Consider the following 67,874-nt stretch of genomic DNA (forward strand, 5'->3'; position numbering starts at 1 on the left):
TTTTTAATTCACAAAAATCAAAGTATCATGTACCTTTTCCAACCCGCCTGAGGTTCCAGTTAATGAAAGAAAAGGATGAATCAGATGCAAGAATATAGCTTTGAAGAAAAAGCTCCCGTCATTCAATGACATGATCGGTTTACCAATCCCCATGCCGTGTGTCTGACAGAGAAATGACTATTTGGGGACTTCACGCAGCAGACATGTGTCACGAGCACATTCATAGCTGTGTCAGTAGGTCCACTTAGAGAATCAGAAGGTTCAAGGCTTGGATGCAGCCTGGTTCTTAAGTGTGTTCTTGTAGTAACAGTTTGTTTCAGGAAGAGTAATCGTGAGGTTTTTTTCTTTTTTTCTGGGAAATTTAATAGAACAATAGCGGTAGAAGCTGAAGCTTCAGTGGTGCTTCCTGTGAGTCAGGCACTGTTTGAAGTCCTCTGCACACAATAACTCCTGTGACCCTAACACCTGTTAGGTGCTGTTATGCTTCCATTTTGCAGATGAGGAAACCGAGGCACAGGAAGGATAAATGGCTTGTCCGAACTCACACAGCAGAGCCTGGGTTCTAAGGGACCCCTCCCATACTTGGCAATCGTCCATAGTTTTCCTTATAATCTATAAGAGAAATATAACACCCCATAGGAAGCTGCAGTGCCTGTCCCGTGAGCATGAGGTGCACCCTTCAGTGCCTTTTAAAACACTTTTACACGTATGTCTTGTCCCTACGGATGATACAGAGTATTATTTTTCACATTGCACATATTTATATAAGTAGCAATATACTGCATTTCCTTCTGATTGTGGTCTGTCGGGGGTGAGATGTGGCAGCCTCCCAAGGCGCTGGCCACGTGTGGCCGCATGCAGCTCTCAAGCAACTGAAACGTGGCTATGCCAGCTGAGAGGTGCCACGTGTGTAAAATAGAGAGTAGATTTCAAAGACAATAAAAAACAGTAAAATACGTCTTTAAATCACTTTTAGTATTGATTATGTGTGGAAATGGTAACATTTTAGACACATGAGTTAAGTAAAATGTATCACTGAAGTTAACCCCGCCTGTTTCTTTTGCTTTTTGTGTGTGGCTACTAGAAAACTGAACACGACACAGCAGCTTGCCTCCTGCTCCTGTTGGAGGCCCTGATCCAGCTCACTCCTCTGAAGTACCCTAAGTCAGGTTTTGTTACTCAATGAAGGAGGAAGCCCTAAGTCTGGAAAGTAAGACGTGATTGTTACGGTTCCCGGGGACTCCTCTAGGTGATTTATGTGTAATAACCCATGCAGTCTTCCTGGGAAGTTGTAGGGCCACACAAAGGAGGTTGTGCAGTCCAAAGTTACGCAGCTTCAGACAGGCTAAGTGGGACCTGGCCTGGCCACCAGCTGGCCTGCAGGGGCCCACGAGAAGCAGAGAGAGCCAGGACCTCAGCGAGCAGGGAGCTTCTTTACTCAGGGACATCCACACCACATAGTCCTCACATACAAGTGGGGCTTCTGGGTTTTTTTGTTTTGTTTTGTTTTGTTTACTTTTAATTAACAGAGCAGTTCTGAGCAAACACACATTTGTGGTAATTTCAGCTTTAATGAAACAAGCACAGGCAGTATTTTTCTGACATCCGCCTGCAATGTTATGAGGTCAGCTTTACTCTTTACCACTAATTATATTAACTATTTTTAGGGCAAACTGTCAACGCACCCTACTTATCCCTGCTCCCTACCTTTTCAATTTGTTTTCTTTAGCCACATCTATTTATATCTGAAGCGGCTTTTTCTTTTTTTTAAAAAGAGACGGCCTCATTATTCTGCCAGTGATAAAGTCGGAGCTTGTAATGAAGCTATAAACACGCCGGGAGGGAAAGATGATGTGCGATTTCCATGGGGAGATGGTTGATAAACTTTGGATTCTTTTCTGATTCTGAATAAAAACCTCACTTTAACATTTTAGATCATAAAGTCACAGAGCTGGTAGGGACCTGAGGTCCCCAGTGTGTTGGTTAAGACCACAGGCTTGGTGTCAGGCACCTGTGTGACCCCGGGGCCAGAATCTTAACCATCTATGAGATGGAGACACTAACATCTACCTTCTAGAGCTTTTTTGTGGATTAACTGAGGTGATTGTGCTCTGTTCCTTGTACCTACTTTTGATCCACAGTAGTTGTGGTAATTACATTATTATACCATCACCATCTGCCCAGAGGACTCCAAGGGTGTACAGCCTCTTCAAGCCCATCTGGTCCTGTCCCTCCTTCTCCACCAGGACCCCTGAAGATGCCCCTGCAGGGAGAGGCCCTTGGTAAGCAGGCCTCCCCGTCCCTGTGCTCTCCCTGTAGGGTGCACAGCCTCCGGCCTCCCCGCCTCCCTGGACCCGCCTCCGCTGACCCTCCAGATGCACCTGAAAACACCGGCTCCGCTGCTCCCTTGGGACCGGCCCCTGCTCTTCAGGGCTGCTGCTTGTCTTGCCGCCCACGGTGGACCCCTTGCCTCTCCAGAGCCGCTGAGGAAGGGCGGGGCTTTCCTAGCCAAGCTTAGGATGCGTGTCCCCATCGCCCAGAAATGTGTCACGCGGCCCCACATCGCGGCTCGGGGAGGGGGCTCGCTTTGAGGAACATAGCCACAAACCTGCTGTGGCCGAGATCCCAGGGAGTGAGCGCTCATGCAAAGGACACCTTGGGAGGGAGCCACGTGTCCGAAGTTGGAAGCTAGTTTAGGCTCTGCCATCACCCTGAACTAAAGAAGACCTTGGAGGTGAGCACTCTGAGACCTAGCGGCTTACCGAGCCGGCCACAGAGGACCTGTCGTTGACTTCCCCCGCAGATATGATGTTTATTCCTGGCACTCAGCCCCTTGGCCATCCCCACTCGTGCTGACGTCGAGAGAGCCTCCCCTGCCCTGCCCCCCCCTCCCCCCCAGTTAGCACCGCGTGTGTCAGCCAGAAGACGCGCTGCGCTCAGTTGTTAGCCCCTCGCAGTGTCTTCGGGTCTGCGACCCTGGGGCGGGCGCAGGGCCTCTGCCCTGGAGGCTGCGGCGCGGGTGGGAGCCGTGGGTCCCCCCCTCGGGTTCTCCACGCCCGCGGGCCCGGGGCCTGACCCCTGCAGGCGCCGCGCAGGTGCGGTCCACTCTTCACGAGGCGTTATTTATCCCGTCTTCCTGTACTGGTTGCTTTTGGACCCTCTTTGTTACGTGAATAGAAATAAGATGCTATTCCTGAAGTACATCTGCTATTTCTGACACGAAAAATTTAGCACAACCAAATCCAGGCCACCCGGGACCTGCCAGCCGCCTGTTGCCTAGTAACGACCGCCCCGCCCCGCCCCGCATCCCGGCCCCGCCCCTCTCCCTGGCGCGCGACCGCACCGCCTTCCTCCAGGGCCCGCCCCCGCGGCGCACGGTGGTGACGTAGAGTCCGCGACACTTCCGGCGCGCTGAGGCGTCCGCCCCGTCGACCGGCCGCCGGTGTCCCGGGAGCCATGGCGTCTGTGGGGGTGGCCGCCGGCCGGCAGGCCGAGGATGCGCTGCCGCCGCCCGCCGAGCCGCCGCTGCCCGAGACGAAGCCGCCGCCGCCGCAGCCGCCGCCGCCGGTGTCCGCGCCGCAGACGCAGCCGCCGCCGAGGCCTCCGTCCCCCGCCGGCGTGAAGACGGAGGAGAACTGCTCCTTCCTGCCCCTGGTTCACAACATCATCAAATGGTAAGGGCCCGGGGGCCAGCCCGTCGCGTGTCCGAGCTCCGCGGGCGCCCCGGGAGGGGAGCGGCCTCGGCCGTCGCCGTCTCTGACCCCGCTGCGGCCGGGCCGCTCGTGGGCAGCCTCGTGGTCTGCAGCCAGCCAGGCGTCTCTGAGCCTGTTTCCTCACCTGCAGTCAGGGCTGTGAAACTCACTTCGGCGTCTTTTCCAGTAGATCCAACAGGTACGGATCCCCTCGCGTGCGAGGCTCACGGCTGAGTGCTGTGGGGCGTACTCGTGAAAGCGCGGACTTCTCACCCCCGCGTCGCTCACCAGTTAGAGGGGAAGACGTCCTGAGCGGGAACAGCCCACAATGCAGAGACGTTATAGGGGCGACGGAAGGAACATCACAGGAACCTAACAAGGTGCCACGCCGTGATTCTCTCCTTGTGGCCAGTCTTCAGGTTCCCTGACTTTTCCAACTGACCCTTAGAAGAAAAACACACAAACACGCACAGCCGAAATCTCCCAATCCCCACATTTGTCCAAATTATTTTTCACGGTTATTTATGTCCACATGATAACAAAGTGTAAACCCCGGGCTTAAAATTTTTATTCAGCCATTAAAAACCAAAGGAAGTAGATTACAACAAAGTTACTTTTGCAGTAACAGGCACGTGGACCCCGGCATGCGCTTGCAGCCTTTGCTGAAATGGAGTTGCTACTCACAGCAGGAAAGCGTTGTTACCCACCCAGCTGGTTTTGAGTTTGGGGCGTTAGATGCACTTGCCAGGGGATGACCTACGGCTTTCACCGCTTACCAACAACTGCAGAGCCTTGGTTCTCACCAAAGACCTTGACTTCACCTGGCTCCACGTGGTGTGAACATGCTGTTTATCGGGTGAGGCAGACTCTGTTCAGTTCCCACGCGCCTGTGATCAGCAAGTGGCACCTCCAGGCGGCGGTGACAGAGCAAACACAAACAAAGTGCAGACCCTGCAGTCCCGGGGCAATGCTCGATTTTAAAGCCTTGTCCAGATCGACCCAAATATGCTTGCTCTGGTTTTAGGAGAAATATGGGAAAATGGAAACACATTCTCAGTGTGTACACATTCTCAGAGTGTATTCTTGCACCCTGATGGAGCAGTTGGGGTGGGCTGGCCTTAAAGATGGAGCAGTAACATACACGCGAGAGAGCATGGACTTCGAGTCAGAGAGTCTTGAATCAGATCTGCATCCTGACACTTGCTTGCCTAGTGGTCTTACTAAATGCATAGCCTTTCTAGGCCTTAACTTTCTTATCTCTAATATGGGAAGAAGAATAATGAACCGCAGATGCTTCTTTGATAGCTTTATCATGAACTGACTGGGTGACTCTGGTCAAATAGCTCCAGTTCTTTTTCTCGTGTGAATTGAGACTAATAATACTTAAATCATAAGGTTGTTGTGAGGTGTCCCCAGGGGCATCCTCCTGTGACAGATGGCGTGTCGGTCACACGTGCTTGTCTCTGTTCCCTCTGAAAGGACAGTGACGAGTGGACTTGAAGTATAAAACCAAAAAGGACAGGAGAGGACATCATTGCTACAAAGCGATGGCAAGGGCCAGTCCACCACCCAACCCCAGGAAGCAGCCAGGAGCAGCTGCCTTTGGCCGTGGCCTACCCCCGGATCTCAGGAGATGGCACTGCCAGGGACCCCTGGTGAAGATGTGAGGGGGCACTAAGAACAGGATTACCGGCAAGTCTGTTTAGAAGCAGATCCCCTCAGTCCTCTCCCCAGTCCAAACGTACAGGGACGACCCTTCCATCTCAGCAGACAGTTAAAGGCTTGCACTTTCCCAAGATTTGTTTTTAGGAAAGAGTTAGCCAGAGAGTGTCTGGACTGGGGGACACCAGGCGCATTGCAGGAACTGGGGGAAGGGAGCCATCCTGAGAAGAGGCGCTGAGAGCAGGTCCACAGGCTAGACATTGAGACCAAGCCCCAGCCTTCACCCCCTCCACCCCCCACCTCCGGCTCCTAGACTGGCAGCCAAAGAAGACAGACTCTCCTGGGTGTGTGACCCTGACACCCCACAGACACTGAGCCTAGTTCATCCTCAGAAAGTAGAACGTCACTCATAGTCAGAGTTTCCACCTCGCCTTTTAGGGTTTCACTGCTTCGGTTTTAACATCCTCCAGTGTTTATTAACAGCCCCCTCTTACCTCGTGGAGCATGAAGTCGTCAGGTTTTCTGTCACCTTCAGCTTCCCCCTCCCTGTCTGATCCAAACTGTAATAATCAGCGTTTTCTTTATTGTAAGGTCACATCTTTTGTTTTTTTCACTCAGCATGGTGGAAGCAGTATATTATACAAGTAACCCTAGTAGTGTTTTACTCTTAAATATACGACTGGACAGCCAAGGCCACTAAGCACGTGAAGAAAACCCTGAGTAAAAGGGACAGGACAGAACGGAAGAGTGGAACCTCAGTGTGTGTAGCCAGAAGGGAGGTGCTGTGAGTGTGAGGAAAGGCCGGGAACTGATTTTAAATACTGTGTCTCAGCGTGTATTTGAGTTGCTAGGCTACTGAGGGTCAGGGCGGTGATGGGGAGGAGGCCTGGTGAAGCTGGGGGCAGAAGAAGGCTCGTTGAGGGGCGCTGCCAGTGATGTGTCTAAAATTATGAAAGGGAGGGGAGGCGGACCGGGCAGAAGAGCATGGGCGGGGACAGGACGCCGGGAAACAGCTGTGACTTGTGGGGGTCCACTGTGGGTTTGGTGGGGCTGGAATGTAAACCCGCAGTTGTCAGGCTGGTCTCACTTAGTGAAAATGCCTGTCACCTGGTACTTAACCCTTTGCAGGTCCCTGCCAGGTGTGTTGGACCCTGCAGAGGCGGGTCGGGGGCTGCACACTCGGTTGGCCTTCACATTCACGCGGGGCGTGGGCTGGAGCCAGCCCGGGAGTCATTGAGGCCCATCAGCAGGACCCCGAGCCCGCAGGGCCTCTTCCCACGTCGGCTGGCTCCCTTCCGCCCGGCCCGCCGCCAGCTGCGGCCCAGCCTTGGGTCCTGACGGCCAGGAGGTGACCCCACAGCCGCCTGCAGCCGCCCTGCCCTTCACGGTCCTGTCCTTCAGCCAAATCCCAGTGAAAAGGCCAAGCACCCAGATAGGGATGTTTGGAGGGGTTCTCTCTGGGCAGAGAGCACGGAGCCTGGGCCGGGCGGTTGATTTGCAGTGCTGTGCTGGTTTCTGCTGCACAGCCACAGGAGTCAGGTATACACAGTATGTTCTTATCACGTTCTTTCCCATGATGGTTTATCCCAGGACATTGACTATAGTTCCCTGTGCCACGCAGGAGGACCTTGTTTACCAAAGTTTTCTTTTATGTATATTGTTTGTTTATGCCTTGTCCTTACAGACTTATGTGAAGTGAACCAGTTTTCTTAAAACTGTATTTTAATTTCAAAACTCCTTAGGACTTAACTTCGTAAGTGTGTCAGCACATATGCCATCCAAGTGGAATGATTTCAGAAGCCCAGATGGGGGCTTCCTAGGTGGCGCAGTGGTTAAGAATCCGCCTGCCAATGCAGAGGTCACAGGTTCGATCCCAGCTCCGGGAAGATCCCACATGCCGCGGAGCAACTAAGCCCGTGTGCCTAAAAAATTAAAAAAAAAAAGAAGTCCAGATGGTGTGCGTCCAGGGTTGTAGATCTGAGCTGAGACACAAAAGAATTGGAATCTGAGATGCTTCCTCGAAGCTGGGGTGAGGGGTGCCACTGATGGTGTGTGTGAACCGAGGGCCTCCGGCGACAACAGGAGATGCTTGCCTGGACATTTGTTCCCTAGAATAAACTCTTGGTTCTGCAGATCTCGCTTCCGAACTGTTGATACATAGTGAGCAGGCCCTGGTGCATCCCATTTGTCAGGAGTGAGCCGTGACCGGCAGATCACCAGGAAGGATGGATATTCTGTCTGCGTAAGCCGAGAAATGATTAATAACAAACATGAATTAGCACCATCTGGGTTGAAATTTCCCTTCAGGGATGAACATTTATTAAAAGAAATAAATGATCATTGACAGTTTCCCCTCTCACGCCTCAGTGGGTGGCTTTTAATACAGCCTGTGAGTCCGCTTTTAGATTTCATTCTCAACTGCCTGTTTTCAAAAGCTCATCCATCCATTTACTAACTTTTAAAAAATGTACAGGAGCAACTGATAGGCCGTTTCTTTGATCTTAGGTGAAGGGTTTTGTTCTCGTCTGCTGTTATTTCGGTCGTGCCGGGGAGAGTGGATCCCTGGGCAGCTGATAACAGCTGTGAGGCGAAGGGCATGCTCCCGCCTTTAAAGTGAGCGCGACCGGAGGCGAGGCTTTCCATGCGTGAGCTGGAAGCGCGCGAACCTGCGGAGGATCTTCCAGTAGCTTGTAGCTGTTGAGAAGTGATGAGTAGCTCTGTGGAAATCAGACCGTATGGTGACGGGTTCAAGCATCAGAACATGAGCTGAAATTCTCTCTTGCTCTTCGAGAGTCTCCTGATTGGCCTGGAACGTCTCAGCTTAGAAGAAATGTGGTATTTCAGCAAGTTATACTTGCCGTTTGTCACCCGATACTGATAATGGTTTTTCACTCATTGAACAGACACTTAGGAACTTATTTCCCAGGCGTTCTCTCTTTCAGCACATGGTGTCTCTGTGCCTGCAGCCTGGGCTGGGGAGGCAGCTCTGGGGCAGGGCTCGGCGTCTGTCCGGTGAGCAGGGGTGGGGGCTGCCGCCTGTGCTCTGGCCGCAGGAGCAGGGATCCGCCCCGTCCCCGCACACAGCCCAGTGGGGGCCGCGGCCACAGGCGTGCGTTGTCATGTGGGGTGTGAGGAGGGAGCCGTCCGGGCCGCTGGCGCTAACCCTGCCCTCTGCCCCCGCAGCATGGACAAGGACAGCCCTGACGTCCACCAGGACCTGAACGCCCTCAAGACCAAGTTCCAGGAGATGCGCAAGGTGGTCCGCGCCCTGCCCGGCATCCACCTGAGCCCCGAGCAGCAGCAGCAGCAGCTGCACCACCTGCGCGAGCAGGTCCGCACCAAGAGCGAGCTCCTGCAGAAGTACAAGAGCCTGTGCATGTTCGAGATCCCCAAGGAGTAGCCGCACCGGCTCCGGGACCGGGGGGCGGGGACGGGCTCCTGTCTCCCAGTTCCGCAGGAGGGGGCGCGGGTGCGGCCTGCTTCGCTGAGCGTGGCCCTGACGGCAGAGCCCTGCGTGACCGGCCTCCCCAGGCGTCCTGTGTGCTGTCCCCACAGTCCAGACGCGTAGCAGCTGCATGCCTGTTGCCCGAAGGAGCAAGGCTTCCTGGGGCCGGGGGTGGGGCCTTGCCCCTGCCTCTGGGGAGCGGCAGCGGCTGGACCTTCAGGCTGGGCTGGCGGATCCCAGGCCACAGTGGGGAGGCTGCTGCCCTCTGCCCCCCCCCCCCACCCCGCTCCAGACGGTGGGTGTGCCCGGTACCCGGTGTTCAGTGAACAGCAGTGCGTGTAGAATTCACTGGACGGTTAGGCCTGCGCGCACGTGGCGAGGGTTTAAGGTAGAAACAGGCCTCGGGAGAACGGCAGGTTTCGCAAGACTGCAGGGTGGCTTTTTGCCCTGGAATAATTGTTTCCTTCTGTGTTTGCGGCGTGGGTGTAACTGTTCGTGGGTGTCACCCTGGGGCGCTGCCAGGTGACCCCACCTCCAGGGTCTGTGCCAGCCAGGTGTGCGCAGACAACTCTTGCTCCTTTGTCCCCTGTCACCTTTAGTCAGCTTGTTCAGCCATTTAATGCCCAAGAATGGCCAGACCACCTCAGACTGCATGGTCTCACCGGCCATGGTCTCCAGGTGAACAGAGCCCCTTTTCCAGCTTTTCAGAGTCCTGTTCGTGGTTTAACAACGATTTCCCCTCTGGCCTCGTCACTGCATGCAAAGAGGTGGTCATGACGTGTTTTTTCACTCAGAAAAGGGTAGCTCTGAGCCACGGTTCTGATGGCCCCTCAGGGTGGGGAGAGCTGGACCTGGTAGTCCTGCGGCCAAGGCCTGGTTCATAGGTGTTTATCAACACCCTGGTTTCTCCCAGATGGACGCTGTGTTTGTGTGACCAGACTGAGGTGAGAGCACCTCTTTCCCTCACCTCTGTAGGGTGTGGGGGGACGTGGCTGAGTATCATTTAGATCTAGAAATGGGCTCATAACCTGTGCTGACCGCGTCAGGGGCTCAGCAGGTGCCCGCCAGGTGGCAGGAAAGCAGGTTTTGAGCAGGGGCTCCGTCAGGTGTGCAAGGGAGGGGTCGAGTTTTAGTGGCCTTGGCCAGAGGAGCAGGCCCTGAGTTGAAGTGGACGCCACCTGTGAGACCAGCTCTACCGTCGGGCTATTAACTGAATCAGTTATTTTCTTGAAGTTTCATAGCGTGTGGGCCGGTTTTAAGGCTCTAACCAAACACCATGGGACGCGAAGCTCAGAAATACCAGGCAGCTGGACCTTCCCGTGAGGCTGCGGCGGACGCGGGCTCCTCTTGGGGCTCTCCTGTGCTCCAGGGTTGTCACTTGTGACACTTTTCAAGACTGTGATTAAAAGAGCTGCTCCTCTGCTGTCAGGATGTCTTGGGTTTGTACTGAGAAACGCACAGGAGGTCGTCCCCTTTGGCTGGTTGAGAGGAGAACCTCGACTGTGCTCAGAGGGGACGGAACTGTGAGCACCTCGGCCCCATGCCCCTCCCCCAGCACACACGGCCGCACCCGCTCGCCCCGCGTGGACACGGGGTGACCCTCCCGGGAGCGGCATCCGTGTCCAGGGTGCAGCCGGCCGGTGGTCAGCCCCCATGGTGGCTGCTCCCCCTCGTGGACGTGGCTCCAGTCCTGGCGGGGATCGGTCCGCCAGAGCAGAGTTGAAACCCCTCCCCTGCGAGAGCACTGACACCGTACTTGACGTCCTGCACGGCGGGCACTGTGTCTGACGTCGCTCATGGCCCTCACGGCAACCCCAAGCAGAGGTTCTCTTTCACAGGTGGAGAATTTGGGCCTTGACCGGTGTCACTCGCCTCAAGCTTGCAGAGTTACACGTGGCGGAGGGAGCTGGGTCCTGGGGTGGGGGGTGCCCTCAGCTGCTGAGACGGGGTGCTGGACCCTACCTGGGGGGTGGGGGGCGAGCACTCCCTGGAGCCAGGGGGTCGGGGCCGCTGCTTGTGCCGGGTCCAGGCGGCTACAGGGCAGAGCCTGCGCTGACCTAGGACGAGGGTCCTGCACAAAGGAGGGCCCGAGGGACCCCTCGAACCACCTGCAGGTCCAGGCCTGGTGACGTTGTGTTGCCCTGGGCCTGTGCTGAGTATAGGAGGTGCTGGTGGGTCCCGGAGACCCTCGGGGCTGGGCCACAGGCAGCTAGGCAGGTAAACGGCTGGAGGGATGTGTCTAGGAAGGACCCTGGGTCTCTACGGAGTGGCACCCCGTGTAGAAGGGCTTCCAGTCACCTGGAGCTTTTCCTCCCAGGAGGGCTGAAGCTGTTTTCGGAAGACCAGGGCTGTTTTCCCCGCTCTGAGGAAGAGGAGTCTTAATTCCACAGAAGGAGAAACCTGCCCTTCCCCTCCGCCCCCTCCCCTTCCACCTGTTTCTAAAAGCATTGGAGACATGGTTTTCCATTTTTAATTATTTTATTTTATATTTAAAAACCAGTAACAAGATTAACTTTAAAGACACACACAGTACAAACACCTAGGTAAGATTTTGTTCACGTCAACCGTGACACCAGAACTACCGCTAAAGTGCAAGTTTTCTGTTCTGCTCTGTGTAGTTGCACACTCATGTAAACAAGTCACTCCCTGGGACCCGGCCCCGCCCTCGGTTTCAGGCCAGTTGTCGTGGCAACCCCCAATCAGCAGAGAAGGCCCGTGTGTCCTGGCCCTCCGGCAGGCAGCACACACTTCTAAAAGCCCAACGGTGGCTGATTAACTCCCGTCCCCGCCCCATTCTTAGGTCTTTGTCAGAAACGAGGCAGATTCACCCTCTGCTGGGCACGTAGGGGTGGCAGGCGCCAACGGGGCATCGGAGGTGGGGGCGGTCCGGTCTCGGCCAGTTCTCTTTCCTTCCGGAGCAGACGATGGGCCCTTCTCGGTTCGTCTGAGTCTCCCCAGTGCACAGGCTGGGACGCCGGGAAGGAAGATGTGCGCGCGCGCACACACGCGGCTCGGGGCGCACGGCCCGGGCACTTGACTCTTTGAGGAGAGGGCCTCCTGAGGTTCTGCGGCCGCGCGGGGCTGGGGCTCCTAGCTGATGACGCAGCGCTCCTTGGCCTTGGCCTTGGCCTGGCCGCCGCCGCTGGCCTTCTCGCGGATGTACATGAGGTCGCTGTGCACGCTCGGCCGGCGCGCCCAGGGCGCCACGATGCCGAAGGCGTCGTCCCGCTCGCCCCCCGCTCGCCGCAGCCTCTTGCCACGCAGCGCCTCGCAGTGCTGAGCCGACACCCGGCGGTGCAGGTCCGGGCTCATCTCGCGCGGCAGGTTGGCCATGGCGAAGAGCGCGTGGAACATCTGGTCCAGGCTGCTGTTCCTCTTGGCCGAGATCTCGAAGTAGGCGCAGCGCTGGGGGTCGGCGCCCACCAGCTGCTCGATCTCGCGCTGCTCCACTTCGCGGTAGAAGTCCCGGTCCCCTTTGTTGCCACAGATGACCAGGGGCACGTCCACGTTCTCCTTGGTTTTGTTCTTGAGGCAAGACTTGGTGTCCAGGATCTGCCTCTTGAGCCTCTGCACCTCCTCGAAGGAGTCGCGGTTGTCCAGGCTGAACACCAGGATGAACACGTCTCCTACGGGGGACAAAGCAGAAAAGGAGAGGGTGAGGGCGGCTGCCAGCGGACGACTTAAGCGGGCTGACACCGGGGTCGGCAGGCGCCGGGGCTCCGGCGGCCGCGCAGGGCGCGCGGACCGCGCCTCAAGCCCACCCCGGGCGCCCGGGGACGAGGGGTCCCCGGCACTCCGGCGGCACGCTCCCTCTCCCGCCCGCTGCCCGGCCGCCAGGGCTCACCAGTGAGGATGGAGAGGCGCCGCATGGCGGGGAACGGGTGGTTGCCGGACGTGTCGAGGATGTCGAGCTGGTAGATCTCGCCGCGGATGCAGTAGAACTTGCGGTGGAAGTCCTCGATGGTGGGTGTGTAGGCGTCCTCGAAGCGGCCCGTGAGGAAGCGCGACACGATGGCCGTCTTGCCCACCTTGGACGAGCCGAGGACCACCATGCGATAGCAGTTCTTGGCCGGGATACTCAGCTCCGAGTCGCTCGGGCACATCTTCTTGATCATCGCAGCCAATTTCATTGAGCAGAAGGACCGAGGGGGCGGGCGCGGGGCCGCGAGACGAGCAGACAGCGGCTGCGGGCGCGGGGCAGAGCAGCCGGGCGGCTCGGTTCGGCTCGGGCTCGGGCTGCGGCTGCGTCTGGGCTCTAGCTCCGGGACAAAAGCTCTGGTGCTCCGCGCTCAGCGGCTGCCCTTATATGCCGCCCGCCCAGGCGCCCCGCCCCGCGCCCGCCCAGCCTCTGCGCGTCACGGTGCGCAGGCCGGCGGCTCCCACCGCGCCCTCCCTCCGCCTCCGCAGGCAGCTAAGCTGCCCGCTCCCGCCTGCGGGGCTGGGGCAGCAAACAGGCCAGGGTCCTGCAGCTACCGGCGCGCAGACCCTGCGCTACGGAGAAGCCGCAAGGGCGTTGGAGGCGCAGTCCCGGCTGCGCCTGCGACTTGGGGCGAGGACCGCTCCCGCCCCCCGGCACTCACACGCGCACACACTTTGGGACGCAGGTTCCCCGGAGAATAACAACACTGGGCAGCGTGACGGCAGGTGTTTGCCCGGTGCCAGGCGCCGCGCCCGGGAGTCTGAGCGTCTGCCCAGCAGCTCTGAGAACCGGCCCGGCGCAGCCCCTTCGCCGCCCAGGCCGGCTTGGCGCCCTGTCTGCCGCGCCAGCGCGCGTTCCGGCCGCCAGAGCGCAGCAGAGGCCCCGCCGGCGGAGCCGGGAGCCCGCAAGCTCCGCGCTCAGGGCTGGGGTCAGCGCGGGCGCAGCCAGGGCGGCCGGACGCCGCGCGCTGCCACAGGCCTCGGCTCCTTCCCCCCAGCCGGAGATGCGTGGATCGCGCCGGGGTTTCAGCCAGAGGCTGTCCCTGTCATCTTCCCGTCGGGGACTGGAAGGACCAGAGGCTTGCCTTTCCTGAGGGAGGCCGAGCCAGCGTCCCCTCCCTCTTCCACAGCATTTTGTGCCTTTGGCGTCCTGCGGGCCAGCATTTCCATTCAATAGTTGGGGTAGCTGGTCTCGAAGCCCGGGTGAGCCTGAATGCTGTGTAGGCATCACAGTCTCTGGACCTTGGCTTCCTCTCCTGGAAGACGGGCAGTCTGGCTCTGATTGGCTGAGAACCTGCCAACAGTGTCCCTGGTAGTAACAACAGTAAATGACCCACGAGGCCACAGGACAGACCAGGAGGGCAGTAGGTTGGTTAGTGACCAGGCATGGGCTGCTGCCAAAAGCCCTGGGAGGAGGCTGCTGGCGCGGGCCAGCTCCAGCCCAGAGCTCACAGAAAAGCCATTGCTCCCCACGGGGACAGGCGAGGCTCAGTTCGGGCGAAAGCCAGGCCTGCTAGCTGGTGCCACCCACCCAGCCACATGGGTTGGCGCTCTGGGCAGTGCTGGGTGCCAGCCTGCACCCCTAGCTGTTTGCACAGCGCCTCTGGACTCCCATGGGCTTCTCGTCCAGCCCTCTGTGACCAGGACTCCAGCAGAGCCTCACAACCTCTGCACGGGGGCCAGGAGAGCATTTATTCCATGCCGGGCACTGTTCCTAAGTCCTCCTCGTGGCAGCCTCGAGGGTGCGAACGATCACTCTCTCCATTTTACAGACGGAGAAACTGAGGCAGGGGACATGCCTTGCCCAGGGCCCACAGCTAGTCACTGCAGGGTCCCAGGTTTGAACACGGCTCCCACTGGGGAGGTCAGTGGGCCAGGACCCAGCCTGGAGTCAGAGCCTCCCTCTCCCACCCCAGGTCAGATGCTGAGGCTGGGCTGACCTCACTCCCTGGTGCCTTCCAGCGGCTGACAGTGGCGGGTACTGCGCCTAGCCTGGCTTCTCAACCTTGGTTCCTGGCACCTGCACACATCCCTGCCCACAGATGCTGGGTTCCAAGACGTGTTCTCCCAAGTCAGCCAAGGTCATTAGGCCCTGAGCACACCGGTCGTTCTTTTCCCAAAGTGTGCCCCACCCCCGCCCCGCTGCATTAGTTCCAGGTTGTCCAGGTTTACGGTGTTACCAGTGATCTCGCTTTTTGTGCTCGGGCCCCTGCCTGTATCATTTTGTGGCAATGCAGCAATGCTCTGGCTCAGAGTGGAATGGGAACCTCTTAAACCATTTGACCAAATGTTGGGGGTGGGCTGGGGTCGGACAGCTGGCCCCCAAGGCAGGAAGTGTCCGCTGCAGCCTGGTCTGCTGGCAAAGAGTGGTTTAAAAGGTTCTTGAAAGTCGTGTCTGAGGAGTACCGGGCAGGCCCCATGGGGGGGTGTGTGGACATGCTGAGCGCTGGCCTGCCACCCAGGCCCCCCCCCCCCAGCAGCTCCTTGCACAGAGGGTCCCTTGTCACCCTGGTCCACAGCCACCACCTGATGAAGAGGACAGGGCCAAACAGAGCTGGCTTTCCCCTCCGCCCTCGCTTCCTCAGCCGAGGTCACAGCTATCCGGCAGTTTCTTCCTCAGCTATGGGCTGTTCCCATCACAGCAGACCCACCCCACCCCGGGGCCACCTCCCACGGCTGCGTGACCTGAGAGTCAGATGCCCGGAGGTGCTCAGTCTTGCCCTGACAGACGGATGGCTTAGGCCATGGGGGCCAGCACGTTCTCAAAGGCTGTGTGTGCAGAAGTGCCTGTGGAGGGGTGAGCTTCCTGTCCCTGGAGGTATGCGAGCAGAGACACTGGGTAACATCAGCCTCCATGCCTCCTGTGGCCCTCGAGCCCTGAGACCTCCGGATCCCGGACACCAAAGGGCAGCCTCGAGGAGCTCCACGGCGAGGGGTGGGTCCCAGCCGGCACTGCCCGCACTCCGGTGCTCAGGGCGGCATGGCTACGGCAGCCACTTCACAGGGGAGGATGCTGAGGCTAGGAGGCCAGGTGCACGGCGGGGAGCGCACCTGCCTCCCATCCTGAGTGGAGGAAAGGCGAGCTCTGTGCCCTTGGAGGTCTAGGGGCTGTGCAGGGGAGGCCAGGTCAAAACGAGGGCCCTGCCCTATCCCCACAGCTCTGCGGTCAGGCCCGGCAACAGGCCCCGGACGGCCCCACGGCTGCTCCTTGTGGCCACGCGAGCTCCACCAGGGATTCGGAGAGAAACGGCAGAGCCATCGGAGACGCCGGGTTCAGCCGAGGAGTGGGGGAGGGGCTCGCAGCCTCCCACCCGGGGCGCTGAGCGAGGGGTGGGGGCCGCCCCCGCGTTCAGCGTGGATGGCAGCAGGCCTCCCGGCTCAGGGACCGCTCCCAGACCCCAGCCTGCCCTCCCCGGCCTGGACAGACAGAGACCACGCGGGGCTGGGGCCAGGCGCCTTTATTGGTCAGTCAGGACGCGGTAGGCGGCAGGACAGGGGGCTCTGGGGCCAGACGGCGCCCCGCAGCCCCCCAGCCGCGTTTCCCAGGCACGGACGGCCCGCGCCGGACACGGCTCTCCGCTCCAGGGCACGCGCTCGGCCGCCGTCAGCTCCTCCTGCGCGCCTGCGGGGCTTTCTGCCGGTAGATCTCCGCGGTGAAGGGCCTGCGGGGCGCGAGAGGCTCGGTCCGCTGGCGGGGAGCTCGGCGCCGACACCCAGCCCCCACCCGCGGCGGAGGGGTGCGGGGTCCGTGCGGGGCCAGGAGGCTCTGGCGCTGCCCGCCCGGCCCCCGGGCCGTCCTGCGCCCGCCACTCTGACGGCGGCCCGGCGCGGCCAGCGGCCTGCGTCGCAGGACAGGCCCGGGGGAGAGGGGCCGGGCCGGCGCAGGGCGCGCGGACGGCGGACGGCGGCCCCGGCCTGAGACGGCGCCTACTCACTCCTCGTACAGCACGGCGACTGAGTAGATGAGGGCCACCACCACGGTCAGCAGCAGGCCGGCGGGGCTGGCGTGCCTGCGGGGAAGCGCGGGTCAGGCCGGGCCCAGGGCCGCGGGCCCCCACCCCCCCGGGCGCTCGGCGCGCCGCCGTGGCTGGGCAGGAACGGCCGGCCTCCCGTCACTCGAGTGGTCAGTGTGTCCTGCACAGGAGGGTGCCCGGGGGCCGAGACGCCCTCCCTGCCCACCAGAGGCAACGTTCTCAGGTTTTCTAGAAATGGGTCCAGGGCCCCCAAAGCCAGGCGAAGTGTCCAGTGGGCCCCTTCGCGGGCTCTCTGCTGGCGACCACTGCGGCGTCTGGGCCCCTGAGGCCAGACAGTCGGGGAGGAGACAGGGAGGGGAGCTGGCCCGTGGAGCCCAGGAGCCAGAGGGGAACATGGGCCCCGGGCCGGGGACCCCGAGGCAGAGGGGCTCAGACACCGAGTACCCCCTGGGGACCCTCTGCCCTGCCCATCCCCTCCCCCTGGGATCTCACACTGTCTGCCCGGGGGCTCCAGGGACAGGGAAGGCCAAACGTCCCCTATGAAACCCCCACTTCCATTCCTTGGGCTCCGTGCAAATCAACCTTGAGAGCGGACGGGGCCACCTGGAGATGCCAAGGCCACAGATGCTTTGGGGCTGAAATGAGATCTGCCCTCCTGAGGCTCCGCTCACTGGCCCTGGTGCTGTTTCCCCAAATGGGTAGAGCCTCCCCCCGCCCATAGCCAGGCAGCCCAGGAGCTGGGGAGGGGCAGGCCGGACGCCCCGGGGGACCTCAGGGCCAGGGCTCTGTGGCCACAGCATCCCTAAGGCTGACAGCCCCTGCCTGGGAAGCCGCGTTAACCAGGCGCCACGGAGGCCGGGCCGGAGGCGGCCGGCCCCTGGCCAGCCCCAGCCTGGGCCCTGGGACGTGAGCCAAGCGCTCGTCTCCGTTCTATCTACGTGACGTTTCCCACCTTCAGAGTGCTGTCCCACCTAACAACACGTGTGCAGGGGACCATCCCAACTCCAGGTGCACAGTGACCCACATGCCAGAGCCCAGGCCTGGCCCCGAGCCCGGGGTGGTGGTGGGCTTGGTCCCAGGGACCCAGCTGTGCATCCTGGTGAAGGGGCGTCTCACTCGGGCGGACAGGCCTGGAGAGAGGAGGCCCGGTGCCCCCGGAATGCCACCGCCCCGGACCTTCTGGGGCTCCCACACACCCGGCTGCTTGGGCACCGGGAAGATGGGGGACAGATGGGCTGCAGAAGGCCTGGGGCAGCACTGCTAGGTTGGCGTCTGGCGCCCCGGGTAATGGCTCGTCTCTAATGAGCTCTCAGACGGCGGTCTCCATCCCCAGCGCAGCCGAGGCCCCCTCCTCGTCACCGCGTGGCTGATACCCTCCTGAGGGGCCTGCGGGAGCCCAGCCCCCCGGGGTCCCTCACGTGTTCCTGAGAGCCTGACCTGACGGCCCTGAGGCGGGCCGACCTCTCTTTCCTGGGTGCCAGGCACTGTGGGGCACAGAGAGGCCCCGCTCTGGCTCTGCCCTTGGAGGCCGCATCTGAGCACAGAGGAAGGACCTGTGTGTGTGTTTGGCGGGGGCAGGGGGTGGTCAGGGAGGACTTCCTGGAGGAGGGGACACCTCAGGTTGGGTTTGGGAAGACCGACTGGGGGTGGAAGTGGGCAGGAGAGTGGGTGTGCTGACAGGGGAGGCTGCAGGGGGACCTGCGTGGGGTTCCCCCTGCCAGTCTCAGGTGGGAGGTGCTCTGGGGAGTGGGGGTCAGGGGTGTAGAGCCGGCCCTCTGGATCCCACTGCCCCAGTCCAGGTGAGAGGGGCCAGGCCGAAGGCAGGTGGGTGGGGCTGCCTGGTCTGAAGTGGGGCTGGGGTGGGGTGGGGGGGCGTTCCCAGCGGGTCCACAAGTGCCCCTCTGGCTCCGTGTCCCTCCAAGCCCCGTGCTCTGCTCCTGGGCGCCCCCAGCATGGGGCCGGAAGGGGACGTCTCACGCTGGACGTTCCACCATTGAGATTCGTTCCTCTGGGTCCCGTCGCCCCTCTGGTCTCTGGGAGCACCTGTGACCGTCTAGGCAAGTGGTTTTCAGTAAAAGCTGAACACTTCCTTCAAAAACACTTTCTGTGGGAGAAGTCCTAACCCCGGAAACGGACACGCGGGACTGCTCTGGGGGCGCGTGGCCTGTGCCAGCCTCCTGGACCGTGGCTCACTTGCCGGAGCCCACAGCAGGCAACGCAGACGGCGGTCGGCACGGGGCCTCATCCGGGGGCGCAGGTGCCCGCGGCCTGGCCGTGGGGGGGCGGTCAGCAGACGGTCCCCCGCCAAGAACAGCTTCTACAATTTCAATTGTTTAAAAAAATCAAAAGAATATCTTGTGACGCGTGAAAATTACGTGAAATTCCCATTTCGGTGTCCATGACCGAGGCGACAGGCCCCCCGCCACGGCCATTCCCTCACTGCCTGCTGCCTGGGAGCCTCCCCCGTCCTAGGAGAGGAGTCCTGACCCGTGCCCCGCGGACCCGCCGCCCGCGGAGCCCAGCAGGGACCCGGACTCACATGACGGCCCAGCCCAGGTAGGCGGCCGTGCTGCCCCAGTACATGGGGTTGTCCAGGACGCTGAAGGGGAACGTGGTCACCCTGGCCTCCTTGAGGATCCCGAAGTAGTCACCTGTGGACAGGGTGGGCAGGACAGAGGGTCACACCCTGGCCGCCCCGTCCTGAGGGAGGCCCCAGGGGCGGAGGCACGGAGCCCCCACCTGCTCCTGCCTCTGTGCCTTTGCAGGCGCTGTGCCCCCTGCCTGGGGTGCCTTTCCTCTCCTCCTTTGTCTCCCTCAGCTCACGTCCCCCCCGGAGACCCTCCCCCCACCCCCACCCCCACCCCCCCCCGTCTAAAGCAGGCCCGTCTGCTGCTCACCGTCTGCCCCCATCTCCACCCTCCCACCCGGGCCGTCAGCCCGGAGGTCAGCTGTCCCCCCGCCTGCCCAGGGTTGCTCACGCCGGGCCATGTGGCCGCCCCGACAGGCAGCGCGTCCCGTGCAGCCCGGCCAGGCGCCCCCCAGGGCGCAGGGCTGCTGGCAAAGCCCCCAGCCCTTGTCCCTCCAGCTCCGGGCACAAGTAGGGCAGGGGAGCGGCAGCTGCGTCACCGCTGTCTGGGGACAGAGGCCTCGGGGCCGGGGAGCCTTTCTTCCCGGTGGCCCAGAAACCCGCTTTGGGGTGACTCATGGGAGGCAAGCGGCCGCTGCGCCCTACATCCCTGAGCCCGCGGGCCCCTGGGGTTTCCAGGCCGTTCCTCCTGGGGGGGCCACGGCGGCGGGTGTTCTAGGCCCCTCCCCCCGCTGCGGGCAGCTCACCTCCGCTCCCCGGATCTGAGCGGACAGCACCACCCCTCCCTCCCCCGGACCCCTCCCCTCCTCCGGTGACCCTGCCTCCCCCCACCCCACCCCCACGAGGCCCACACCGTGATCCCCACCTCCCCGCCCCCGACCCGGTCTCGGCCCCACGGGTGCAGCCTCCTCGTTGCTGGGAGAGGGTCTTCCCAACCACCTGCGGCCCCCTCCTCCCTGGGAGCGACGCCTCAGTCCCCTGCGTGGCCCTGGGGATGCGTGTGACATGGCCCCCGGCTGACCTTCCACTCTGGCCCCCCCGGCCCCTGCGCCCCAGCCACGCTGCCCGCCCTCCCGCCGCCCTGCACCCACCCACAGCCCTGGGCGCCTCCTGGTTCCGCCTGCCCCTGCACGCCCTCTCCTAGCACCCCGAGGACAACAGCTCTCATCCGCCTGTAAGCCGAGCCCCTTCAGAGCTGCGGGACCCCTGCCGCAGCCTGCAGAGCCCCAGGCCACCCCGGGCGCCAGAGCACACGGAGGCCGAGACCCCACAGCCGGCCGGGGCGAGGGGAGGAGGACCCCGGGGCCCCTGACCCGGCCCATCAGAGCCAGGTCACTCCCCGTGTCCCCTGCGTGCTGGGAGGGGCTCTCTCGGCGGAAGGGGCGCCTCCCCTCCTGCCAGGCCCGGGGCTGCCCTGGCCCTCGCCGGCCCCACCCTGCCCCCGGGCTGCTCCCCTTCCCGAGCTTCCGAATTGCTGGGAGGTGATGTCCGGCGGACGTGCAGCCAGGCCAGCACGGGGCTCCCAGCCCCAAAGCCAGAAGGCACAGCGCCGCCCGCCCCCCGCCCGCCCTAGACCTGCAACAGCCCGGCTCGCAGCCCCAACGCAGCAAAGAGAGAGCCCGCCCGTCCCTGCGGCCAGGCAGCGGGAGGGGGCTGGAGAGCCCGGCTCACCCCAGAGCTGAGCAGGGCCGGCCGAGGCCTGAGCAGCAGAGGCGGCCCGGAGTTGGGGGGAGCAGGGCCCCGGCCCCCCGCCCGGGGGGTCTTACCTAGGAAGGTGCCGGTGAAGCCCAGGGCCAGGAAACTGGAAAGGACAAACGTGCCGCCCACCCCCAGGAGCGCCACGCCCACGCGGTAGGCCAGGGGGTGCTCCAGGCTCTGCATCCTGGGCTGGCTCAGCATGGCCTGCGTGAAGCTGCGGGCGGGGGCGGGGAGACGGTCACGACCGTGCAGGGCCTGCCCTCCCGCCCCCGCCCCCGGGGCCCCCAGGGTCGCCGGGCCGGGGCTCTCAGGCAGGGGCCGAAAGCGAGTGAGGCGCCGGCGGTGCTCTTGCAGAACAAGGCGTCTCCTCCCCCCGGCCCCTTCCTGGCCCCGGCCCATGCCGGGCGGAAGCGGGACCGCACGGGCTCAGCATCCAGAGGAAACACAGCCCCTCCCCGCCCGCTCCCCCCCCCCCGCCCCGCCAACGTGAAGGAGGGGGCAGGGCGGAGGGAGAAGCATGTGTCTGAACAGCAGAAGGACACCGTGGGCAGAGGCCGGCCCCGTGACCGGTCAACCAGCGGGACCCGTGTGTCAGGGCACACCTGGCCCCGGTCAGGCTGCCCACAGCCCCTGCTCTCCACCCACCCCGGCGCTGCCCGGGCTCGGGGTCACCCTTCAGCTCCGGGCGGAGCCGCTGCGCCGGGTGGCCGCGCCCACGCCCCACCCCCCACCCCCTCCCCCGACTCCGAGAAACCAGCCTCAGCCCCCTCCCCCCTTTTGCAGACGGTGGAGTCGCGGGGAGCAGGGCGTGGGGAGCAAGGGGGCCCCGGTGAAGCCGACAGCCCTGTCCCGGGCGAGGCCCACCCGCAGGCCCCCGGCTCCTGGGCCACCAGCACGTCAGGGACCCCGCGGCAGGCAGACAGCGTGTGCGAGCGTGCGGGCGGGGGACGCTCAGGCCTCCGTGCTCGCGTGGGCTCTGTGCTCGCGGGACCCACCCCCGCGCGGCCCTGCCCAGGCTGACCCCCGACCCTAGGGCAGCGAGGCATGCGGGCCCCTCCGGCCAGCCCTAGGCCCCACGTTCTCCGGGGGGTGCCCTGTGGCACCCCAACGGAAGAGCCGTGGGCTCAGGCAGACCTGGGTGCCCCGGGCTCCGGTTTCACCCCTGTGATGGGGACACTGGGCTCTGCCCACGGGGCTCGGGGACAGCAGGAGAGACAGGGGAGGAACCGAGGGTGACCCCGTGAGATGAAGCCGGACGGGCACCCTGGGCACCCAGTCACGCATCCCTCATCACTCACTCATCCCTCATCCAGAAGGACCTGAGTGTCTGCAAAGGCTCCTTAGGGAAGAAAACGGAAAAAAATCACGCGGAAGGGTATTCGCTGGGCCTGGCCGCAGCCCAGGTGGGGCTGCTTGGGTCTCCCCCTCGGCTGAGTTTTCAGAGAATGACGGGGAGGAAGGCCCGCGTGCGGCACAAACGCCCAGCAGCCCGCCCCGAGGGACAGTCGTCCTCCCCTCCCCCCCCAGCTCACTGCTGGCTGCTCTCTGCGCGGGCGCCTCTCGGCTCAGAGCAGCCCCTGCTCAGCCGTCCACCCATCCCCCCCGGCCCGGGCATCCCCACCCCCAGCAGCTCGCGGCCCTGTTTTCCTTCCATGTCCCAGGGGCTGCTCGACCCCACGAACCTCCCCTGGTGGCTGGGTCCCCCCGGCCCAGGAGTTTCTTGTGGGGGGGGGGGGGTCTGTGCTGTCAGGCCGCCCCTCCCCCGCGCCCAGGGTGGGGATGCGCAGCGGTCCTACCAGTGCGAGCGCAGCACGTTGAGCAGCAGGATGGCGGCGCCCAGGACGTGGCAGGCCAGCCGGGGGGACCCGAAGGCCCTGCTGAGCTTGCGGGTCTTGTGCTCCCATCTCGCGACCTGCGCAGCGGAGAGAAACAGCGGTGAGAGGCCGGGACGGGCCGGCGCGGCTGCTGCGCGGTGGGTCTCAGCCCAGTGCCGCCGGGACGCCCACCATCCCGAGTCCTGTTCAGACAGACCGCAAGGCCCTCCTGCAAGCAGCCTCTTCTGGCAAACACGACAGACGATTCGAGACGCATGGGGGGGCCTGGAGAAGGGGGAGGGGCCGCCCAGGGCCCGGCGCCCACGGCGGGTCACGCACGCGCCCCCAGCCACAGGGTGCTCCCACCGGTCCCGGACCCTCAGCCCTACGCCCCGGCGCTCCCCAGGGAACAGCTTTCAAGCTTTTAACTTTTAGCCACAGAATCCTTTATTTTTTCAAACTCATCGCGCCTAGAACCTCAGCCTTCAGCAGCAAACAGCGGTGCAGCGCGAGGGCAGTCCCTCTCCAAAGCAGCTGGACTGAGGGCACCCACCGAGGGGTGACGAGAGGTCCTTGCAGGGCGACGGTCCATTAGGAAAGCGGGGGCAACTGTCCTTGGCCAGAGGAAACAGCCTGGTTTCACACATGGACCCCAGACTCAAGCCACAGGGGCAGACAGAACGTCCGGCCAGAGGGAGCTGGGAGGGTGGGAGCAGGCGCACTGACCTCCCCAGAACCCAGGGACGTCGACGCCAACGATAAAAGCCAGGGCTCCTGTGAGCACCGGTTCCCACGCACGGACAGACACGGGAACGCGTGACAGCTCAGCGACCTCCCACCCAGCCTGACAGGTGAGGGGCTTCCCTGCAGCGGGGGCGCCGTGGGACCCACCCAGCTGGTTCCATCTAAAAGTGGGTGAGTCTGGGAGGGTCTGGGAGGGTCACACGTGCAGGACAGGGGACGTGCAGAGGCCGGGAGGGGTGGGAGCTCGGCGGCGCCCCGAGGGGGTTCCCAAGTTGCACCCTGTGGCACAGGACGGCACCCAACAGCCTCCCCCGGCCGAAATGCCACTTCACCGCTGCCTGAGCCCTCGCTCAGCCATCACCTGCTAACGCGACACCTTCCACCGGCTTGACCGGGGAATACATCCGCTCCGAGCTGCACCCAGTCTTCCCCCGCCAGTGAACTCACATCTGGACTTGACGGCCTGGGAGAGGGTCCCCGCGTCCTACCGCCCGCCCCCGACGGCCCGAGAGATCCGCAACACGGCACCGCAGAGGTGAAACGTCACCCCGTGCCACTCCTAAGGCAGGACCCGGCGACACGTTCATCGGGGACAGGGCGGGGCGGGGGACCCGGCTGACCTCCCGAATCCACTGGCCCGTCTCAGTGCCACGCACAGCGGCGCCTCCGGACGGGCTGGGACGGGGGACGTGGCGTGGGACAGCAGGACACGGCCACGTCGCAGGGCAAAGAGCTGAACCCTGGCAACGTCCCCCGCTTCAGCGGAACCCGCAGCACATTTACGGGGTGTCCTTCATGGCTAACTATCGGGTTCGGGAAACACAGACGAACACGGTAAAGAGCGTCACGGATGGAACCCCCCGAACCCAGAAGGTGCTGCTGCACGAGGGACCCCGTTTCTCCCCCGAGTAAATGACGGGGACAGAAGGGGTGTGGCACGGGTCTGCGTACAGAGGGCTCGGGAGTCGCACTGACCGGACGCAACGCGTAGACCTTACTTGGGTCCTGATTCACACACACCGACTGGAACGGGGCTTTTGAGACAACCGGGGAAAGGGAACACGGGCTGAGCGCCGAGTGGTGCTACATCACCACTGCTGTCCTTTCTCCTTCCAACCCAGATGGAGGGACTTTAGCCTCTGACCTGAAACAACCAAAAAACAGACAAATATACCAGGGCTTTCCAGACACCGGACAGGAAGGGATGAAGGACGCTGATTTAAACCTAACTGCATCAATAACATGAAATGCTAATGGCCAAACGTCTCATTTAAAAGGCAGAGATTGCCAGGACTTCCCCGGCGGTCCAGTGGTCAGGACTCCGCGCTTCCACTGCCCGGGGGCACGGGTTCGATCCCGGGTTGGGGAAGCTCCACATGCCACAGACGAAAAAAAAGGCAGAGGTTGTCAGACTGGATGAAAAAGCAAGATCCGGCTACACAAAATACACTTTGTTTACAAAGATACAAACCAAGTGAACGTAACAGGCTGGCACTAGAGACGCCCTGCTAACACTGGCCAAGAGGCGGCTGAGTGGTTACACTCATTTCAGACAAAGTAGATAGTCAGCGTGGAGGTCATGACTGCGACAGAGAAGACTGCCTCCAAATCAGCCAAGAGGACACAGCCCTACACGTACGCTCACCCGATGCCTGAGCCTACGGTCCACGAAGTGAAACCCATGAATCTGCCAAACAGAAGCGGCGATTTCAATACTCCTCCCTCGATACGGATAGAACAGATATAGATTTGAATACTATCAACCAGCTTGGTCTAGTGACGCTTATAAAAGGCTTCACTCAACAACAGCAGAAAGGAGATTAGTTTCAAGTGCACACAGGACATTTACCAAGGTAGACCACATTCTGGGAAACAAAACAAGTCACAGTGAGTTCAGAAGAATTCCACATCACACAGAGTGTGTTCTCTGATCACAATGGAGTTCATCAGAAATTAATGACAGAAAGATCTCTGAAAAAATCCTGACAGGGCTTCCCTGGTGGTGCACTGGTTAGGAATCCGCCTGCCAATGCAGGGGACACGGGTTCGAGCCCTGCTCTGGGAAGATTCCACATGTCGCGGAGCAACTAAGCCCATGCGCCACAACCACTGAGCCTACGCTCTAGAGCCCATGAGCCACAGCTACTGAAGCTCGTGCACCTAGGGCCTGTGCTCCACAGCAAGAGAAGCCACGGCACTGAGAAGCCCGCGCACCACAACAAAGAGGAGCCCCCACTTGCCACACAGCAACGAGGACCCAATGCAGCCAATAAATAAGTAAATTTTTTTTTTTAAATCCCCAAACATCTAGAAACTAAGTAACACATTTCCAAAAACCAACTCATGGGAAAAAAGAAGAAATCAAAAGGGAAACTGGAAGGATTTTGAATTGAACAAAAAAGAAAGCGCAACATACCAGCGTCTGTGGGACGCTGCTGCTTCGGAGGGCTACGGCACTGAACACCCACAGGAGAGAAAGAAGGAAGGTCTCCAGTCACTGGTCTCAGCTCCCACAAGAAACTAGAGAAAGAAGAGAAAATGAAACCCACGTAAGTAGGAGAAACGTTTGGAGTGGAAATCTATAATAGAAAATAGAAAAACACTAGAGAAAAATCAATGAAACCAAGAGCTGGTTCCCTGAGGTGAATAAAACCTCTCCTCAGACGGATCAAGGGAAAAAGACAGGGAGTCTCAACGGCAAGGTGGTATCCCTGCAGAGTCTGCAGAGGTCAGAAGGGCAAAGAGGGAATACGTGAGCAACTCATACCCACGAACGCGACCAAAGCTCCCTCGGGAAAAGAAGCAGAGGGTCGGACCAGCACGCGCTAGGTCCATCCACATACGTTAACAGAGTCAAAAACCTTCACACAGAGAGCGTTCCGGGTCCAGCTGGCTTCATTCGTGAAATCTACCAAACATTGAAGGAAGAAATCATACCAACTATGTACAAACTCTTGCCCAAAACTGAAAAGGCAGGAACACTCCCCAATTCATTTAATGAAGCCAGCATTACCTGATACCAAAACATTACAAGAAAGCTAGAGAAAAATACCCTTCCTGAACAAAATGCAAAAATGCTAAACAAAATGTTAGCAAATTAGCAAAAGGAACCCAACCATATACTGAAAGGGTAACAGCACATCACAGCCAGGTGACACTTACAGCAGGAGCAAAAAGTTGGTTAGCATCTGAAAATCAGTCGACGATCGCCTTAATAGACTGGTACATTTGACAAAATCCAACATACATTCCTGACAGAAACTCAGCACGTGAGGAGTCACGGGAAACGCCTTCGTCATAACAAAAGGCATCTGTGAAAACCCTACAGCTGACTTCACCCTGGACGCTCCCTTAGACCAGGAAGAAAGCATCACGTCAAGTAAAACGCGACCTACACAAACGCTGATGAAATCGACAAATAGCGCCGGGCTGGCACCCCGGAAACTGGGAAGCTTTGCTGAGAATTTAAGAAAAGACCTCAAGAAACAGAGAGAGCGAGCGTCCGTGGGTCTGGAAACTCAGTTATTACGAAGATGTCAGTTCTCCTCTATAGACTCAACGCAACCCCAATCAAAATCCCAACAGGCTTTTTGCTGCAGATTTGACAACCTGATTCTAAAATTCTCACGGAAATGTAAAGCACTTAGAAGAGCCGAAACAACAACCGAAAAAGAACAAAGTGGGGCCAACTCGACAGGTTTTATAAAGCAACCGTGCTCAGGACGGGGATGCTGGCGCAAAGGCAGACGCAGAGATCACCGGAGCCGAACAGCGAGTCCAGAAACAGACCCACGTGTGTGAGGTCAACTGATCTGTGACAAAGTGCAAAGGCAATTAACCCAGGGGGCGGAGGGTAACGGCGCTGCCTGTCGCACGCAGAACCCGTAACTCAGATCGTGTACAAAAATGAGCACAAGTGGGTTATACACCTAACCATAAAACCTGAAGTGACAAAACTTTCAGAGGAAAACGTACTAGAAAATCTGTGTGACCTTGAGTTATGCAGTGATTTCTTAGCTACACCATGAAAAGCACAATTCGTAGATGAGGAGATGTGCTGAATGGTCGGGTTACGGCTGACAGCTGGAGGGCTGGACTGCTGTCGCTCTCTCCCGGGCAGAGGGCACAGGGAGCAGACCCCCAGCGCCCACACCAGCAGCCCTCCACCCGCACAAACGCCTGCCGGGTGGCCGCGCTAGCTTGTGCACACCAGCCCTCGGCTGGCAAATCCCTCAGGCAGGACAGCTCGGCTATGAGGGCCCCCCGCCCCCGGCAGCCCATCCTGTCTGACCTGCCCTCCCGGTGCCTGCGACGGGGCCAGTGCAGGAGGACGCTGGAGGGAGCCCACCCGTGCCCACCTGGAGGAAGCAGGGAAGCCGCCCAGCCCCCCACAAGAGTCCGTCGCTCCCTCCACACCACATGCTGCGGCCTCGGCCTGGGGGAGAGGGAGCTGTATCCCAATGACGAGGCCCTCGCTTCAGCACACCAAATACCTGTTTTTAAGTTTTACGTAATAGATACACCAGCAGGGCAGGGAGAGCTGACTCTTTTTTGAAAGATCCGCTTGGGGGTTCATCTAAATGTGCGGGTTTTCCTCCCGTACGTACCATCTCTGAATCACACACAGCTTTTTAGGATCTTTTTTTAAATTTTAAAATGAAACAAGGCCTATCTGTACAAAGCCACTGGGAAAACAGCCACTATTAACCAAATGCAGTGCAAAATCCGGTCTGCCTTCTCGGGTCAATATTTACGTGGATCTCAGCCTTGGAAACGACATGTGGCTGTGTCGGCGCTCAGCTGGGCGGCTGTCTGGACACGCGGGTTCGATAAGCAGCTGGGCCTTCCCCCGGCATCTCAGGCGGGGCGGGCGGGACACACCACCCGCACCCGCACCCGCACGGTATGAGCACCTACAGCCAGATGGCTGTTTTTCTTTTTTCTGAGCTAAGAGTAGTTTGTTTTAGAAGGGGAGACTATTTTAGGTCGGAGGTAAAAGTGAAAATCATTGAGACAGAGGACACTCCTGTCACCCTGGAAAGCTCCCCGCGCCCCCGAGCCCCCGCCCCACAGCCTCTGATCTGGCTTCTGCCCCGTGCAGCCCTCTCCAGCGTGTGTGCACGTGGCCTCCCCGCGGGGTCAGCTCCAGGTGCTACGCGCGGACGGACCACGGCTGGCTCACGCACCCCCAGCCTGCGGCGCCTGCCAGTGTCAGCAGAGCCGCTCCCGGGGTTCCGTGTGCACGTGCGTCTGCTGGGCTGCAGGGAAGCAAGCCTTCCATGGTCTGGGCGCCTGTGCCCTCTCACCCCCTGCCGTGCGACCCCAGGGGGGTGGGCAGGAAAGACTGCCCAGGCGATGGCAGGGGGCCCTTGGGGAGCACAGAGACCCCTCCTGAGGCTGGACAGAGACGCAGAGAGGAAAGGGGGAGGAGTCCAGGGCAGGGAGGGCGGGCCTGAGCCCCTCCGCCCCAGACCCCCTCCACCTGGGAAGCAGGGAGCAACAGGGAGCCCCCTGCAGCCTCCGCGTCACCCGCTGAGCCGGGCGGGAAAAGACCAGCCGTCTGCCTCCTCGCGGCCCTGGGACCCCCTGCGGGTGGCAGCAGGGGGGTGTGGCGCCTGGTCCCCAGCTCCAGAGCACACGGTGGTGGCATCTGCCAGGAGGCCACCCACTCGGCGGGGTTGAAAGGTCAGCCCCAGGCCCGGGCGGCGTGGGGGGCGGGAAGGCAGCGGAGATCCGCATTTCACCCGCTGTCCGGGTGAAAACCCTGCGGTGCGGGGAGAGAAGGCGACCTGCCCGACACACGGCGACAGGGCCGGGACGTGCCCAGGGCCGCAGGGAGGCCTCCTCGTGGGCCCCCTGCCCAGAGAGGGCGGGCGTGGGCCCAGCACCGCTTCGGAGAAGGTGCTGTGGGGCCCGTGGCACTCCGCCGGCACCGGTGAGAACCTGGGTGCCGTGCCGGGGCCGGGGCGCAGTGGAGGGCAAGCGCGGCGCTGGGGGCGGGGACAGCCCGCGGCCGGGCGTGGGACCGCCGGAGATCACCAGCTCAGGCGCCAAGGGCGTCACCCACCATGACCCTGACCCCAGCGCACCCCCGAGACGCACCCGGTCAGGCGCCCGGAGCTGGAGGGGCCAGGGCAGGGCCTCGTGCTTTGGTGGGATTGTGTCCGCGGAAGAACGGCGCGGGCGCGGTCTGAACCCTTCTGTCGGGACAGCACCACCCCCCCGCGCCCTGTGGCATCCCGTGGGAGCGGCCGAGCCGGGCCTCGCGGCTGTGGGGTCACCAGGGACGCTGCCCCGTCGGGGGGGGGGGGGGGGTCCTGGCGCCAGGGTGCCTGGGGACGCGGTGCCGCTGCTCTCTGGCTGCCTCTAAACCGGTTCCTCAAACCCAGCGTGGCCCCCGCACGGCAGCGTGGCCGCCCCCTGGGCGCCTGCGAGACAGGCAGAGGCTCGGGCGCCCCCAGCCCCGCAGGAGACCCGCCGCCGCCCCAGAGCCAGCACCGGGCTCCTCTGTGCGCGCCCGCCGCCCGGGGCCAGGGCTGGTGTGCGAGCCCATCTCCCGGCAGCGCGATGGGCCCGGGGAGTCGCCGTCCTGGAAGCCGCTGCGGAAGGCCGCACACACCCCTCGGGCCCGGCCGGGCTCAGAGCACGGCGGCAGGCAGACGGCAAAACCAAGCTCCTGCCTCCCGTGACCCCTGAGCAGGACCACGCACGTGACCCCGGTGGCGGTCAGCGCCTCTCACGACGGCTGGACGGGTCAGAACCCAGTGCCCGCCGGGGGACGGTCTCCGTCCTCGCCACCACCCATGAGGGAAGCACTGCCATTCACACACGAGGGAACAGAGGCACAGAGAGGTTGTCACTCGCTCAAAGCCACACAGCTGGGACGTGGGAAAGCCCAGCCTTGAACCCAGAGCCGGTTTCTAACCACAAAGCCCCTGGGCCTCCCGGCTGTCCCCCCCGCACCCCCCACCCTGATCTGCTGGGACCGATCTCAAGGGTGGGCTGGACCCTAACAGCCCCCCCAGCTCCGACGCCCCACGGGGCCGTGCACGGTGGCGGAGGGGCTGTTGTGTCTACTTCCCGGCTGGCAGGCTCGGGGCCCAAGAGCCCTTCCCCACCAGACCAGGAGCCTCCCCGGCGTGAAGCTGGGCGGAGACGCGGGCAGGTTACACCTCCCCTCCCCCCCCTTCAGGGTTTCCCTCCCTCACGGGAGGGAGGAGAGGCCGGGTCGGTGACGGCGACGGGAGGTGACGCGCCTGTGCCCCGGCCCTCGGCCCCACGGGGCGTTTCCCAGTCCCGGGGGCCGCGGGCACCCCCCCCCCCACCTTGCAGAGCCCGACCTCTCCCGGGCGCGTCGGGCGGGCTAGCGGGGACCACCGCGATGGGGCCCAGCCACGCGGGTCACCCCCACCGGCCTGCTCTGTGCCGGCACCGCAGCCCACACGAGAGGCCGCAGGCCCCGCACCCCACACCCTGCCCGCCGAGGGGCCGTGGCCGCCTGCACGTCCCGGCCACCCGCAAGGGCTGCCCCCACCCCACACGTGCTGCCGGCCACACGGAAGACCCTCCTCTGGCAGCCCCTCCTGCCTCGTCCTGCGTCCTGGGTCCAGGCCTCCCCTAGTCCAGACTCGCGCGCACGGGGCCTGGACGGCCTCCCGAGTCCCCGGAGCCGGGGGTGGGCAGCGCACGCCGTGACGCCCCGCCGCCTGCGGAGCGCGGGACGCCGCTGGGCGCGCCTCCAGACGTCGCTCACAGTGTCCTCTCGTGACGATGAGGTTGGGCCGAGGCAGGAGCTGTCCTGCGCTGTGGACGTGCGACAACGCAGGACAGCAACTGTGCAGGCCGTCCTGGGCTCCGGGTCGCGACGGCAGGCCCGTTCTCGCCACCGTCCCATGTGCTTAAAATCTGCCAATGAACAAAAATGTCCCCTCTGCCTGAGCGCCTCCTGTCCTCAGGGGTCTCTGCCCCGTCCCCTCACCCCCTGGGCCACATGCCTGTGGCCTCCCCCCCGCCTGGCATCTTCTGAGCCCCAGAGACTTCTCCAGAGGTGCCCCCCCTTCTCAAGCCGCCCGGGATCCCCAAGCAGGGGCCTCTTCCTCTCTGAACCTCCCGGGCATCCCGCGCTTGGACACGGGCGAGATCCCCAACCTGTGACGTGCCCACGCCCACGGCCGCCTCTGAGTGTGCTGGGCTGGGGGGGGGGGGGGGGCGCCCCGGTGACGTCACCACTCGCGGGGGGGAGGCGGGGCGTGGCAGCATCGGGGAGCACGTGCGCCACAGCCCAGGCGCGGCAGGAACCTGCAGGACACCACCCAACCCCGCCCGGCAGCCCAGAAGCCACCGGGCCCGCGTTCACGTGGCCCGGGCCCCTCGCGGGCGCGCGGGGCTTTCTGTGCAGGAGCAGGTGGGGCCACGTGCACGCGGCCAGGCCGGGGCGGAGGCTCGAACACCTGCGGAGGCCGCGCACCTGCGAAGCCGTGAGCAGCAGGCTGGACGCCCCGCCACACACACAGCCCCGCCAGCCGCCAGCCCCTCCCCCAGGGCCCGGCGCAAAGAGGCTGCCCGGGAGGGGGGACCCGCCACTCCCCCCGGGCGGGGTGGGAATCAACAGCTGCGCGTGTCACCCCGGGACTCAGGGTGTCGGGGCGGGAGAGCGGCTGCCGCCCCAGGGGAGAGCTGGCCTCGGCGGCGGCCAGCGGCTCGCGACCCCGAGGCCGCCCCCGGCCGCAGTGCGTTCCGGAGCCCTGCCGCGCTTCCCTGCCGCGCTTCCTGCCCGCAGACCTGCCCACTGACCCGCTGGGCATCCTCGCGGCTGCTGCCCACACCGAGCGGGACCGCTCACCCCGCCGCACGCCAGCCCGCCTCGTCCGCTGGGCTCCGTTTTCTTCCCTCACCTCTTAAGGGACAGCGATGAGGGGCCAGGGCCCCGGAAAGGCATCTACGTGACCTTCAGGACGGAGCCCGGTGACCCTCTGAGGCTGCGGAGCCCGCGGTCTCTCAAGGGCCAGAGCGGCTCCGGCGCTGACGGTCGGGCAGGCCTCCTCGGGGCAGAGACGCAGGACACTTAACCCAGCGCCGAGGGGCGCCCGAGGGGCGTGTTTACAGAGCGGCCGAGGCCAGGCCGGCTCCCCGCGCTGCAGGCCTGCCCCCCGGCAGCCGCTGGGCACTGAGGACACCGGCCGGCGTGGCCTCTGCCCTCAGGGCCTCCCGTGTGGGGCGGACGTGCCGGGGATGCGATCGCCAGGGAACGGGCGCCGGAGGAAGAGGGACCTCAGGGTGAGGGTCGTGGGGAGGCCTCTCTGGCAGGTGACCCTGGCGAGAGGTGACCCACACGGAGCACAGCAAGAGGGGTCCCCCTTCTCTCTAGAGGAACACGTGGCCTGCAACACCCCAGGGCGCTGTCCTGCCCTGTCCGTCCGGCCGGCCGGGGGGACGTGGGGATGGCGTGGGCCAGGGCTCCGCTCTGCACCTCGGACGCGGCATTTAGCAGGGAAGGTGTCTTCACCAGAAAGCGCCCGAGGCCCTGGGAGGGACACGGCAGTCAAGGTGACACAGGCATCCACACGTCCGGGAGGAGACGGCAGAACAAAGGAGCCGGGGAAGGAAATCTGAAAGCCCAGGCGCATCCGATGGGAAGGGGAAACACAGGCGCCGAACCAAGGAACCCGCGGCAGCCGGGGCCCACGGGCACCCCTCATGCTCACAGAAGCCACGGCTGATCGGGACCCGCCGCCCACAGACCAGGCGCGGGGGCTGCCCGCGCCCGGCAGGGAGCAGGAACGAGACCGGGAGCCACGAGGAGGGGGCCCAGCGGGTGTTGAGAAAGGCTGTGGCCCCCCGCGGCCAGCAGGCCCCCACGGTCAGGGGCCAAGTGTATGAACACAGGCCCCGTGAAGACGGGAGGGGCGCAGAGGCCGCACACAGGCCCGCCTCTGGGACGCGCGTCCAGAAGTGTCCCTGGCCTGGCACTGGGCCCAGCCCTCTGCCGTCACCACAGCCTGACCTCTCACTTTGGAACCCAGCAGGTTTCCATCAAAGCGGCAGAGACAGCACGGGGTCCCCAGGGCCTCTGGCCAGCAACCTGCACCCCCGGCCCTGCCCCGGGCGTGGGCGCCGGGGGCGCCGCCTCCCAGACCCACTGCCCACGCGTGACAACCACGACTGAGAAAACCCACCCCTTCCCTGGGCAGGAGCCGCGCTGCTCTGCTGGGTCTGCGCGCGGGGAGGCGGCACGTCCCGGTCACGGCCACGCGCCACCCGGGGCCCACACCCCCTCCCAGAGGCTGCGAGGACGCGGAGGCACCCCACCCCCCACTCCGCCCCCAGGAGCAGAGAAACACAAAAAGCCTGCGTCCTGATGGAAACCCAATCCCCTTCGCAGAGCCGTGTGACTGCGGACAGTCTCTCCTCGCTGGGTACAGCCTGGGTCAAAATACCACGTTCTGTGCTCATCGCTGCCCCCCCGCCCCCGCCCCCAGGAACATTCCCAGGACCTGAGGGGGGTGATCACGGCTCGGCGTCGCCCAGGGACGCAGGAGACAGGACACAGAACAGCACGGCCCCTGCCAGAAGCGCGGTCTCTCCAGGAGGACCGGCACGGCTTCCCGAGCCGCCACGCAGGCCAGGCTGGAGCGGGAGCCCCTGGGCTTCGAGGACGCGTGGCCGAGGGGCTCAGGGACGCCTGCGACCCCTGGGGGTCAAAGGTCACGCACAAGCCACCCAGCGGGTTGGCTTCGGGACGCGGGGCCCTGGGCCTCCCTGCCGCCTCCGCCGGCCACAGCCACGCCGTCCTGTGACCCGCAGGTTCCAGAAGCAGATCCTGGAGCAGATAAGCAGGACGGGGATGTGCGCTTTCGGGTGTTTACGGGGCAAAGTCTGAAACCAGGGGCTCGTCCCCCTGCACCGGCACGCGTGACAGGACATCCCCACGAGGGGCTGAAAGAGGGCGAGCGTTTGGGTGCAGAAGGGAACGTCCCCAAAATCCACGCGCAGGGGCCGTGAGAGCAGGGCCCAGCCCTCAGGAGGCCACACCACGGCCAGCTCCCGCCGCTGCGCTAAGGTCAGCGTCCTCTGCTTTCCTGAAGGAAAGGATGAGGGACCCGCAGGGGCTGCCACACAGCATGTCCGGGGCGCGGCCGGGGGTCAGACGGCCTTCCACAGACCGCGACCCTGCACGTGTGTGGCCAACATGGAAACGTCCAATGTCCTAACTGCAGGGAAACTACAAACGAGTGGCCCCGCCCCAGGGGAGGGGCAGACGGCAGGGACCTACGGGGCTGGCAGAGCTGGAGTCGGTCCTGCATCTTCAAGGCCAGCCGCGGGGTCGAGGGTCACGCCGCTCTCCTGCGGTGCCCGCCCCCCGGGTGTGACGACGCCTCCCGCCTCGGGTGGACACGCTCTCACGTCGCACACGATTCTAACGAGCCCCGGACAGCAGGTGAGCGGCAGGCCCGGGGGCAGGGTGGGCAGGGGGCGCGCCGGCGGACCCCGAGGCGGGCGGGGCCTGTGCCCACGCGCACCAGCAGCTTCACTGCCGGAAGCGGGTTCCTCCCAGCAGGTGCGGGACAAACCCACCTCGCCCGCCCCAGCCACAGAGGCCTCAGCCCACCCCGGGCCGGGCCCTTCCCGCGGCTCCGCGGGCCCCCCGAGGGAGAGGCTCGGCTCCTGTCTGCGCCCCCCAGGCCACGGGGGCCCCGAGAGGTGACGGTGATACCCCCGCAGCGTGCTGGCTTCACAGAAAACAGAGCCGGGCGAGGCCAGGCCGTCCTTGTTCTCTCTCACTATCCCGCTCTCCTGACACGCACAGCCAAGGTCTAAGATTAGGCCGCTGGATCTCACACCTGATTTTCCGAGCTCCCCGGGGGGGTCAGCGCTGGCCCGGGGAGGTGTCACATCCGCATCAGGGAACAGTGTCTTCTGAACACGCTGCTCTGGCCCTGCCGGCTGGGGGACCAGGGCCCGCGGGTCCCAGCCCCACCCCCAGGCACCAATCCACACATTCAGGCCTGAACGCACCTGGCGGGCAGAGGGTTAGGAAGGCCGTGAGGTCCCCGCCGTGTCCTCGGGACCAAGTGCTGAGCCCCTCCGTGCAGGCCACACTCAGACCCGGGCCAGAGAACCAGGGTCAGGGCTGCAACTGCCCCCAGACGGGGAGACCCGCCCGTGCCCTCGGCCCGCCACCTGGCCACGGTGCAGGGGGAGGGCTGATGCCCCCACACGGGAACACCTTCCCACCGCCATCAGGGTTTGTTCTGGAAGGACCTGAATTCTGCGCCCATTAAGCCTGGAGTGCTCCCAGGAAGGGCCCTGCCCCGCTCACGGCATCCGTGTGGCCGCCTCCGGGAGGACCACGGTCCTGCCCGCCAAGCCACCCCGCTGCTTCCGGCCACGGCCCTTCCCTTCCCCTCGTCTGTTTCTCGGGAAGCGGCCTGTGCACGTGTTCTGCTGTCAGTATAAGGAGACGGCATTAGGGGTCGGGGACCCTTCACCTGCGCCACCCGCCGAGGTGTGAGACGTGACCTCTGTCCTCTGCGAACAGCCTCACAGTCGACGGGGCCGATACTCACCCCCGCCCCGCCCCCGCTCCCCGCTTCCAGGCTGCCTGTCACGCGCCCAGTGGCACTGATGTGACACCTGGGGGCGGCCAACAGTGGAGCACCTGTCCCGGCAGGCGGGCACGGCCAGCAGGGCCCGAGCTGGAGCCCCGTCCCTCGGGACGGCACCTCGGCCCGGCAGCCCAGCCACGAGGAAGGGCCCGGTGGCTGGCCAGCTCCAAACAAGGTTCTATCCAAACCTCGAGGGCCTGACGCCTGTGCCTGTTTTACGGATGAGAAAACCGAGGCTCAGGAGAGCGAAACATCCTGCCCGGGTCCCGGCCAGGGGGCGTCAGCGGCGGGACAGGCTGGCGTGCTCAGAGGCCCCGCCCCTCCCCGGGCCGGCAAGACGGGCAGGGAGGACCCGGGGCGGGCAGGGGCGCGGCTACACGGGGCTCCCGCGCCGGAGCACATGCAGCCGCCCCGCCCCGGGCACCCCTTCCAGGCGGCCGCCCCTCGTGGCCGCCCCACACGCGCCCCTGCCCACGGAAAGTCCACGCGCCGTCGCAGCCCTGACACAGGCGGGGCGGGACGCCCACAGCCAGGAAGCCGGCGGAGGGCGCACGCGGCGCCCCAGGCTGCAGGGCTGGACCCCGGCAGGTCCTGCCCCACCTGGGCCGGGCCAGGCCGCCACCTAGGGCTGCGTCTGCACCTGGCAGGCCCGATGGGGGGGGGGGGGGGGCGGATTACATGCAGGAGCAGGAGCCCCTGCCGGGCCCGGCTCCGCTCCCGCAGCTGTGTGACCCGGGCAGGCCAAGCCAGCGGTCTGCGCCTCCGCTGCTGCTTCTGGAACACCTGGGGTTGAGCGCCCGTCCCCGCGCCCGCACATCAGACCCATCCGGGGGAGTGCCAATACGGCTCAGCCCAAGGACGGCCACCGAGCGCGCCCCGCCCCCAGCGCCCCGTCCCAGGGCGGTCCTGCGCCCTCGCGGCCGTGCAATCCCTTGGTCCCGGGCTGGCCCAGTCACCTCCCCGTGGCCTGCGGGACGAGGACTGACTCCACAGAGCCGACAACAGAGGGGCCGGGCGGGGGGACTGTGCCTGCGCCCCTCTCTCAGGGCACCCTTCCTCCCGTGCTCCCCCGCGCTTAGGGGAGCTCGTGCCTCTGACACCCCGAGGGAGGGCAGGGAAAGCGGGGGCAGGTGGCCACAGCAGGAGGTGGGCAGACGCGGCCCCATCCTCGGCAAGGTCACCTCCATCCCCTGCCGGGCACAAGCAGTGGGTCTGCGCCGCAGGTGCCCAGCTCGCGCTTCCCCAGGGCAGCCCTGCCTCTGCGGACCCCCGGGGCCCCCGGTACCGCCCTCAGCACGAATCCGACCCCAGCGTGCTGGGCGCCTTGCAGTAACCGTGCACACTTCCGCCAGGGCCTTTGGCGGTGGGTTGCTGGTAACCAAGGTGCACGGGCGGCCGGCCTCCAGGGCTACCCCGGCCGGGTGCAGGCAGGAGGAGGCGCAGTCTCCCTGGATGGACAACTGGGCACACGTGGCAGCTGCAGGCTGGCAGGTGGGGGCCGAGGGGGCCACGGGGCCTCTGAGCACGCACAGCACGTGCGCCACCTGGGACCCTCTTCAGCGGGGGCAGCGGGACAGGGTGAAGGTCAGCAGAGATGTGCACAGGCGGACTGAACCCTGCTCCCTGCAGAGCCTGGTACCCACGTCCGGGGGCTGCCCTCTGAGGCTGGCTGGGGCCTCGGACAAGAGGGGCCCGATCGGGGCAAGTACCGTCGGGGAAGCTTCGCAGGCGCCACCCCTGCCCTCTCCTGATTTCCCGTCTGCATCAGCGGCCTGGTTCTCCATCCCTCTCTGCCCAGAACCCGTGTCCTGGCCTCTCCTCTCTCGTGATCTCCGCCTCCAGGAGCCCCCACTCCAGGCCGATGCCTCTGGAGATACTACAGGAATCTCAGGGCGGCAGCACAGAGAGCCCGAGGAGCCTCCTTGCGGTGCCGGGGGGCAGCACTGCCAGGGTCTCCGGGCTGGCACTCAGCCCCCTCCCATCCCAGCCCTCCTGAGGCTCAGGCTGCCAGGGCAGGGGACCAGGAGGCGGGAACGGGGCTCCCTGAGCGCGCAGCCGGGCCGTGGCCCGATACCACGGGGGGCCCACGGCACCCCCAGGCGCTGCGTGGCCCCCGCGTCAGCCAGCGAGACGCACACCCATCACCCCTGCGTCTCAGAGCCTCTCCCAGGCCAATCCCTGCCTCCTGGAGGCGAGGAAGGGGTCCACCAGCTAGCAAACACTCTTCAAGGTGTAGCCCTAGGCGTGGAGCTCTTCTGGGCTTGTGGCTCTGGGACGAGGGAACGCACTTGGCCTTCAGCTCGGGCAGCAGCTCTGGGAGTGCACGCGGATGCAGGAGCCCCTCTGGACGCGCCTGCCCCCGCGCGGCTCCCACGGCTGCTTCTCCTCTGAGCCAAGTATGGCCCGGGACCTTCCAGACCCTTTCACACCCATTCTCCTCCCCCCAAGCCTGGCAACCACCCTGAGGAAAAGCTGGGCAAAGGCCACTCCTCCAGACCTAAGAGGAGGCAGCGGAGGCCCAGGTCAGAGCAAGTTAGCAGTGAAATGAGACAAAAACCCAAGCCTGGGAAAATTTCCACGGAATCTCAGCTGGCCTAAAGGAAGACCAGGGAATGGGGCAGAGCCAACGACACGGCCAGGCTGGCACCGTGCGGTCAGCGGGAGGACCTACCACCCCTCTGCCAGATGGAGAAACTGCCTGGCCCACGGCCCCCCGGGCCACACAGGGCTCACCCAAGATAACACAGGGCCCGTCCTCAGCTCCCAGGAGCCCTCGATCTCAGGAAGGAGGTGAGACATAAACTCACAAGGAACAGCAACCACAGGCCTGCGGGTCAGGGAGGCTGGAAGGCAGTTGGGCCACACCTGCTCGGGGCCAGGGCTCGGGGAAGGCTGGTGAAGGCCCAGGAGGGAAGCGGGAGGCGGGGGAGGGGCCCTTCTAGGCGGAAGCAGACCGTGCAAAGGCACGGGGACGCGAGGAGGCCACGCTTGCAGATGGCAGACCGTAGACACCAGAGCTCCAGGGCTCAGAGCAGACACCCTGCGCAGGTGTGGCCAGGCCCTGCAGGCCGCAGTGTCCACAGAAATGCTGCAGCGGACGGCCTGATCTGCTGGGGACACCATGGGGAGGCCAGGTCACCAGACCACCCCTCCATGCGGGTGGGACCGAGAGATGACCCACCAGGAGCCCTCTCATCCCACACAAGCTGCTGCTGCAGACGCCGGGCCCAAGCAACGCATCGCAGGAGACGCGCTTTCTCCACCCACACGGCCCCCCCCAGGACTCGCGAGAAAACTCAGGTGCATCCCTGGAGCGTCAAGACTCGGGATGGAGAAGCAGCCCAGCTCAGGTGGGGTCCCGCCGGGGCCCCAGGTGGGAGAGCCTCCCTCCTCGCCCTCCACACGGTCCTGGCACTTGGCAGCGGACCACGTTCCAGCAGCCGTGTACACTTCACCACCATGCTGCTGGGACACCTGCCCGCCCCGGCCGGCTCTCCCTTCCGAGGGGTGGGGCCGCGGGGTGGGCAGGGCTGCTTGCACCTGGGGACCCACATCTACTCCCTGAGGAGCACACGTCACAGGACACCCTGCACGTGTGCCAACGCTGAGGCCAGAGGAGCAGGCGTGGGTCCTGGTGACAAGGGGGTGACTGTCCCCACCGCAGTGCTGAGGCCAGACACCCACTGGCTCTGCAGGAAGCTGGCTCTAAGCACGGCTCGGGTGGGCGGGACGGGGCTGTGCCACGTGTCCTGGGCGACACTCGTCATCAGGAGGGACAGTGGCCTGCCAGCCAGAGCCCTGCGCTCCCAGAGCCGATGTCCCAGGGAGGCCCGGCCAGTCAGCCAGCTCTGCTCGGGGAAGGACCCTTGCTGGGCCACGGCCCTAGCAGGAAGCCCCGCTCAGCATTCCCGCAAACGCAGGACGCGCCTGGTCCAGAGACTCGGTGCAGAGCCCAGTGGGCACGTGGCTGTGCCCTCGGAGCCAGACCCGTGAGCCAGACAGGAGCAAGGCTGTCAGACAGCTTGTCCACGCCCGGCGCAAGTCCGCCGGCCCTCACACCTGCACACACGTGCACACCTCTCACACGCACCTCGCCACCGGCTCCGGCACACAACCAGGTTGCAGGCTGGCACTCAGGGTCCTCCCTCCGGGGACCGGCTGGCCTGTCCACCTCCCCGCCCCTCCCCGGCTCCCCCAGAAGCCCAGCTGCCGGCTCATCCCTGGGCAGCCGCCAAGCCGAGGAGCCACGCAACCCCTCTCCCGGCTGCTGGACAAGCTCCAGACGCCAGCTTCACCGTAACCACCTCCGACGTTTGGACTGCGGTTCTGATGGCCGATCTCACCTTGCTGCCAAGCGCCAGCTCCGGGAAGGCAGGCCGGCCTCTCCCCGGGGGCCCGCACGGGGTCACCCCAGAGGGGCGCCGGGGAAGGTGCGTGGTCGCAGAGTCTCAGAGCCCGACGGGCCTCCGTCCACAGACAGAGAAGCCAGGCCCCCGCGGGGCTGTGAACACGGGGCCAGGACCCCGGCCTCCCTCCCCGCTTCAGCACCTGCAGGATCAGCTTCCGGCCCCCGTGGGGGTCCCCGGGGCAGCCAAGCCCACCCCGCGACGCGAGGTGGGGGGACCCCTCGCCCTGGCCTTGCCCGCAGCACCACCTACCGTCCTGCCACCCTCACTCCCCGAAGAGCCCGTGGCCGCCAGGACTCAGCCGCAGAGCAGCCCTGTGCCAGGGCCCCCCAGGCGCACAGGGAGCGCCCCACGTCCCGGGGAGGCTGCGTCTCCCCCAGACCAGGCGACCGACCACGATGAGGGGCTCTGGGGACGCAGCACGTCCAGGGCTACCGCGGGTCCGCCATCCTGCAGCAGACACAGCCGCCGCCCCAGACGTCGGGGGGCCAGGGCGCCGGGCTCCCGTCACACACCTCACTCCGCGGGCACGAGAGCTCGCTGCCCGGCCGCCAGCTGCAGGTCCCACCCGAGGCCGGTCTGAGGGGCTCGAGGGGAAGGGCCGCCGCTGACCCTTGAAAGATGGGCGTGGGAGCGTGGCTTGGCCTGGACGCCGGGACCCCAGGCACAGCCCTCGGTGCTGAAGCACCCGCTTCCACCTGCTGGCCTGGCGGGATGCCCACCGCGGCCCGCCCACTGCCGAGGGTCCGCCGTGGAAGGCTAACAACACAGTCACCGTCCAGGAGCCCGGGCCCCACGCCTGCGGGTGCGTCTCAATCTGCTTTGACGTCAGGGACAAGCCAACCGCGTCTGAGAACAGTTCCGATGCCGAAGCCCGAGAAGAACTCTCTCGTAAACAGCAGGCGCGCGAGCTCAAGGCTGCGGACACGCGGCCGGACGGGCCGTCTGTGCAGAGCTGCTGTCCCTCCAGGCAGAGTCGGGGCGCGCAGACCTCACAGACGGGGGGGCCAGGAAACCAGCCCGAGCCGCGGCACGGTGGGGGGGGACACCGCCAGGGGTGAAGCACGGTCCTGGCGGCCAGACGGGGAACGTGCGGGCCGCCGTGCCCGCCGGAGGACAGGCGGGGACACACAGTGCCACCCCACCCAGACCTGGGGGGCCACCCGCCCCTCAGGGGACCCTGCGATGTCTGGAGACACCTGACACTGCTTGGATGCGGGAGGACGACCCTGTGGGTGGAGGCTGCCGTGAGACCTCAGCCCCAGAGCCAGCAGAGCCAAGGTCGGCAACCCTGACCAGGAGACGGGTAGGGAAGGGGGCGTGTGGAGAGCAGGGGAGACCACCCGGAGGAGGCGGCCCAGGGTGCCGGGAGCCCTGGGAGAGAGGACACCAGGCTGATGCGCTCACGCTTTGTGCTAGAAGGCAGGGTGGGGTCAATCCCTGGCCCCGTGTTTACGGGGTGAGAGCACGTGAGGAAGCTGGAGGAACCGCGTGGTGGGGCCACGCGGAGCAGGGGAGCCAGCGGCCGAGGGGGCAGGGGGCCTGAGAGGAAGGAGGGAAGGCCGCCCGGGCCCTGGGACAGGGCGGCCTCCTCCTGCAGGTGGGGAAGGGAGCGTGGCAGGGAGATCTGGGCCAGGGCCAAACCGTGAGCTCCCTACAGGGAGTGAACACACCCAGGTGGGGCCCAGCACCTGGACCCAAAATCCTGGCGCTGAGAAGACCCGGGGCCAGACAGAGACACAGCGGACAAAGGAAACGCCCCAGCGGGTCCCCCTGCAGCACCTGGTCTTCCCACCAATGACCCATCCGCGCACCTCGCGGGTTTATCCCCCAGCCACCCTGGGCTCTCCATGAGACGGGGGAGGGAGACTGGACCCACGTCTCCTGGACAGGACCCTCCCCTGGAGCCTGGGGGCGGGCAGGCGGCGCTGCCCACACCCGGGCCGTGCCCAGCGGTGCTGGTTTCAGGCTTCTGGCCCCCAGAGCCGGCGCGCGTACGCCGGGGGTTCTAAACGAGCCAGTCTGCGGGCGTGTGTTACAGCGGCACAGGAGATCCGCGGGGCGTGTGAAAAATGCCGTGTCCTCCCCCGAAAGGAGACCCGTCCGTCTGTCTGTCGGGGGCAGCACAGCGACCGCGGCCTCTGAGACGCGCGGCCCCGCCCCCGCCCTGCTCCCCCAGGTGAAGAGAAGACCTGACGCCTCAACTAGGTGCAAGGACGTCCTGTTCTGCCCCAGGGACCGAGCGGCCACTGAAGCGAAGGCAGCTCGGAACACTGTGTGCTGACGCTGAGGCGGCCTCGTCCAGCAGGCCGCCCTCGGGGTGAGCACGGCACGTCCAGGCTCCGCACCGGCAGGTGCCCGGGGCGTGGGGGGCGGTGGCCCTCAGAGCACCCCCGCTGCCCCTTCCGTGCCTCCAGAGATGCCACCGCGGACAGCAGAACAGAAACCCCAAGAGCTCCCCCCACATCCTGGCGGGGAGCGGTGTCTCCGAGAAGGGCTGGCAGGAGGGACGGCCCAGGGCCCACCGCCTGCCCCCGCCCCCACCCGGCCGGCCCACCGGGTCCCCGGCCTCCGTGTGGCCCTGCCCCCACAGACCGGGGCGCAGACCTGCCTCCCGCGCCACGTGCTGTCCGCTCCTTCCCGCCCCAGCACCCCTCAGCCCCGGGAAGCCCCGTGGAGGAGCAGTGGTCGGTGGGGGGGATGCACAGGAGGGCAGCTTGGCGGTACGTGCGGCAGGAGGGGGCACACCCCAGCCGAGAGCGTCCGCCAACTCGCAAACTGCGGTCCCCCGGGCACACGCGGGCAGCCCCAGCTGTCTGCTGGAGCCAAGAGGTCGTGGGACCCCCAAGGGGAGGGGCTTCCCCGGTCAGCGTCCTCCGGGGTGCCGGCCTCAGCAGGACGCGCGCACGCTGGCCGGAGACAGACACGGGGAGGGAGGAGCCGCCTGTCCGTCCGTCGGTCCGAGCGTCCGGCGGCCCGCCCCGGGGGCACTCACCACGTTCCAGAAGAGCGGGTTGAAAGCGATGGTGAGGACTGCGGCCACGAAGCGGGGCTCCGAGGGGTCCACGCAGCCCAGCAGCTGGGCCATGACGTGGAGGTCCGCCTGCGGGGACAGAGGGGTGTCAGCGCGGAGCCGCCCGGCAGGACACAGGAGCGAGCGACGAGCCCCAGAACTCGGAAGCAAAGTTACCCTCCAGGAGCAGCCCGGGAGACGCAGGCAATCCAAGTCCGGCAAAGTTCACGACAGTGTAATCTCGTAAAACTGAGGATGAAAGCCAAAACCCAACCAGCCACGTCGTGCCCGCCCGAGGGCGGCCGGGCCAGCGGCGGAAGCACAGAGAGGAAATCGGCGGCTCTGAGGGTGTGTCCGGCACCCTGGCAGGCAGTGACCCCACCGGCACCCACGTCTGGGTCACCGGGGTGACCGGGACCCCACAGAGGCGTTCAGGGGCCCCAGGGCCAACCGGAGGGGCCGACATCCGTGTGGAAGATGCGCGGCCTCTGAGGAGCAGGAAGATGCAGGTGGACAGAGCGGCGGTGGCCTCTTTGCAGCCGCTGGACTGGTGCCCCTGAGCGCTGGGGGGGGTCCCAGCCCCGCGCACCTCCCCCGAGAACTCACACACAGCTGCTCCTGTCGGCACGCGTGGCGCAGGTGTGCATCACGGGAGCGCGCGCAAACCAGGGGCACCGCCCCCAGAGCAGCGACGCGAGGGACTCTAAACAGACAGGTCTGCGTCAACGCGCCACGCTCTCAAAAACACGTCCAGCAGACAAGGAAGCCGCGGAGCCCCGGAGCACCTCGTGTGAGTCAGGAAACAACACCCGCCACAGGGCGCCGCGCACCCTCCCATGTGTGGAGGGGGCCAGCGTCGAGCCCCAAATTCACAGCCCCCTGTGCCTGGGGCGGGTCTCCCCCACCTCCGAGCGGTCGACCCTCCGGCCGGTCACGCTCTGTGGCGCCCCCCACGCCGTGCCGGTGGCCATCCCCAGCTGTGACAACCAAAACTGGCTCCAGATGGGGCCCAGAGGTCCCTGGGGACGGAACTGAGCCCCCGCCTCTAGGGACAAGAGGAGGAAACAGCTGACCCCTCCAACGCCGAGTTCTTTCTCTAAAAACCATGCGACACGGATGCCATCGAGTGCTGAGCGCGGACTGAGCCCCTGCACCCCTCTCTGTACGTTCCTTTTTCTTCCCAGAAATTCATGGCAGCTCACGTGCAATTCGGAGTAAAGATAAGTCTCCCCTGGAAAGCGAGTCCACGTCCACCCGCGTTCTGATCTCTCCCACAACGTCTCCCGCGGCGGTGTTCTGTGCTCCGCGTGGCTTGGAGAAACTGCATTCTCCTGGAGAGTGCTGGCCTCCGCACACGACGCCCCGCGGGCCGCCCGGCGGCGCGCTCCACCGGCGGCGGCCCCCGGCACCGCCCAGCCCCTGCGCCCCGGCTGTGGCGGTGGACGCCGCGGGAACGTCGCGGAGCGCCGCAGACGCGGACGGTGCTGCGCGGCCCCCCCGCGTGGCCTCCTCTCCCGGCCGGCCCGCGGGGCCCCGGGCAGAGCCGTGGACAGCAGGGGCTCCGACGCGGGCCCCCACACGGGACGGGACGAAGGCGGAGCCAGGAACCAAAGGTGCTCGGTTACGGGAACAGCGGGCCAAGCGGCCCCGGCCAGGGCCCCGGAGCACACGTGCAGGGTACACGGACGGCGGGGAAGACCCTCGGCAACCGTGGAGAGCGGGCCTGGACGCAGGGCGCTGCCGTCTCCACGCCGCCTGCCAGCCTCCCCCCATCCTTGCCAGGGGGCACCTGCCAAGGCGCTGAAGGCCCCCAGGGAGGACAGGCTGCTGGCAGGAGGGAGGCCCTCCCCCAGCCCCAAAGCCTCTAGGACCCGGGCTGAACCAGAGGACGTCTACTAAGCGCCTCTGGCTGCGAGGCCCCGTCCACTGAGAGGCTGTGACGGGGTGACCGGAGGCCTGCTCAGGTCCTGCTCGGCCACCTGCGGAGCGAGCCGAGGCCCGGAACCTGCCCTACTGGGCTCTGTCCTTCTCCCTCGCCCCATCTCAACCCGCGGCCGAGACCTGCCTCGCGGCAGGCTCCCTCCTCATGGAAGCAAGTCCACCAGAGTGACCCCACTCCTCCCCGTCTCAAAACTCCAAGTGTTCCAGGGCCCTTGGGATGGGGCTGTTTCCGAGCCTCATTTCCCGCCACGCCGGCACCCAGGCCTCCCCACTCCCCGCGACATTCAGATCGATTCCCCTCCATCTGTCCCACGTGCCATCCTTCCTGTCACCCTCTCCCCACCACAAACATCGTGTTCTACACCCTTTCAAACACCTCCTGAAATACCCTCTATCCCTCGAACTCCTATTCATCCCTCAAGACCCAGCAAGAGCACGCCCCGTACCCTCACGCGTGGCACCCTCCTGTGTCTTTCGTGACACCCCGTCACAACCCTGTCCCGTCACTGTTCCTCCTGATGGCGGGCCGTTGTCACCCCGTCCCCATGTCTTCTGCACAAAGAGCACATGTTCGCCGGGTGAACTGTGGCCCTCATTTCATCGTCGGTGAAACACGTGGCCTGCAGGGGCGTCTCCGCTGCCTGTGCTCCTGAGACTCCGCTCCCCTCCCTCTGGCTTCAAGCTGAGGCAGGAAGCAGTCCGGGCCGCGCGTGCGGGTCCTGCAGGGAGCAGCCCAGAGGTCAGCAGATCCCTCTGCTTCTGGGGCCAGAGACGCACCAGCTGCCCAGACGCTGTGCCTCCTGAGCGTTCATTTTTCTGGCAACTTCTAGGCTGAGGAGCCCAGCGATGTGCACGAGCCTTGGCTGGGGTCGGGGGTCCTCAGTTTCCTAGCAACCCGGGGGTGGGATCCACTCCAGGCGGGTCGGTCTCCGTGGTCAGGCCGGCCACCCGCAGGGTGCACAGCGGCGGGGCAGCCGCGCGCAGGGGAGAGCCCCGGGGCGTCCTAGGAGTCCCGAGGCCCTGACCCGCCCCGGGTTCCACCCCGCTCGTCCACGCCGCAAACCACACTTCCCGCCAACAGCCCGCAGCCCCGGGCTGCCCTCCGAACCACCACGTCCAGCTCAGCGCCGGCCCACGGCCCACAAACCGTGCTGCTCGCCACGTGCAGGCTTTTATGACAGTGACAACTCCCACGGGCGTTTACATGGCATTTCTGCAGACAAGGGTGTCATTGGTAGCCAGACTCCCTTTTAAGCAGTTCCGTCCAAGGACGTCACTCCTCTGAACCAGAAGAACCCTCCTGCCTCCCGTGCGGCGAGCCTGTCCATGGGGCGGCCAACGCCCCCGGCTGCCGGGACCCACCGGTGGCCGCGGCCTGTTCCCACGCAGCAGGGAGAAGTAGAACATTCTCTCCTGCAACTGCCCCACCGATCCTAGGAGCTGAATGTGCCCATCCTGACACTTCACCCACTTTACGGAGGCGCTCACTGAGGCTGCGGGCGGGTCGGGTCCTCCAGGCCCTGCCGCTCACACAGCCTCGGGCTCCGTCCCTTTTCGCTACCGGCCGGAGCTGCTGGGGGACCCGCTCACCCCCACGAGGGTAGGAAGCGCCACAGTCCCAGGCAAAAGCCACGTGCCCGCAGGCGGTGCCTCCTGCCCCAGGGGTGAGCTGGGTCGGGTGCGCCTGCGCGGGCAGGGCCCAGGGGAGAGAGGGTAAAGGGTCGGTCGTGAGGCCTGCCCACGAGGGGAGCCGTGCAGGCGGCGGCCATTCACCCAGGCCCTGGACGCGGAGCAGGGGGGAGCCCGCGGACGGCCCCGTGGCTGCCTGGGGGGCCAGGCGGGGGCTCTGCCCGGGAGGGCGCGGGGATCTTCCAGGGTGACGCGGCCCAGGTGGCCGGGACACACGAGGACGCTGCACCTGGGTGTGATTTCACCACGTGAATTACATCTCAGGAAAGAAACCTGGTGGGGAGCTGGGAACGGCACCCTCTTTTCCCAGAGGACCCGGGGGACGTGCTTCAGACGGTTTTAAGAATTCCACTCCGCGTCATGCAGCAGACCCCGGGCGTCCCCGGGAGGCCCCCCGCTGGGGGTCTCCGGGCTAAGCCCCTGCAGCAAGACCAGGGAGCATCTGTGTGCGTCCTCGCCCCTCACCTCGGGTCCCCACCCAGCAAGACACGCACCCCTGTGCTGCCCGCTCAGAGGTGAGTAGCCAGGGGCTCCCAGAGGCCCGCCCTTCCGGGTTCCTGACTCCGGGTTCTGGGTTCCGGCACTAGGGTGAGGAGAAGCCCTGAACTCGCCCAAGGAGGCTAGGCAAGCGAGCGGGAGGCAGACACCTCTAGCCCGCTGGGAGAGCAGAGGCGGCGGGGGAGGCTGCGGCGCAGGGGTCGAGCAGGGACACGGCTGAGCCTGCCGGCCGCGGACCTGCGGCTGGGCGCCCCGCCAGGCCCCGGCTGCTCACAACTGGAGCCTCGGCCCCCCCGCCCCGGGTCCCAGGGCCCTCGGCCGGCCTGTCCCCCGGGAAGCATCCGGTCACCTGGAGGGGGGGTTTGCGTCGCCCGGGGCAGGGCCTGCGGAGCAGGAAAGAATGACGCGCAGCGCGTCCCTCCGGGCCTCCCGCCCCAGAGGCCTGCCGTCCCTCCCGAAACCCGCCCGACGGGTCACCTCCCTCCACTCCCGGGTCGGACGAGCGCAGAGCAGGAGGGTCCCAGGCCACGCGCCCCCTCCACCGGCACCCCTGCGGGCCCCCTCAGCAGAGGGGACGGTCCCCCTCGCCCAACCTTATCAAAGCAGCGCACGTCCCGGCCTGCGGCTCCCGGTAGCCAAGCACGGGGCCCCTGCGCCTCCGCGGGCGCGGGCTGCGGTCTTGGCGCCGCGACAGAGAGGACGGGCGCTGCCTACCACCGCCTGGCAGCGCTCCGCGAGGGGCGCAGACGTGGCGGGTCAACAGCACCCAGGGTCACATTGTGACATCCAAACAAACAGCAGGGGCCCGGGGAGCCAAAGTCACATCGACCGCAGGCGGGGGCCGCGGAGCGCGCGCCGCCGAGGGCAGGGGATGGGGCGGGGGCCGCGGGCAGGCCTGCCCGGGGACCAGGAGACGCTCACTGGGAGAGAGGGAAGGGCCACCAAGAAGCTTCGCGCTCAGGCAGCCACGGCCGCAGGGCGGGGGCCTCCCGCCCGGCAGGGACACTGGGGGCCTCCGGGAGCCATTTCCACCCAGAGGAAGGAGAGGCGGAGCAGGTGCCGACGTACACGGGGCAGAGGCTGCCTGTCGGGCCCTCCCTGGGTGGCTGGCGCCAACTCCACAGGCAGCTGCGCTCCGGAGGGGCCCTCTGGGGACGCTCCCGTCCTCAGGAAGAGCCAGAGGGGCACGTGGCCCCCATGCTGGGACGGCGGGCGAGCCGGCCCTGGAGACCAGCAGCTGCCCCAGCGCCCCAAATCCGTGTCTCCTTCCAGGAAGCTGTTAATTCGCTCTTCTTCCTCCAACAAGCCTGTCCTGGGCCACGTGCAGCTCTGAGGGCTGGCGGGGTCCCGCATCCGTGGGCCAGGGTGGGCCCTCCCCGGGAGTGGGTCTGGGGCCTCCTCTCCTCTGAGGGCCGCGAGCCGCAGGCCCGTCTCTGCATTCGCCCCGTGGGGCCCGGGACAGGTCCCGCTGTGCTGGTGCCTGAGTCCATTTACCTAAGGATGCATTCTGTGTCCAAGGCAGTGGTAACAGGAAGCCCTGGCCAGGGCTTTGCAGACGCGGCAGAGCCTGTCCTGGGCCAGCGCCCGACGCCCTGTGGGAGCCTGGGCAAACTTTGAGGGGGGTGGCACTCCTCCCTGGGACCATCAGGAGGATGAAGTGAGCCGAGGCTGGAAGTCCCCCCGCAACCCTGTGAGACGTGCCCGTTCTTCAGACTAAAAAACTGAGGCTAACACATGAAGCAAAAGCGGGTAGGCAGGAAACCGGCGAGGATGAGGCAGGCCTAAGCACCAGGCCCCCCCCACAGCAGGAGGCCCGTGCCTCTCACATGCACGTAAAAGAAGAACGTGAAAGTGTGCATGTTCTTGAAGCCGAACAGAATCAAACTAGAAAGCAGCAACAGAAAGATCCCTGCTAAAGACACGAGTCATCCGTAGGTCCGACAGGAAGTCTGAAGGGAAATTCTAAAATATTCTGAACTGAATGAAAATGAAACCATGATCTAACAGAAACTGTGGGATGCAGGGCTGGGAGGGAAATGCACAGCTTACATGAATGAAGAAAAAGTCTCCGATGAGCAATATAAGCTTTGCCCTTGTGAAAGTGGAGAAAGGAGAATAAAACCCAAAGCAAGCAGATGGGAAAAATAAGAGCAAAGATCAAACCAACTGAAAACAGAAAAATAAAGCGAAAAAAATCCAACCCAAAGCTTGTTCTTTGGGAAAAAATAGACTCAATAAACCTCTCACCACACTGGTCAAGCAAAAGAGAGAGAAGAGACAATTTTCCAGGAATAGAAGAAAGGCCTCCCGCTAACCTGGCGAACCTCGAGCGTCACGAGGCAGCTTGAAGAACAAGCCGGCGGCCAAGGTCCCACGGCTCAGACGAAACCGCCCAGCCACCCAACTCCTCTAAGGAGACACAGTCCTGTACCTACCACAGGGCCCGCACTCACAGGTAAAAACCTTCCAAAAGAGAAAGCGCTAGGGCTTCCCTGGTGGGGCAGGGGCCAAGAATCCACCTGCCAACGCAGGGGACACGGGTTCAAGCCCTGGGCTGGGAAGATCCCACATGCCGCGGAGCAACGAAGCCCATGCACCACAACTACCGAGCCCGCAAGCCACAACTACTGAGGCCCACGCTCCTAGAGCCCATGCTCCGCAACAAGAGACGTCACTGCACTGAGAAGCCTGCACATCGCAACTAAGAGTAGCCATCGCTGTCCACGACTAGAGTAAGCCCGCTCGCAGCAACAAAGACCTAATGCGGCCAATAAATAAATTAATTAATGAAAGAAAGAAAGAAAAAGAAAAAGAAAGACAGAAAGCTCCAGGCCCATGAAATCTACCAAACATTTAAGGAAGAAATAACCCCAGTTCCACAGTCTCTCCCAGAATACTTCCCAGCTCCCATTAAGAGGCTGGGATTCCCCTAACACTAAGAGCAGACAAAGACACTGCAAGAAAACTACAAACCATTCTCCTCATGAACACGGTCCCCCAAACCCGCAACAAAATGATGGCAAATCAGAGCCAGCAACATACACAAGGAGAACAGGTCAGAACCACGTCGGGGGTCCCTCCCGCAAGGCAGGGCTGGTGTGACATCTGTGTTCACAGACGGACGGGGAAAAGCCCCACGATCATCTCAAGAGAGGCGGAAGAAACCGAGGTTCTGCACGTTTACGTGACCTGCCCAAGGTCTGGACTCTGACCCAAAGACACTGAAGACAAAAATTATGTCCTTGAGAACGGCACACAAGTCATGCAAAGAAATGGCCCGAGGTTTATCCGAACTAACGTGATGACGCCAAAAAACAACTCTGCACAGCAGGCAAACATCTCTCCCTGGGAGGCAGCTCCTACCTGCCGCCCGTGATCTCCCTCCCGTGATCTCCCCCCCAAATGGTCACAGATGATCTCAAGCGGGGACTGTGCGGCCCAAGGGGCCTGTCCTCCAGCACAGTCTCACGCTGCCTGAGCACAGGGGCCTTGCCTTCTGAAGACCACCCCACCTCCCAGGTGGACTGCACTTTACAGCTGATAAAGCTCCCACTTTACAGAGCAGGTAACTGAAGGGGCCCCCTCTTGACACCTCCACCACCACGGCTCACAACGGCTGGAGAACCATCTGGAAACGGGCATGAAAGGGGGCCCTGGCTGTGCCCTGACAGCCTAGGCTTCCCAAGAAGCCAGCACCCCGAGGCCCCACTGAAGCCCCTCAGTCTGGCTCCGTCACCCCCCAGCCGGCTGCCCAGCTGAGCCCGGCTGAGCCCAGGGCAGGAAGGGCCTTTGGCTGACGAGGCTGCCTCAGGGGCACGCCTCAGCCCAAGGGGGGCCTTTCTACGCTAAAAACAAAGCCCAGATCCCGCAGCAGCTGGAGCAGACCCAGGAGCTGGGGGTCAAGGGCACTGAGCCCACGGCTGCACATCAGCACACGTGTGGCTGCTGAGGACGTGCGGCACACGTGACGGACAGAGTGCCTTTTCACGTACGGGGTCAAATATATTAAAAGTAACTTCACCGATTTCTTACTTCTTGAACTGTGGCTACGAGAGGATTTTAATGCTCAGCGTGACATGTTACCCGTGACATGTTACCCGCATCAGATGGCCCTGGGCCAGCGCCGCCATCCTGCCACTCGGACGCCCGGGGTTGCGGAGAAACCGCCCCGGGGAAGACATCTCTCAAAACCAGAGGTTTAGGCTGAGGAGGGAGGGGGCCGCCAAGCAGGACAGAAGCACGACGCTGATGCCGTCAGCAACAGGAAGCTTAACTGTACTGATGTGGCCACAGCGGAAAACAGGCACGTCAGCCGACGAGGGTCACCCTGACCTGTCCCCAGGAAGGCTCCCAGATCACGCCAACGGCACGGCCCCACAGGGCGGGGGGGAAGAGCAGAAAAGACCTTCCCCCTCACACCCAGGACATCTCCCCCTCCCCGGCGGCTAGGTCTAGAACACAGGCCTTGCTCAGGCCCGAGGGCGGGACCCTGGCCCTGCAGCAGGGCCCATCGCCTCCCTGATTTCCGCCCGAAGCCCCGAAGGCTTCCCCACCTCCGGTGAACACTGCCCCACTCTCCTACCCGGAGCTGTCACCCGGGAAGCATCCACCCCAAGCCAGGCAGTGCCCAGGGGCCCCTCTGGCATTCCACGTGCCCTTCTCACCTGAGACCTGCTGGGACAGAAAACGGCTCGCAGTCCCTCCACAACCACGTGGGCCCCAAGATCCCTAACGGCCATTTACAGTCTAAGAGTCAAAGGATGCCTTTAGACACATTCTTCCTCCCAGGGCAGCTGGTGACAATCCCGCGGGTCTGGGTACCGATTACATCGCGAGGTCACTCTGAACATGCCTGAGCCGTGTGGTGCAACCCAGCACTTCAAGTCTTCCTCTCTCCTCAGCTTCCCACCCATCCCCTGCATTCCCTGGGGACAGACGCTAGGCTTCTCTTTGTTCTTTTTTTTGTTGTTTTTTAATATTTTTATTTTTTATTTATTTATTTTATTTTTCATTTATTGGCTGCGTTGGGTCTTCATTGCTGTGCGTGGGCTTCCTCTAGCTGCGGAGAGCAGGAGCTACTCTTCACTGCAGTGCACAGGCTTCTTACTGCAGTGGCTTCTCTTGTTGCGGAGCTCAGGCTCGAGGCGCACGGGCTCAGTAGCTGTGGCACACGGGCTCAGTAGTTATGGCTCGTGGGCTCCAGAGCGCAGGCTCAGAAGTTGTGGTGCACGGGCTTAGCTGCTCCGAGGCATGTGGGATCTTCCTGGACCAGGCTCGAGCCCGTGTCCCCTGCCTTGGCAGGCGGATTCTTAGCCCCTGCGCCACCAGGGAAGCCCCTTCTCTTTGTTCTTGAACAAACACTCCTCCTCACAGCCTTGGCTCTGCCGGCCCTGCACCCCACCCCCGCCATATCGCGCGAGGCTCAGATCAGAGGTCGCCTCCTCAGGTAGGGACAGGCTATCTCGGGATCTCAACCCACCTCCCCTCCAGCCAGTCTCTGAAACATGGAGCGGTTTTTATCTCCGACAGAGAATTTTCAGTTTCCAGGTTCACTGGAGTGAAAGGTCATCCTGGTAAACAAGGAACGTCGCCCCATCAAGCCGTCAGCGGTGGTCCAATGGTCGCTGCCGCCAACCCCACGGTGCATTCTGAGGGGGATTTGGGATGGAGAAAAACAGGAGACTGGCCCCAGGCACTGAAGACCCAGATCTAAGGAATAATTTCACGAAGTCCAGACTCCTGCACCTTCCCACATATAGAAAAGTGCTGAAGTCACGAAGGAGATGTCTGGCTTCTGTGATTAGCAGTAATCTTTTGATGTTCGAGGACGCGTTTTGTTGTTGTTTCCAGCAAAAACTCCTATATATCCTGGCTCCTCCCCAGCCTCTCTGGAACAGTCCCTCCGAGCTACTGCGAGGCTGTGTCCTGGGCTATAGTCCTCAGCAAGGCCCCCGACAGAACAGAACTCGCAACCTTTAGGTTGTGCGTTTTCCTTCAGTGGACACCTGCTCCCCACCGGGACCGGCGGCACCGATGAATGGACCACAAAAGGCCTCGGCAGAGACCTCTCGGGGACCCCACGGGGAGTGGCTGACGCCGCACAGCTGGAGGTCTCATCTCAGAGGAGGCTCCGAGGGCCGGGGCCGGGGTGGGGCCGGCGGGGCTCCAGAACCAGGTCCGGCCCGGTCCATCCCGGCCCGGCCCGCGCGTCCACCCGGCAGGAGGCCTGTCCTCCGGCCTCGGCTCCCGCAGGTGCACACGCGTACGCGCTCCCAGGCGCGGACACCGGCGCGGACACACGACTCGCGCTCACACACCCGCGCCCGCGGCCCCGCCCCGCCCCGTCGCCTGGTAACGGAGGCCCCGCCCCCGGCCTGGGAGGTGGCACCTCCGGCTGCGGACCCAGCCACCCTAGCGCCCCCCTTCCCGGCCCGGCTGCGCGCGCGGTCGGTACCTTCCTGAAGTCCAGGTTGCCGAGGCCCCCGCAGCAGTCGGGCGCCGCCACCGAGCTGCGCATGGGCCCCGCCCGGCCCGGCCCCATCGGCCGCGGGCCGCCTTGGAGGGACGGCGCGCGGGCCTCACGGCAGCCCCCGGCCCCCAGGGCCGGCCCCATCGCCCTCGGGAAGCGCCGCCGGCCGGGGCGCTTTCCCGGCGACCCCGCTTCCCCGGCCTTCTGGGAAATGTAGTCCCCGTCCCCGCGCCGCGCCGCGCTCCCGGGCTCGCCCCGGCCTCTCGCGGAGCCGAGAACTACAAGTCCCAGGGCCGCCCGCTGCGGCGCCGGCCAGTCCCGAGGCGGCCACGCGGCCGCTGGGCCCCCGCCCGCCGGCCCCCGGCTGCCCACTCGGCCGGCCAACTGACCTGGCGTCCCTGTCCTTGGCCGGCGGCGGGCTGGAGGACGGCGGCGCCGGGTCGTAGGTTTAAGTAGCGCGCTCCGCCGCCCCTGCGGACCCGGACTTTGGCCGGCGCGCCCCCGGCGCGTTCTGAGGCTGCCGGGGGCGGGGGGCGGGGGGCGGGCACGCCCCGCAGCTCCCGCCCCCCGGTCGCGCCCCCTCCTCCACTGGCCCTCGAGCGCTCACCTGGGCTGCCCTCGCCGCGCCCTGGGGGGTGAGAGCCCGGCAGCAATGAAGGGCTATCGCTTGATGCGGACTGGATGGCAGAACGGGGGGCACTGCCCTGGAATGCCCAGGGAGGGGCCGGAGGGAGGCCTGTGAGCAGAAGGGGCCAAACATGCAGACGGTGGGGGCAGGAAGAGGGGCCACGGGTGCAGGAGCCGGGAGCCCGGAGGGGTCCTTCAGGAGTCCGGAGCCGTGGTGGAGGGGGCACAGTGGGAGAGGAGGGTTTAGAAAAGTAGGTGGGATTCTGGCTGGGTGGGTCCCAAGAGAGCCCCTTTGGTAGCTAGGTGCCACATCCCTGGGAGCCCTGGCCCGCCCTCTGCTTCCCGCTTCCTGCCCACCTTGGCCCACAGCACCTGCCAGCCCAGAGCACTTGTGAGCTGCCACCGTGTGCCCGCCCCGTGCCGACCTCCACCGCACCCCTAGGATGGGCAGGCCCAGCAGGAGACAGGAAGGATGCTGGCGTCAGGGTGCGCACCAGCTCTGTGGCTGCAGCTTTCAGTTCCTCCGAAGTAAAAAGGAAATACCTGTCGGTGAAACCCACCCCCCAGGACCTGACCCATGGGAAGTGCTCGAGAGCAACTGGGCTGGGTGCACAGCAGGTGCTGAAAGGCTGGTTTGCCCCCTGACCACCCTGCTTAGGGTGTCCAGGCCGGGCCTTGTGGAACCAGAGTCCATTCTGGGGAGCCCAGCAAGGAAGAAGGACCCCAGGGAGCACCCCGCACCCACACAGTCTGTTCCAGCCAAGCACCAGTTTTCTCCCCACCTGCCAGGCCACCCCACCCCACCCCACCTCGTTCTTTTATGAAGCCAGGAAAATTAGTTTCTGTGTGTTTGGTTTATCTGGGAACAAAGAAAGGTAAACGTCAGAGGTCACAGCATAGCTGATGCAACGAGAGGAATCCACTCCTCCACCTCAGCCCACCCCCACCACTCTCCCTCCGTGAAAGGAACACACCCGGGCGTGAGGAAGCCAGCCAGGACTTCCTGTGTGACTGATCTGGTGGGGATGATGCAAACCCAAATCTTGCTGAAGATACCTGGGGGCAGAAGTCGTGCCCGGCCCCCTGAAAACCCCCAGGTCTGAGCTTGCGGGGACCCCCCGGGCCGCCCTCCCTCAGGGGAGGATGCCTTTTCTCGCCTCCCTGGCCAACAGAGAAGTCACTTCTGAGGCAGCGTGTTGTCTGTTGGACAGGATGTTTGTTCCAGATACCGACCCAAAGTCCCCCTCGCTGGAGCTTTAACAAACACTCCTTTCCACCCTCAGGGTTATCTCTCTGTGCGCCTTGATAGCTCTTCAGATACAGAACCCTTATCAGGAGTGTCCCCTGCCAGACGCCTCCAGGGCAAACATCTCCAGATGACCTCTCCGGCCAGGCGTTTGACCCCTGCTGGGAGGGGATCAAAGCTGAGGGCCATTTCTTTGCCGTCCTCCCTCCCCCAGGGACCCTGGGTCTGACTGCCTAGCTCCCAGCAATCACCAAAACCAGCGTTTATTCCTAAAATTAACATTTGCTAATTGGGTGGCCTTGGGTAAAACCTAAACGTTTCCCTACTCCGAGTCTATTTTCTGCTCCTAAAATAGGTACCGAAGGATCTCCTGAGTGGGGCTGTGGTCAGGATGGGCGGTAACTGCACGAACTGCGCGGCACACAGCAGGTTCTCAACAGATGTCTGTCTCCCTCCTCTCTACACAGTCAGACCAGCCCAGCGCGGGGGCCCAGGAGGGCCGGCTGCCGCTCGGGGGACTGCGGGGTCCCGGGGAGCAGATCTTCGGGAGCTCTTCACTCACCTGAATCCCGCCGTCCAGGGCCCAGAAAGCACCAGCAGGCCCTGCCGGCCTCTTGCTGGCCCAGACCACCCAGGCGCACTCTCACCTTCGCACGCGCTGTCCCCTCTGCCTGCAGCGCGGCTCCCCCAGGTGTCCTCGGAGCCCCTCCCTCACCTCCTTCAGGTCACGTGCTGCCTTTCCACTCCACCGGATGTGTCAGCCTCCCCCCACTCTCCACCCCCTTCCCAACTGTGTTTCCCTCCACAGCCAGGACAAAAGTTTTCGGTCTAAGTATTTCTTCTCTGTAGCGTGTCTCCCCCAGGAGAATGTGAGCTTCCCGAGGGCAGGGTTTATCTGTTTAAACACCATTCGCTCCCTGGCAGCCGGGTCGCACCTGGCACTCAACGAACAAGGAGTGGGTGAAGGGTTCCGCCCCTCCCTCGTGCGGGGCATCCTTGGGCAGATCACCACTCTGGGCCTCAGGGACCCTGTCTGTGGAATGGGGAGGGTGAAGGATCCTGGCTGTGTGGCCTAGGGCAAGCGACTTACCCTCTCTGACTCTTAGTAGAAGAGAAAATCCTAACCATAAAAACAAGAGCTAAGACGTCTGACGTCTTGCAAAGCTGCAGACCCAGCACTCAGCACCGTCTTTTCTGAGCCTCATCACAGCCCTGTGAGGGAGGGATGGAGAGCTGACTCCCGTGGAAGGGACCACAGTCACACAGCTGAGTGCGTGATGGGCTTGGAACCTGCCGGCCCAGAGCCCAGCCCAGCCTTTACCACCAGGATGGAGCAGCTGACACAGAGAGCCCAGCCCAGGACCCACTGCAGGAGCCAGCGCTGGTTCAGACGTTCAGTGCTCAAACCCATCAGGTTTCAGCCCCCTTCTTGGCTTCTTTCACCACATCCACCCTTCCTGGGCCAGTTACAGCTTCGTCTTCTCCGAGAAGCCTCACTGCTCCTACAAGGACGAGGACAAAGCGTGACCCCTCGCCCACAAGGTCTGGTGTGGCCCAGGTGCAGCCGCCTCCCCAGTCCTTCTTGCTCCCCGTGCTGCAGCCAGAGGGCCTTTGCACACCCGCTCTCCCTCTGCCAGGCCCCCTCCCTCTCTTCCTGGAGAGCAAGGGTGTTTCCTGCACCTGCACACACGCAGCACCAGTCAGGTCTCATCAGATACCCAACGAACGAAGACACGAGTGAATGACAGTCAAAGCTGAATTTCAGTCCAGTGAAATTATCCCTCTAAATGGAGACAAAGTAAAGGCATTCGCAGATAAGGGAAGGCCCAGAGAATTCACCCCCAGCAGGCTGGTCGGGAGCTTGGGAACGCCGGCAGGCATGGAGAGCACTGAAAAGGGTAAATCTCATCAATATTAGACATTAGCAGCAGTGAAAATATCTCGTGGGGGGTAAAATATTTATCTTGGTAACTGCGAGAAAAGTCAGGGAAAGCCACGTAGGGTTTGATCCCCATAGAACGTCCTCTCATCGACGACAGAGCATACCTTCTCGTCAGGGTCATGCAGAGCATCTGCCAAAGTCAACCACGTTCTGACACAGAAAGCAACTCTCCACAGATTTCGAAGGATGTTGGACGTGTTCACATGTGCTTTTCTTTTTGATCAGAATGGTGTTTCATCTGCACTATGTACCAGTGCACCTCCTCAGCCTTCTTTCAAAAAGACCCCTGAGCCTTAGTCTTCGCAATCACTTGAACTTTTTAATTAAATGAATCAGGCCATTGTAACTTTCAAGGGATTAAAAATTTTTTTACCTTGGAAATTTTCCAACCCACAAAAAACTTGCAAGAATTATGCAATAAACACCTGTGTATCCTTCCCCTAGATTGACCCGTTATCATTCCCCAGCATTTGCTTTATGTGTTTATACAGAGGGCATTTTGGGGGGCGGGGGTGTTTGGCCACACCATGCGTGTGGCGTGCAGGATCTCAGCTCCCTGACCAGGGATGGAGCCTGTGCCCCCTGCAGTGGAAGCTCGGAGTCTTCATGCTGGACCTCCAGGAAAGTCCCTGTACGGAGTTATTTTTATATGAACTATTAGAGGATGCATTGCAGACTCTTCACCCCTAAGCCCTTCAGGGGATATCTCCTAGGAACAAAGACGTTCTCCTGGGAAACCTCGATACAGGGATCAGAATCAGGACGTGTGTGGCTGATACAGAGCACGGCTGACACCAAGGCCACGTTCGAATTTCACCCACTGTCCTCTGGTTCCGACGGGCCCTCAAGCGGTTTTGTCTGGTGGTCTCAGGGCCAGAGCAGCACTCCCATGAGTGGACCTCCAGGCCTGTGTCCAGCTGCCCATCTGGTGCCTGAGCGTGACCTCTGGGCATGGCCTCTCCTCCACAGAGATGCGCAGGCTCAGCTCTTTTCCTTTCCTCTGTGTTACCTGGTCCGTCGCCCTGGTCTGTGTTCTTACTGATGCACAAAACTCCTGGGGTTTCACTGTTCAACTCGGGAGGGCAGCCCAGAGGCAGCCGGGCTCCGCGCTGTCACCCCAGCCCCTGCAGCCTGGTGCCCGTGTGCCTGGCATGCTGACATCGCCCACATCTAGGGGAGAATCCCTACGGCGGAGCCAGCGTCCCAGCAGCCAGCAGCCCCGCTGGATCTGCGGGAGATGCTGGGCCTCCTCCCGGCCCAGCCTCTGCCCCTCCCAGGCCAGACAGGAAGTGCCTGTGTCAGAATGCCCGTGTCGGGTTTCTGCACACGCGCAAGTGCGACAGCGCTCTGTGCTGGGGGCACACCTAGGCATCGCTGGCCCTCACCTTGGAAATACACCCCAGCCCGAAGCACCCCGCACGCCTTTCCAAACGCCCCCCCCCCCCGCCGTCGAGAACAGCTAGAGAGCGCTCATAACATCCGCTAGCCACCTACTGAGGACGTCCTCTGAGCCGGCCTCGCGCCAAGCGCTTGAGACACTTTATCCCGTTGTACCTCCCAACGATCCACTCTACAGACGAGGAAAGTGAGGCCCAGGAAGTCGGCACCGCGACCGCCATCCCACAGGCCTGACGCCGTGTCCCTGCGTCTCCCGGCTGTCCACCAGTGGAGGCCACGTCCCGTGCGGGCGCGGCCCCGGGTTCCGAGTCAAGGCCGAGCGGGAGCCGGGTTCGTGCGCTGCGAGCTCTGGGCCTCGCGCTTCCCTCTGCCGGTGGGCGGAGCGGGCGTCGCCCTGCCGTCCGGGGCCTGGGCCTGGGCGCCGCGGCGGGCAGCACGCGCCGAGCCCTCAGACGAGGCGGAGGCCCTGCGTGCGGCCCGTGTGGTCTGCTCGGGCGCCCAGGCTCCAGGGACCGGCGTGGGCAGCACGCGGCCTGCGCCCCGGAGCGCCCCACCCGCCGCCGGAGGAGGCCTGGACGCGGCCCGGAGGGCAGCCCCGCGGCCTGGGCGTGTCTCTCCGCAGCATCCCCGTGGCAGCCGCTGACGGATGCGGCCTGGCCCCGGGACCGGCCTGGGCAGGTGCCTCCCCCACTGCAGGGCCCCGCTTCCATCCGCGAGACGGGCAGCGGTGGAGTGGCCCTCACAGGCCGCGGGGTGGCTCAGAGGGCACCGCGCTCTCAGCACAGCGCCCGGCGCGCACAAAGCACTTGGTAAACGCCTGTGGTGCGCGGCTACCGGCGCCACTGCCGCCGCTCCTACCGTGGGCGGTGCTGCCCAGGGTCCAGGGAGGAGGCCAGGCTCTGTCCCCGAGCACGCGGCCCGTTGGAGGCCAGCGCGTCGGGAGGAGGGTGAGCCCTCCGCGAAGGGGGCGGCCCCGGAGCACCCCGCCCGGGCCCGGGGTCGCCCCTCCCCGATCCCAGCGCGCCCAGCAGCATCTGCAGCGGGCTGCCTGGGCCCCAGATGGCCAAGCGCCCGGTGCGGAGGCCCGGCCGGGTCACCGTGACCCACAGGCCGCGGGAAACTCAAAGCCGGCCCAGCTGACCCGACGGCGGGGCCCCTCCCGTCCACGCCGGGACCTCGCACACCTGGGGTCTGCCCGGCTCTGCGCTCGCACGCTGACTGATCCCGGGTGGACACCCTGGCCTCCCTGGGCCCCCCGTTCCTCGCGAGCTGGTCACGAGGGTTAAAGGCGGCAGCCCTTTATCTGTCTCCGGGGGGACGGCCCCTGAGGACCACGGGAAGCGCGGACGTCACTCGGGAAGAGGACGTGGTGAGCTGGGGGCTCGGGAGGCGCGGGCGGCCTTGACAGCCCTGAGCGCACGTGGGGGTCCCGGTGCCCGAGGCCTGCAGGTGGCACCGCAGGGCCACAGACTACACCCTCCTCCTGGCCACTCCATGTTTTGTTCTGCTTTTTTAATTAACAGACTTTATTTTTCGGAGTACTTCTAAGTTTATAGAAAAACTGAGCAGAAAGTACAGAGAGTTCCCATGTACTTAAACAAGTTTTCGTATAGATACAAAAGTCGTCACTTTAACCACGTTAAAGTGTGCGGTTCCGTGGGTTTTAGCACAGTCACAGGGTCGTGGGACCTCATTCCAGATCATTTCCGGAATCCACGTGGAAACCCGAACCCATTAGCTCCCACCCCTGCAACCTCCGATCTACTTTCTGCCTCCATGGACTTGCCTGTCCTGCAAGCTTCATAAAAACAGAACCAGGCGACAGGCGACATTTTACAACCGGCTTCTGTGGCCACGCGCGATGTTTCTGAGGTTTCTCCACGTGGTGGCAGGTGCCAGTGCTTCAGGCCTCTTCATGACTGAATGACATCCCGCCATGTGCATGGACCACATGTGTTCTGCCGGACACCAGGGTTGCTTCTGCCTCCTGGGGGCTGTGAACAGGGCTGCTGTGGACATTTCACATTTTTTTTTTTAATGGACACTTTTTGTTTCTCCTGGATAGTCTTGAGCAGCGACATTGCTGAGTCACATGGCAACGCTATCTTTAGCCTTCTGAGGAACCTCCAGACCATTTTCCACAGCAGCTGAACCACTTTCCGTTCCCACCGGCAGCACACGGGGGTTCCAGTTCCTCCACGTCTTCCACACTTACTTCCTGGTTTTGTGATGATGGCCGCTCTCATAGATGTGGGGGACCTCACTGTGGTTTTGATTTGCACTTCCCCGACGTCTAATGCTGTCGAGTGTCTTTTCCTGCGCTCCTGGCCGTCTGTATGTCTCCTTTGCAGGCACATCTGATCAGATGCTTTGACCATTTTTAGCTGGCTTCTTTGCCTTGCTATTATTGAGCTCTAAGGTGAAGAGTAATTACACATCCGGAGTCTTGAAGACGGAAGGCAGGACATCTCAGCTTCTCGGGGTTGCCAACCCCATCGCTGGACACCAGCCCCTGTGGTGCGGGGTCCCCGCCCCCCTTCCCCAGGGAGGACAGAGCACATCACCCCCTGGGAGGGCGCTTCCAGGCAAACCCGAGGCTTCCACCCAGTCAAGGGCTCTTGAGAGTGTTTTTCCAGCCAAGAGCAGCTCTTCCTCTAAGCATCCGTGCTGCTGTCACCTCGTGTGAATGCAGAAATAGTTACAGCAGCTTCTTAAAAATAGAATTACGTACATGTTTTTTCTATCAGTCACTACGCGTGAATGACTCCTAATTTTCCATTTCTCGTTCAACTTCTCTTCCAGATTCCTTCCACCTGCCGAACTCCTTTCTGGGTGGGGGTGCGGAGTGGGGGTGGGGATGTCTTCCAGGCACCTCGCCCCCAGCCCTCTCCACTCCCAGGTCCCCGACCTAGTACCCATCCCACTCCTTCCTCTCCCCCCACACCCCTGCCACAAGGAGCCAGTCCTCAGAGTAGCTGTTCCTCTGAGCCTCAGGCCTCATCAGCTCCCACCTGGATGCTCGAGGCACCCAACCTCCCCGCCTCCCGTTGGCAAACATCCTCCACCAACAGCTGGTGGCCCTGCTCAGAGCCCGACAGTGGCCCCTACTGCCCAGACCGAGACCCAGTCCCCACAGGCTGGCCTAGGAGACCCTCCAGGAATCAGCCCCTTCCTTCACGGGTTCATCCAGTTCTCTGAGCACCTACTGTGCGCGAGGGACTAGGACACCGTGGACAGAGGACAGGGCTTTGAGGGGAAGCAAGCCATCACAGGGTGGCCAGCGGTACGGTGGGCCTGGGGAGACAGTGGGGACAGAGAGCAGGGAGCCAGACCCAGCGAGCAGCGGGCTTCCCAGCACCCACTCCCGCTCCAACCACATCAAATCCCCTCCAGCTCCCAGAATGCATTTGCCATCTTTGCAAACCCCCCGAAGCCCCCCCACCTACCCTTTGGCCAACTCCCCCAGCCTTCAGACCTCGTCGACGTATCTCCTCGTTCGCCAAGTCCCCCACCCCCTGTACGGAGCTGATCCCTTGGTCCTGGCTTTGAGACGGCCCCAGCCCCTCAGAGACCCCATTACAAGATTGATTGCATCCAATCATGTTCTCTCTGACTTTCTGGGAAATGAATCGCCGTCCTGGTGTCCTTTTCTGCTGCTGTGACCCACGGAGACACAATGAGTGCCCCCCCCCCCCCCCCCGCCAACCTCCCGTCAAGGAGAAGGAAGGCAGCCCCTCCTCTCCGGTGTCCTGGCCTCTGCTAACGCAGGACTCTCAGTCAGGGTGACCTTGCCACATAAGCACCTCCCCCAGGGACACTGGGCACCGTCTGGAGGCACGGGTGGTGGTCACAGCTGGGAGGTGCTGTCGACATCGGGTAGGTCCAGGCCAGGGCCGCTGCTCAGCCTCCTACAATGCGGGCTCCAGCCCCACAGCCAAGATCACCCCACCCAGGAGGTAGCGATGCAAGATGCCCAGGTGTGGCTCCGGAGAGGGCCGTCCGGGGTCGGGGGGCGGCCCAGCGGGAGACGGAGGTGCGTCCAGGGCACTGGGGGGGGGGGGTGCACGTGATTGTGTCCCGGCCAATGAGCGGAGGGAGGTGGTGCCCCGCTCGCTTCCGGCCCAGCGTGGCCCTGGTGCTGCCGTGGCCCCTCCACTCCCGGCCCGTGCGTAGGGAGGCCCCGAGACACAGGGTGTGAACCCGGCCAGGTCTGGACCTGGACATTCCTGGGCCCACGCAGGGCTCACTCGTGCAAGGCCAAGTCCCTGGGCTTTTCCGGCTGAAGCCCCAGGACCCCGCCCTGACCACGAGCAGCCCCACCTCCCCCATCACACCCTTGTGCAGTTTTTCCAACCCTGGCACGTGGGCCCGAAAGTAGGGTTCAATCTGATTTTCAAAAGAAAAGGGATTTCCTGCACCCTGAGAGCTGGCAACAGCTCATACTAGTTACACGATTTGTCGCTTCTTTTGGTGGACTGTGACCCCTTGAGGGGAGGGTCTGGGCCTGATTCACTGGATGTCACCAAGGTCCAGCAGAGACCTCAGCACAGGGCAGTCCCAGGAGCCGTTTGTGGATCTCTGAGCAGGGATGGCCTTCACAGCCGTCCACTCTGCCTTCATATCTGTATCAGTTAGGAACACATTCACCGACAAAACATCAAAATCCAACCAACAGAGGGTTAAACAAATCGATTTTAAACAAATTGCTTTTCCACATAACACAACTAGAGGCAGGCAGTTGCTAGCGCCAGGCACCCTGACTCCACCATCCCTATTGTAACTGACCCCTCAGCCGGATGCTTTGGCCTCATACTCACAATATGGCTGCCATAGCTCTAGTCATCACACTTGGGTTCCAGACAAGCCAAAGGTAGGGGAAAGGTCAAGGGCTGCACTAGCTGCACCTGTCTATTTTCATCAGGTGAGGAAAAGCTTTCCCAGAAATGCCCCCAGCAGTCTTCCACTTTAGGACTGATTGACCAGAACTGGGTCACATGACCAGCATGAGAGACTGGGAAATCTGATAACAAAATGATCATGACTGTCTTAGAACATTGTATCAAAAACCAATTGAGGGGACTTCCCTGGTGGCTGAGTGGTTAAGAATCCGCCTGCCAACGCAAGGGACACAGGTTCAATTCCTGGGCGGGGAAGATCCCACATGCCTCAGAGCAACTAAGCCCACGTGTCACAACTGCTGAGCCCACATGCTGCAACTACTGAAGCTCACACCCGTAGAGCCCGTGCTCCGCAACATGAGAAGCCACCACAATGAGAAGCCCGTGCGCCACAGCAAAGAGTAGCCCCCGCTGGCCACAACTAGAGAAAGTCCGTGTGCAGCAACGAAGACCCAACACAACCAAAAGTAAATAAATTAAATAACTAATAAATTAATTAATTTAAAAAGTAAATAAAACGGAGAAAAAAGAAATGACTCGAGTTTTTGTAAAGCACAAAAGGAATAGGTGTCAGGAAAGAGGCCACCGGTGTCTGCCTCAACTTCCAGTCCTATTCCTGGGGCTTTTGCCAGAAAGTCCCCTTCTCCTAGGACCAAGAGGACCTCCACACCTGGCCTTCCGTGGGCCTGAGGCTCTGTGGGGGGACGTCGGCAGGAGGGTTCACGGCCCCTTTGCCAGCCCTCCCACACCCGCCTGCAGCTCTGTCCTGGCGCCTCTTCCCAGGAAGCCTTCAGTGTGTCCTCTGCAGCCTGTCAGATGGCCTTTCCCAGCAGAGACCACCCCAGTCACTCAGCAAAGCTGGACTCTGTCCCCAGGCGATGGAAGGACAGCCCGTGAGTCACCCCCCCAGCAAAGGCGGCGGCTGGGTCAGTGGGTTCTGCAGAGTAAACACAGCGTTCCCAGTTACTCCCAGCTGAGGGACTGTCACGTCGTCCATCAGAGCTGCAAATAACCGCTGGTCTCATGTGCAGAATCCAGAATTCCAAGGAAAGGGAACTAAAAACAGCCAGAGGCAGGCGGGTGAGCCCCCGGGCAGTCATCATTTAGCCGAACGTGGGGAACGCTGGGCGGACTCTGGGAATGGGAGCAGGGTAGCGACGGGATGCGGGCCCGCCACCTGCTGTGCACTAGGTACTGAGCCGGCTCGTCCAGGCGCCAGGGTCTCACCGGAGCCTGCAGTCGGCCCAAGGAAGCTCTGCGGACTCCCCCACCTCCAGACAGGGACAGCAGGGCTGTCAGGGGTAAGGATGTCAGCTCTGTGTTCTCCCAGCTCGTCATCCCCTGGCTGTACGTGAACTCCTTGCACCTCAGTTTCCTCATCTATAAGATGGGAATGATAGCAGTACCTACCTCATAGGCTCACTGGGAAAACTCGATTATATTAACACAGGTAAAGTGTTCAGAACAGGGCTGGCCGGAAACAAGCCCTCGAGCTACGTGACTGGAGCAAACCCCTCTCAGCCTCGGTTTCCTCATCCGTTACATGGTGACAGTACTTCCATCCTCGTGGGTTGTTGTGGTCAGATGGTCCGGGTGAAGTGTGAGCACGCCACCCGGTGGCTGGTTTATGAGCCCTGAGCTGCTCGTTCCTGCCCTTTGCTGTGCTTTGCGAAGGCTGCTGTCATCCACTCCACAAGCTTCCCTTTGACCCCTCCAAACCATCCCTGTGCGATAAGCTCCAGCTCTGGGCTGACCTTCTTGGAGAAACAAAAGAAGTGTTTACACCTCTATTGCTGGCAGGAGGAGGGCATGCACAGTGCTCACGGGGAGGTGGGCCGTCTACCTCCAGGTCCTTTTTGTGGGATGTGTCTCGACCAGAAGGTAAGCACACCTGCCCACTCACAGCTTCAGGGGACCCACTCACCTGTGTACCTAGTGGAGATGTTTCTGGGGCTCAGGGCCACCATGCACAGTTGCACAGGTTGGGCACTGTGCAACCCAACAGGGGTACATCTGCAAGACTTGGACGTGACTGACATCCTCCCTAGGGTTAGGTGGTGCACAGCCTGCAGTGATACTTGGCAGGCGTGGTCATTGTGGAACTGCTGTGTTGGGAAGTAAAGGGGCTTCCTTGAGAGATGGGAATGTTTGTGAGAAAAATGCCAGTTTTCTCTGCTTCTGAAGGTCAAGTAAACTCTCTGACATTTAAACACAGCTGCTGGAGTTGCCCTACATCCTGTGTTTTCCTCCTAAGAAGAAAAGCTTGGCCAGGGAAATGGCAGCGCTGAGGTCCACACCAGCCACCGAGGAGCAGTGCTGTGTTGCCCTGCTCACCTGGGCAGTGGGACCCCACACACACACACACCGTGCACACAGGACCCGACTCCTTGCAGGCCAGGCAGGCCCTGCCTCGCTCAGCCTCGGGGCTGCCGCGCTGGGCCACGCGGGCTGTGTTCAGGCCTCAGGGATCTGCAGTGGGCACCGCGCCCCCAGAACTGTGCAGACACGACCTGCCCCGCAGACTCGGGCTAGAGTCCCAGCTCCGCCGCGGCAGCTGGCTGTAGGACTTCTCTGAGCCTCCGTCTCGTCCTCTGCAGCCTCTAGCGGCTCCTCCCATCCTGGGAGTCGGGGGCCGTAGCAGCCTGACTTGATGGTGTGGCGTCACTGGAGGGGGGGGCACTGGGTCAGGCGGAGGGCCCGATGGACCCCCGAGGGCAGATGTCTACTGGGTATTTGGTAGAGGGGGCCCCTGGAGGAGGAAGTGAGGGCTCAGGCTGGGTCCCCTCAGAAGCAGACCCCAAGAGGAGGACGGCAGAGCAGGGACCTCTCTGGGAGGTGACCCCACCCCATAGGCAGCGGGAGGAAGTTGAGGCGGGGAGGGCATGCCGGCTGCCATGGCGGTGCTGGGGGTGAACCCGGCACCTGAGGCCGAGCCCCAGGGAAAAGCCTGCGCAGAAGCGCGGGGCCCAGGCGGCCCGGCTCGGTGCCTGGCTCTGCTGCTTCCCGGCGGCTCACCTGGGCTGGCTGCCACGGCTTTTCCCTCGAAGGTGAGCTCAGGCCTCGTAGAGCAGACGTGAGGGCAGGAGGGGAGCCAGGCAAAGCGCTCGGGGCCGAGCAGGCCCTCGGGAGGCGCTCAGTGGACGCTCCGGAACTCCCTGGCGGGTCCGCTGTGACCCCAGGCGCCTGGGTGGGACCGTCAAGGGGGGCTGGCGGGCGGCAGGAACGCGTCCAGCACGGGACCCCTGAGGCCTGATCCCAGCTGCTTCCAGCACCAGGCTCAGGGAAACGGGCTCGCAGGCAGTGGTCAGAGCCCGGCCCGGCCCCGCGGCCACGGCACCGATGGCCTCCCAGCACAGCCGCAGGCCCACCCCCGCCCGCGCGCTCGTGGAGCCGGGGGTCCTGGGACGCCTCAGGGAGTCGGGGCTGCGGGGAGTCCGGGTCGCAGGCGATGCGGCAGCCGCCGAGCCCCTGGCCCGGGGCGGGCTGGCCCTCAGGGACGGGGGGCGGGGAGGGGCCGCGCGGTGCCCCTCGGATGGCAGAAGCCAGCCCTGCAGCCCCGCCCCGGCCTCGCGGGGCAGGGGACGGGTGGCCACGTGGGATCCACGCTG

General features: G+C 63.6%; 3 protein-coding genes across 9 annotated transcripts; 1 reads left to right on the forward strand and 2 right to left on the reverse strand.

Moving 5' to 3' along the window:
* Positions 1-3,406: 3,406 nt before the first annotated feature.
* On the forward strand, positions 3,407-10,221 carry MED9 (mediator complex subunit 9). 6 transcript variants are annotated; one of them, XR_009050091.1, is made up of 4 exons: positions 3,407-3,674; positions 3,880-4,072; positions 4,315-4,548; positions 5,172-8,524. XR_009050091.1 is itself a non-coding variant. In XM_057716982.1 (3 exons), exons 1-3 carry the CDS (start codon positions 3,457-3,459, stop codon positions 8,556-8,558), a joined length of 432 nt encoding a protein of 143 aa, XP_057572965.1. In that variant the 5' UTR covers positions 3,407-3,456; the 3' UTR covers positions 8,559-8,690. The 6 variants fall into 6 exon arrangements, 4 of the variants coding, with proteins under 4 accessions (XP_057572965.1, XP_057572964.1, XP_057572966.1 ...); XR_009050092.1 differs by having other exon boundaries at positions 5,177-5,195; XM_057716982.1 differs by lacking the exons at positions 4,315-4,548; positions 5,172-8,524 and adding an exon at positions 8,538-8,690.
* Positions 10,222-11,889: 1,668 nt separating this feature from the next.
* RASD1 (ras related dexamethasone induced 1) lies at positions 11,890-13,034 on the reverse strand. The gene is made up of 2 exons (XM_057716434.1): positions 12,644-13,034; positions 11,890-12,425 (listed from the first exon to the last, which is right to left on the reverse strand). The coding sequence occupies exons 1-2, from the start codon at positions 12,927-12,929 to the stop codon at positions 11,890-11,892; spliced, it is 822 nt and encodes a 273-aa protein (XP_057572417.1). The 5' UTR covers positions 12,930-13,034.
* Positions 13,035-16,160: 3,126 nt separating this feature from the next.
* PEMT (phosphatidylethanolamine N-methyltransferase) lies at positions 16,161-54,339 on the reverse strand. Of its 2 annotated transcripts, XM_057713769.1 has the most exons (7): positions 54,141-54,339; positions 43,541-43,648; positions 22,773-22,888; positions 21,045-21,190; positions 19,231-19,342; positions 16,653-16,727; positions 16,161-16,379 (listed from the first exon to the last, which is right to left on the reverse strand). In XM_057713769.1, the coding sequence occupies exons 1-7, from the start codon at positions 54,297-54,299 to the stop codon at positions 16,322-16,324; spliced, it is 774 nt and encodes a 257-aa protein (XP_057569752.1). In that variant the 5' UTR covers positions 54,300-54,339; the 3' UTR covers positions 16,161-16,321. The 2 variants fall into 2 exon arrangements, with proteins under 2 accessions (XP_057569752.1, XP_057569753.1); XM_057713770.1 differs by lacking the exons at positions 16,161-16,379; positions 16,653-16,727 and adding an exon at positions 18,855-19,008.
* Positions 54,340-67,874: the final 13,535 nt, after the last annotated feature.

The sequence above is a fragment of the Hippopotamus amphibius genome, chromosome 17 (assembly GCF_030028045.1).
Source record: "Hippopotamus amphibius kiboko isolate mHipAmp2 chromosome 17, mHipAmp2.hap2, whole genome shotgun sequence".
NCBI lineage: Eukaryota > Metazoa > Chordata > Mammalia > Artiodactyla > Hippopotamidae > Hippopotamus > Hippopotamus amphibius.

Bases quoted from the DNA above. Each gene is read 5' to 3' on its own strand.
- MED9 (XM_057716980.1), top strand. From the start codon at position 3,457: ATGGCGTCTGTGGGGGTGGCCGCCGGCCGGCAGGCCGAGGATGCGCTG. The intron at 3,675-8,537 runs GTAAGGGCCCGG...CTGCCCCCGCAG, and splicing joins GTTCACAACATCATCAAATG to CATGGACAAGGACAGCCCTG.
- RASD1 (XM_057716434.1), bottom strand. From the start codon at position 12,929: ATGAAATTGGCTGCGATGATCAAGAAGATGTGCCCGAGCGACTCGGAG. The intron at 12,426-12,643 runs GTGAGCCCTGGC...TGTCCCCCGTAG, and splicing joins GCGCCTCTCCATCCTCACTG to GAGACGTGTTCATCCTGGTG.
- PEMT (XM_057713769.1), bottom strand. From the start codon at position 54,299: ATGGGGCCGGCCCTGGGGGCCGGGGGCTGCCGTGAGGCCCGCGCGCCG. The intron at 43,649-54,140 runs GTACCGACCGCG...CTGTCCCCGCAG, and splicing joins GCAACCTGGACTTCAGGAAG to GCGGACCTCCACGTCATGGC. The intron at 19,343-21,044 runs GTAAGACCCCCC...CCCTGTCCACAG, and splicing joins CTTCACCGGCACCTTCCTAG to GTGACTACTTCGGGATCCTC.